This window comes from Abramis brama (assembly GCF_963993115.1).
Source record: "Abramis brama genome assembly, chromosome: 6".
NCBI classification, from domain to species: Eukaryota; Metazoa; Chordata; class Actinopteri; order Cypriniformes; family Leuciscidae; genus Abramis; species Abramis brama.
Genome location: NC_139968.1, coordinates 36,514,966 through 36,571,312, shown reverse-complemented (window position 1 = coordinate 36,571,312; position 56,347 = coordinate 36,514,966). Strand labels below are relative to the sequence as shown.

Genomic DNA, 56,347 nt, shown 5'->3' with positions numbered 1-56,347 from the left:
AAGTCATGCCAAGGCAAAAGGCAGTAACTTCCACATTATCAATATTTGGTTGCTGATCACCATTAACAAAATCATTATAGTAACACCTGTATAAAATCTAGTGATCATGGCATTTATTTTGTATGATGTACAATTATTTATAGCCATCTGCTTATTGCTATCATGGGCTTTGGTCGCATTCTGATGGCATTATTACATTAATACATTTGACATGACAAAATACCTCCATAGATATACAGGTCCTTCTCAAAAAATTAGCATATTGTGATAAAGTTCATTATTTTCCATAAAAAATTAAACTTTCATATATTTTAGATTCATTGCACACCAACTGAAATATTTCAGGTCTTTTATTGTTTTAATACTGATGATTTTGGCATACAGCTCATGAAAACCCAAAATTCCTGTCTCCAAAAATTAGCATATTTCATCCGACCAATAAAAGAAAAGTGTTTTTAATACAAAAAAAGTCAACCTTCAAATAATTATGTTCAGTTATGCATTCAATACTTGGTCGGGAATCCTTTTGCAGAAATGACTGCTTCAATGCGGCGTGGCATGGAGGCAATCAGCCTGTGGCACTGCTGAGGTGTTATGGAGGCCCAGGATGCTTCGATAGCGGCCTTAAGCTCATCCAGAGTGTTGGGTCTTGCGTCTCTCAACTTTCTCTTCACAATATCCCACATATTCTCTATGGGGTTCAGGTCAGGAGAGTTGGCAGGCCAATTGAGCACAGTAATACCATGGTCAGTAAACCATTTACCAGTGGTTTTGGCACTGTGAGCAGGTGCCAGGTCGTGCTGAAAAATGAAATCTTCATCTCCATAAAGCTTTTCAGCAGATGGAAGCATGAAGTGCTCCAAAATCTCCTGATAGCTAGCTGCATTGACCCTGCCCTTGATAAAACACAGTGGACCAACACCAGCAGCTGACATGGCACCCCAGACCATCACTGACTGTGGGTACTTGACACTGGACTTCAGGCATTATGGCATTTCCTTCTCCCCAGTCTTCCTCCAGACTCTGGCACCTTGATTTCCGAATGACATGCAAAATTTGAGCAACCACTGAGCAACAGTCCAGTGCTGCTTCTCTGTAGCCCAGGTCAGGCGCTTCTGCCGCTGTTTCTGGTTCAAAAGTGGCTTGACCTGGGGAATGCGGCACCTGTAGCCCATTTCCTGCACACGCCTGTGCACGGTGGCTCTGGATGTTTCTACTCCAGACTCAGTCCACTGCTTCCGCAGGTCCCCCAAGGTCTGGAATCGGTCCTTCTCCATCTTCCTCAGGGTCCGGTCACCTCTTCTCGTTGTGCAGCGTTTTTTGCCACACTTTTTCCTTCCCACAGACTTCCCACTGAGGTGCCTTGATACAGCACTCTGGGAACACCCTATTCGTTCAGAAATTTCTTTCTGTGTCTTACCCTCTGTTACGAAAGGATAGAGGGGACAATAGCAAGTAAAACAGGTCTTTATTAGAATATAAAGCACAAGTCTCAGAGTGAAAAGGGAAGCAGACAAAGTTCCCAGTAGTGTTGGAAGATCGCCGATGCAGTACTCAAGAGAGATGTGTAGATCACAAGATCCTCTCAAAGCGATGGTAATCCCTGATGATGATGAAGGCAAGGCAGCGCAGGTTTGCGTGGACAACTCGATCAGATGGTCAGACGTGAAGTGATGAACCCAGTGTTGGTGAAGAGTGAAGACTTAGACTGCAACGACGAACTTCCAGACTAAGACAAGGCAGGAGACACGAGGAGCCGAAGAAACGGGAACACAACAGGCAACATCCACAAAACAACGATCTGACAAACACAAGACGCATGAGGTGAGTATACATAGGCAGTGGTAATGCACAACACCTGTTGCTGATCTCCCGGAGGACAATCAGCAGCCACGCCCACACACACACATTCATTCACAAAACACACACACACACACACACACACAGTGCAAGGGAGCGTCAATGAATTCCTCAACCGTGACACCCTCTTGCTTGAGGCCTCAGGAATCTTTTGCAGGTGTTAAGAGTTAATTAGTTGATTCAGATGATTAGGTTAATAGCTTGTTTAGAGAACCTTTTAATGATATGCTAATTTTTTGAGACAAGAATTTTGGGTTTTCATGAGCTGTATGCCAAAATCATCAGTATTAAAACAATAAAAGACCTGAAATATTTCAGTTGGTGTGCAATGAATCTAAAATATATGAAAGTTTAATTTTTATCATTACATTATGGAAAATAATGAACTTTATCACAATATGCTAATTTTCTGAGAAGGACCTGTATTAGTCCAGCATTGGCTCGACCGTGTTTAGGGCGGGGCTGAAGGCGCCGGCGAAGTTTTGGTACTCTGCCAGCTAGATTCATGAGTGTTTCAACCAGGTCCTGTACCCGAACTGAGTGAGGCGGGGCTTTAATTCTTGGTTGTATTCATCTGATACGGCAATGTGTAACGTTTTTCTGTCAACTCTGCATAATCCTTCGCGATCGATATCACACGTTTGTCGACGGCAGGTTCAGACCATACCAAATGTTCTGACCGCAACTGTGCAGGACAAAGCTCCGAGGACATCAGAAGTTAGAGGGACTGATAAGCCTACAATCTGGTAGGTAGCATTATCTGATAGAGCACCGGCACAGTAACTTCATATTGACGCGCGGCTAAACAAAGGCAGAACACCATAACTCCATTCAAAACAAAACAAAGCCAAAGAGCGGTAACTGATGTTATGGTGTTCTGCCTTTGTTTCTCATGGGCTTTTGGAAGTTACTGTTAAGACAATTCATTATTTTCTCGAAAAAACAACGGAATTGATTCAAGATACTTATCCACATGATAAAGGAGGTCTTGAATGTGCCAAAAATATAAATAACTCATTTTCGACCAAAAACGAAGTTACGGTCTTTTGCCTTTTCACGGCAGAATGGACTTCGACCAAAAACAGGATGTAAATACAGGTATGTGCGCTGGCTGAAATAACATCATTTTTATTAATATCTTTCACATCTACTGCAGTCAGATTCACCCGTGTTCACTCTGAAGGAATCACTCACATTGGCTGTGCACTTGTAATGACACATCAAGGACGTTAAGAGGCTAAAAGCTGGTTTAAAACTTGCCCCATTGAAGTCAACAGGGTGCAAATTTTAAAAAGAGGATAACACGGTGTAGGCAACACCGATTTTTGTCGTTGTTCTCTGTAGTGACAGCACTCCAAATTTACAAAAAATGAGCTCAATGTTAAAATTGACCGGAGTTCTCCTTTAAACATACAGTAAATAACCTGCTTTTCACTCAGTAACTCACCAGTGTCAAAAAATACATAAAGAACACTTTCAGTGTTGTCAAAGCTGATGATCTCTAGCTTACAAACTGCAAAGTATGGGATTCTGGTGTTTGTGATGGTCAGAGATCCAGTCTGATGATCCAGCTTCAGTCTGTCTCTGAATCTCTCAGTATCTTCATTACACTGAACATCTGTACAGATCTTACTCTGTTCTCCAGTGATTTGAGCAATGCGTATGCCATTCAAATACCATATAATCTTCTCTTGTTGGTTTGTTTAAACACCAGTATGTAGGGTGACTGAATCTCCCCCCATCACTGACACGAAGACTCTTTCAGAAGCAGATACCCCTGAAGAAGAATTGAAGAGTGAAATTTAAGCCAAACAAAATTATACAACAGTAAAGTGAAGTGAAAAATGTTCTTGCCATAAGTTTAAACCCCTTAGTTTTTATCAAGTATTAGAACAAATTAGATTAGACCTTCCTTTATCCTCTGAACAGAGTCGAGAACTGTTCCCAGGAAGATTATACTCTGACTGGGAGACAGTACACTCCTGGATAGGTCGATCCTGAACCAAAGGCATTCCAGATGGCTGAGGAGCCAGGATTTGTGAGTTTGTAACCTGGGCCTCCGACTGGGCCAGAATGAGCCAGTCATCGAGGTAGTTCGGAATGTGCATTCCCCGCTGTCTCAGGGGGGAGAGAGGTGCATCCATGCATTTCGTAAATGTACGAGGTGCCAGTGATAGCCCGAATGGCAGGACTGTGTACTGATAAGCCATCCCCTCGAACGTGAATCTCAAGAACGGTCTGTGATGGGTGGTTATCTGTGTGAAAAGTAAGTGAAAGTAAGCATCTTTCAGATCCACTGACAAAACCAATCCCCTGGGCAAATCTGCGAGAGGATTTGTTTGTTCGTTAACATCCTGAATGCCCGTCTTATGAGGGCCTTGTCTGAGATCTAGAATAGGCCTGAGGCCGCCATACTTTTTCGGCACCAGGAAGTAACGGCTGTAGAAACCAGACTCGCTCTGTGAAGGGGGAACTGTCTCGACAGCCCCCTTTGCTAGCAGGTTTCACACTACCGATGTGTTGACCATGGAATGAAAGCACGGAGGTTTGCGAGTGAATTGGAGTGAGTAACCTCGTTTTATTGTGTTCAGTACCCATTTTGACACATTGGGGATGGCTTCCCAGGCCTCGGCCCGAGTGACTAGGGGCTGAATAAAGTATGGGGGCGGGCCACCGTGTGTGGGGGACCCGGCCGCCCAGGTGTTTTTGTTTGCATGGGTGCGTGAACAGGCCCATTTGGCTGCAATTAGAGCATTTCCAGCCGCCTGAACTGAAAAGGGGACTGGAAGAAGCACGCAAGCTCTTTTCAGGGGTGGTCTTGCCGCAGCGAGACTTAACCGCCTCCTCTTCCTTTAGAGCCCGACCAATCCTCGCCTTCAGATGCCGCCAATTACAGGCTGTCATCGTCGAGGTCTTCCTCCAAATCCGATCCACCAAAAGAGACAAGTCTGGCTGCTTCAAAGGACGGACAATGGTCTGCCTTGGTGAAGAGCACAGGCGAAATCTCTCTCTGTGGAGATAGTGAGGCACACGGGTCTGGGACGGCGTGAGCTCACTCGTCTCCGTGCGCTTGTTTGTCCTCTGACCCCGCCATTTCTTTCTCCGAGGTTCCTGGGAGGCGAGAAACAGGAGGACATGAGGAGCAGGGTCGCTCTCTGAAAAGAAAGCTAGCTGTGAGCGCAGAGAGGAGAGCGGCATGTTCTCCTGTGTGAGTGCAGTTTCGGCATGGTCTTTGCCCAGACAGGAAATGCACTGAAGAGTGCGTTCAAGCAGGAGAAGATCAGCGAAGAGGTCGTCGCTGAAGGAGATTAAATCTGATGTCTATGGCGAAATGGGCCGCTTATGGTCTTTAGCTCCGCCCAGTCTGGCTTCGCCATAGGTTCATGCAGTTCCCGCAGCCCAGCCAATCAGCACGCTGATAGCTTTACTCTATGCTGGCTGTTTTAAAATAAAGGCTTCAATATTGTCGAGAAAAGGAGTTTTCCTTTTCTGAACCGTTTTCGAAAGAGAACTGAACTGAACAGATCATAAAGATTGTAGTTACAGAAATATGTCTGTATTCATAATAAATGTAAACAAACAACAGAAGAACACATTCACTCATCAGATAAACATACAGGAGTCAAGTAATAATAGATAATATATAACTCCTCACAGTAAAGTGTGTTGATTGACTAAATAATACTCACGAGTGACATTGAATCTCTTTATGATGCTGCTGTTTCTCTCCAGTTTATAGAGTCCAGCATCTGTGATTTCGATGTCTGTGATGGTCAGAGATCCAGTGTAATGATTCACCTTCAGTCTGTCTCTGAATCTCTCTTTACACTGATCATCTGTACAGATCTTACACTGATCTGTGATTTCAGCGATGAGAATGTCATTATAATACCATGTCATCACATGATTTGGGTTGTTTACACCAGGATCTAAAGTGACAGATTTTCCCTCCTTGATTGATATCGTCTTTATTTCATCTTGTTCAGCAGCCAAAACACCTGAAACACAAACCAACAGATGATTAGAAGATCTTTTATTGAAAACAATCTGCTTCCCCTCCCCTGATCCAGTAATATCCCCCAAATATGCTGCTTCAAATTATTTTGACTGTTCCTCTAAAATATTAATAAAGATTCATGATGAATGGTTGGGACTAAATTTCACATCGACATCACAAACATAAAAATCACTAAAACTCAAAAAATTCAAACTTCTTCACATTTTAACATGCTTTTTGTTTCATTATCATTAGCTGGAAAAGACATTGTATCAAATACATGCACTTACCAGCCACGAATGCACACACTGAGAGCAAAATAAAGACCCTCATTTTACCATAGAGTCACAGAATGCTGATTCTGTGGAAATAAAAGCTTTTGTCTGTGTAAATACACAATTAAAATTGCGTTCTTCTGTATAAGAGCAAATTGAAAGCCGTTTAGGTCTAGTTGTGTCTGTAACTGTTGTGCCCATGTAAAATTCCCATCTTCTCGCCCCACCTTTTTTTTTTTTTTTAACAAGGGCATTCCAGAAAGCAGGTTATGCAACATACCCGGTTAATTTTACTCAGAGTATAAGTGGATAACCTCCACTTTCAGTTCCAAGAATAACTTTCAGGGTATGTCAGTATAGCAATAGTAACTTAATTTCTGAACATAACCTGCTCCGGAACAACAGTTTACCTATTGATGAGGCTCCAGTGGGCGTGACAGATATATTATTTAGATTATTGCTAGCCGCTCCGAAATTGCCTACCCTACCTTTAAAATCCCCCAACACGGCACCACCCCGTAATATCAAGCCCCGGCCGCAGCTCCCCCGATAAAATATGTTCCCTCGGATATGGTTGCTAATGCAGTTATAAGGTATGTTTTTTGATTGACAGAGTACCTAAGCAGTGTTCACTGCTTCCTACTCCCTGAGCACAGGATATCTGTTGAAGAAGTGGACTTCGCTGACTATAATTGCTCATTTGAAACTCCCTATCATCAAAGAAAGGCAATGACGGGGTTGTATAACATAAATATTGTAATTTACTTTAAAATGTACCTAACAAAACATATAATATACATATTAAACAAACATTGTGTCCTATCTGATAAATATAATTAAAACATGTTCATTGCATAGACTTCTTGTGTATTTAATTGACTATTGTAGTAGACTATTAACAGATTTGAAGCTGTACTGTAACTGTCATTCATTATTATTTGGTTAACTATGTGTAAATGTGTTATTATCCAGTCAACACGTGAGATCATGTGATGATCACAGTGACATCACACCATTCCAGCCCGTTCTCATCCCAAGGCGTCATAGTACTGACGCTGTTGACATTTCGTCTGCATTCATTCTCATACTGTAATGATACTCAGAGCGTGAGCAATACATTAGCTCATTGTGAATTCAATATTTTGAGTAGGTTGAGAGGAGGCGGTTCAAATGTTGGTCACCGGGGAGGACATTATACTTCTGTTTCTCAACACTGGAAAAACACGGCTACTGCAGGATTTGTTAGCAAACCGTTTGTCCTGTACAGTTGTGCTCTGGAATCACATGGCTTCAATAATCAAACCAGTAAATAAAATGATTGCATTGACATTTCACCGTCTAAGTTAACTATAGACCCGATATAGTCCGGCTATGAGTAACCCACTTCTAGCCAAAATAAACCTTGAATTTAGTTACATGTCGGCTTTGCCAAAATAACTTGCAAGATGTATGATATCCCATCATGTAAGCAAATTGGTTTAATTTCTTCACTCGTTTCATTTCTTTGTTATCTAATTGATAGTCTATTCTTGGGCTATGGTTTAGACGTCCATTACATTTTCACTGACAGCCCAAATTTTGCCTTGTTTTAGCCTAGACGTCTAGGCTGTGTTTGGGCGGCTATTAGATGTCTTTTAAACGCAAAATTGCTCGCTGGGTCTCTGTGGGTGTTTCTCAAACGTAAGGCTGCATATCTCGGCTGCCTCGTCATCAAACGTTGCAGTAGGCCCTCTCAATTTGAAGGATCCTTGAAAGGCAGCCTTCGTTTCGTGTCCTTCATTAGGCCTGTTTTGAATCTGATCTATTCTTCGTGGCCTTCAATCACCCACAATCCTTTGTACATATTCCAATTCACGAAAATAAACTGAGGGAAAACGAGTCTGTAGTGTTTACTGAGCTTGTAAAGTTTATTATGAAATGTAAGACAAAAATAATGTTTTCGGACATGAAAGCATATATATTATCTTTTGTTTTGTTGTTAATTAATCACTAACACTAAACTGACAATAATGTAAGACACTGTGAGACAGCACATGGTTATCGTTCACTGTATTGCATTAATAAAATGCCAGTTAATGTGAAGATTTGTAATGCAAAGGAGTTGTCAAAAATTAAGTTAATAGTATTTTTGTACCGTGACCGTGTGGGCAGGAACGTGTGAAATAGCTCTAACTACTAGACCTTCTCATTCTAGCATTTAATTGTTACATGTAATACAAACATCTAAAATTCATGAGTTGAACAGCTAGTTAGCTTGAGTAGTTGTTCTTTCAGTCAGGTGAATAAGATCTCGTTAATGGCATCTACATGAACAGGGGTCTTTAACCCTTAAACAGTCAAGAGTAGAAAATGATAAGCAAAAAATAATTTCATGTCATTTTTTATATCATCTGGACTTAAGTAAATCATATCCAAAAGAATTTTTGAAAAATGTTATGTATTTTGGATTTTATGAGTTGTGACTCCCAGATCACATTGCCTGTTTAGGGTATCAAAAAAGGACCAAAAAGGATCTATAACTGTAACTGCCATTGCATGTTTAAATCAATTATATCCTATACTTCAACTCATATAATGTTGACATATTATTATATCATTGGAAAGCTTACAAACTCAAGATTCAGCCTGTGAAAACCGTTTTGAAATCGGACCTTGTGTTATGGTACTTTAAATTATTTTAGCGAGTTTCTTATAGTGGGTGGTGTCAGGTTTCTTATTACAAAATTTATTTTAACTACTTTATAATAAAAAAAAGAAACTTTTCTAATCTTGACAAAACACATATCATCGGAAAGGTCTAAAACTGTATTGAGACTAAAAATAAATAAATTTGTTACAAAAAAACCCAGTGGGTATTTTCGGTACAGCTCCTAAAGCATTCTTGAATTACAACCATTAAAATTTGTTTAGTGCAATATTACATATATTCTCAAAAAGGGGGATGACAGGTTTGTAATATTGTTGTTGTTTTTTATTCGCTGCAAAAAAATGTTCATTGGTCCATTTTTCTTGCATTTTTAACTATGCAGTAACTGAGCAGTTCTTAGTCAATCATTGTCACTAACATTTTCCAAGGGTACAAATAAACAAGAAATTCTCAGAAATAAAAAAAATGAACATTTAGAATTTATTTTGATTAAATATAAAATATAAGCATATACTCAAGACAGACAGGCAGTATCAGTTTAACCTGTAAATTTTATAATTTGTAAAAAAAAAACAAAAAAACAAAAACAAACTCAGAATACAAAGATAGTCAAAAGTAGGGTTAATCCCTTTTTTATACCCAAAAGTGGCAATGTGACTCAGGTGTAACATATATTTCAAAACGTGCTAAATAACATGAATAACATTTTTATACATTTTCTTTTACAACACCTTAAGACAATGTTCATAATTAATGTTAGCATTTATTTTTTCAAAAGTATTTAATATATATATTTACTTATCTCAAAATCTGAATGTCCTGCACCACTGGCAGCCATGTTGGATTAAGGTCAGGCTGACTAATTAATCACATTTTTTTTTAAACAAATCATGTGACCAGCATACTCAAGACAGACCAGGCTGTGATAAATGATAAAAATCATTCTTACGCCCCAAAAAAGACAACAAAAACTATTTTACACCCAGATCACATTAGGGATAAAGTTAATTTCCATTTTAAGAAAATAGCATACAGGCTCAAGTTCAATACACATTTCTAATATAAAATTCACATTACAAATTTAGGCACCATTATATTTCCAAATCCTATTGATCTTTTCAGCAGGAACTATACAGTGTTACTCCTCACATGAAAATACAAAACTTGGCAGTAAAAAATAAATAAATAATTATATATATTTATTTTACAAGTAAACAAATTGAATGTGCTTAAAACACCATTCATATGCTTAACACTATTGAAATGCTTGCGCAGCAGCCAGCATCAGTAATATAATATATCTAACAATAAATTACTAAATCCCATAATGTAGCTGCTTCAATTCACAATTCAAGTCTGTCAGTGCAGTTTGTACAGGTTCAGTTCCTGAGATTCAGAGTTTGATCAAGGACACAATGGTGATGTTTCATGGATCAAACCTTGCTTTATTTGAACCAACTTTCTTTATATGCTCCAAATTTTGCTAACGTTCGCCATTAAGTTATGAATGAACATTCAAAATGTCCAGTTATTTTAATTCCTTAAAGGCATTTTTCTGGTTAAGCAATTGTTCAGGGAACATTACATTTTATCATTCAAACATTATGGGAATGCTGCTTCAGAATGTTCTGTCTTAGTTTCACAGATGTAGTCACAGATAAAAAGTACATATAAAAAAAAATCACACTGGATTATTGCTATTCATGGCAAAAGGAATGTTTGGAAATGTAACTGATATTTCCTACTGACACAATACAGCAATATATATATATATATATATATATATATATATATATATATATATATATATATATATATATATATATATATATATATTGCATATGTTCTAAAGTTTTGTTCTGAATACATAATGGACCAAAATCCAGCGTTTCTATGATTTTACACAAGAGAAAAAAGATTAAAAAAAATAAAGTAATTTATAGCTGGTGTTTAAATTTAAAATTTAATTTAAAGCCTATAGCTGCTGTGTGTGTGTGTGTGTGTGTGTGTGTGTGCGCGCGCTGTGTCTACCGTTGCATCATCTAAGTCAGGGATGGGCAACTTCGGTCCTGGAGGGCCACTGTCCTACAGAGTTTAGCTTCAACCCTAATCAAACACACCTGAACAAGCTAATCAAGGTCCTCAGGATTACTAGAAAATTACAGGTAGGTGATTTTTTCAGGGTTGGAGCTAAACTCTGTAGGACAGTGGCCCTCCAGGACCGAAGTTGCCCATCCCTGATCTAAGTGGTGCACACTGGTGGTGGTTGAGGAGATGATTGTAAAGCCCTTTGGGTCTACAGTAGAAAGTGTCTAACATATGAAAGTGCTATATAAAAGCGCTATTAGTTATGCAGTAAGTAGGAAAAAGTATTCTAAAGTCTTACCGTGATTTAATACCCCGCATATTGATAGTGGCTTCCTGATGCTTACAAATTATATATAATTACCCAACTATACAATTGCGAGAGAATGCATAAGCATAATGTTTTCCTCTCATCTCATCTTTTTTACATTATTTTCTCGACTGGGGTTTGGTAGAACGCATCATTCAATTTCCAAAAATGGTATTCAACTTCAGGCACATCCCTATTCTCCATAGGAACCTTTTCATAGTTCCTAGAACTATTGGCGGACGTACCTGTTTTTTTGGCATGTTTGTACAGCAGGAACTTGGAATGATTTTAGTTCTAGAAAATAATTTAGCTCCTACTTAGGGTCTAAACCAGCACTATAGGATCTATCCGTGACATTAGTGTACACTGATTGGCTAAAACGCACGCGAAACACTAGCACCTGCCCTTTTTAAAAAACCTGAGTAAACAGATTATAGCCCATGGTTCTGGGGTTCTCAACACCATCACAACATAAAAATAAAAGTCACAACGACAAGTGCAGCTTACGCCACTTTACGTTTTCCTGATTGGTCTAGGGAAGGAATGAAACAGTAAAAATGGATGGTGGTGAAATGAATGTGCAACAGCATGAAGCCACCCCGTCTCCAGACCCAGAGTTGTTTCACAATAACCACATAGTGATCTCATTCAAGAAAGTAGTTTTATTTACAAATTAGGCAAAAGAAAAAGAGAGGTATCAAGTTCAGAAGGGGGTATAGCCAAAATAACAAACATAATCAATCTTACTCCTCATTAACCAAACTACCTAGACTAAAAGAAAAGAAAACAAAAAGAACAACAAAATAAGCTAACTCCCTTGCTAGCATAAACAGGAGAAAAAAGTATGATTCAAAATAAATGGCACCCACCTCCCTACTAACCTTACAAAATAAAGAAATAAGTAATTAAGTAACAAACCAAGAGAAAATGATGCATTAAGTCAAACAATGATTAACCATTAAAGGTAACACTCACTTCTGCCTTTAAAGTCTCAATCAGGGATTGAAATAGAAAGAGATTAAAAAGAGAAAACTACTTCACTAAGTAGTACACACAATATAAGGTAGAGATACACTGTTCACTACTGGCTTCAACAAAGTCTCAGGTCTGGGGTTGAAGAAGGGACCTCATTGCTGCTGCTGCACACAGTCAAGCCACCACCAACACAGCTCTGATGGTGTTTGCATTTTAAATACTCCCAGCATCCAATCACAGCAGGCCACTGATTATCTGTACCAGGTGGAACCATTTCTCCTATGAAGAGAGACATGGATAGAGAAAGAGAAAAAAAAAACAGCACAGCTGAACACACACAAACAGAACCTTACGGCTCTGGACGTAACACCCCCGCCACCAAAGACTATAACCGCCCACTGGTTATAAGTCAACATACAAATTCACTAATCATCAAAACATTAACTGTCTAAAGAATGAATTCTGGACAGGGCATCGGCAATGATGTTGTCACTTCCTTTCTTGTGCCGGATGTCAAGATGGTATTCCTGCACAATTAAAGACCACCGCATTAAACGTTGATTAGTGTTAGACATGCGAGTTAAGAACACCAATGGATTATGGTCTGTATAAACCAAAATAGGGCCATCACTTCCACCCAGATAAACTTCAAAATTTTGAAGGGCTAGTAACAAAGCTAGCGCTTCCTTCTCAATTACACTATAATTTCGCTGACACTTAGTGAATTTCTTTGAGAAAAAAGACACAGGATGGTCAATTCCTGCTCCATCCTCCTGAATCAGGACTGCTCCGGCTCCTGCAGCGCTGGCATCCACCTGTAGTTTGAAAGGCCGTGAGAAATTAGGAGCAGAGAGAACAGGTGCAGTACAGAGGAGATCTTTGGCAGCATTGAATGCATCCATGCACTCTGAGGTCCACACAAACTTCCTGGATGCACTCAAAAGATCAGTCAGAGGAGAAACAATAGCAGCAAAATTCTTGCAAAAGCTGCGATAGTAGCCACTCATTCCTAAAAAACGGCGCAACTCACATTTATTAGTGGGCTTGGGAAACTCAACAATGGCAGCTATCTTGGCTTCTATAGGTCTTACTTGTCCTTGGCCAACACATTTACCAAGATAAGTAACTGTTGCTTTGGCAAATTCGCATTTAGCCAAATTCAGAGTCAGAGATGCTCTCCTCAACCGTTCAAAAACAACATTTAACTTTTCAAGGTGTTCCTCCCAAGTGTCAGAGTATATCACAACATCATCCAAATATACCTCAACATCGGTCACTTCTGACAAAACTCTGTTCATGAGCCGCTGGAACGTAGCGGGTGCATTTCGCATGCCGAAAGCCATGACCGAGTATTGTAGAAATGAATCAGGTGTAACAAATGCAGATATTTCAGAGGCACGAGAAGTCAGTGGGACTTGCCAGTACCCTTTTAGTAGATCTTAGTAACATAATGAGCAGCACCAACTTTGTCAACACAATCTTCCATTCTTGGAAGAGGAAAAGAGTCTGGTCTGGTCACAGCATTAACTTTACGATAGTCAGTGCAGAATCTGAATGTAGAGTCAGGCTTCGGCACTAAAATGCATGGTGAACTCCATGGACCATTCTCCTTTCAGAGTTCCTACTGGCAGCGCGAATGCAACCAGGAACCATTAGTTCTCAGGGAACCACCCTGGTGGCTAGTTCCTAGAACTACCCGGTGCGAAAGTCCGTCATGTTCCCTTTCAATGACAATTAATGATGTCTCATTAGTCATTGATGGGAGCATTAGCCAGATGAGGGGATGTCCCATTAGCATTAGTCATTGATGGGAGTGTCAGCCGGATGAGGGGACGTCTCACTAGCAGCAGCCAACAATGGAGCATCAGCCGGATGAGGGGACGTCTCACTAGCAGCAGCCAACAATGGAGCTTCAGCCTGATGAGGGGACGTCCCATTGGTAACAACAACAGCCAACAAAGGGATGCCATTCTGATTAATGAGGAACAAGCAGATACACAGAAGGAAAAACAAATGTTCAGGATTAATGATTCAGAACTCTCTTAAAGTGAAAATTCACCCAAGAATGAGAAATGTTTCATCATTTACTCACCGTTATGTTGTTCCAAACCTGTATGAGTTTCTTTCGTCACAAAAGATGATATTTTGAAGAATGTTGGAAACCAAACAGTTAACGCTAGCCAGAAACTCAAACAGATTTGGAACAACATGAGGGTGAGTAAATGATGTCAGAATTTTCATTTTTGGGTGAACTATCACCCAACATTAAATATGTCAATTATTATTGGTGTTTCTGTGATGATTTCTGAATGAAACCACACATACTTTCAAACATAAAGATCAAACAGACACATTATTGATAATTCACAGGTTTTTGCACACAGCTTCAGTATCTCACCTGAACATGACCATTGCATGGTGTTCCGTTTCCTATTTGAACAATAATGATAAAAATACATATTTTTACAGTTTTAAAGATTCTGTTTGCACAATAAATCTCTTATTTAAATTCTGTACCATCAACTAGATGAAATACTTGCCAGTTTGACTTATTGGTGTAGATCTCTTGCGGCAATAGAAAATCACAGCAACAACTCCAGCCACAACCACCAGAACACCAACAACACCACCAACACCAACAGCAGCCGCTCCTGATGCAGCAGCTGAAGATGAACCTGAATCTGGAACAGATGAAGACAGACAGTCATTATTACTGGAGAACAGCTGATTAACCACTCCACCAATAATTGTGATGAATATTTACACTTTTCTACTTAAAGTATAAAGACATATGAAATTGATTTAATTTATAATTGTTGCCGTCTGGTAGGTTTTTGAGCAGCAACAGCTGAAACAGCATCACAGTACTGTGAGATCAACATGAACCAGCAATGTTTCAAGAATGGGTAAGATGGCGCAGTATATAATGTTGGCTGGGCATCGCTCTGTGTTGTATGTTTTATTGTTTCTGTTTTTGTTTGTATGTTTTATCAGCCCTAGCCACTGTCTTTGGACTTACGACTGCCAAACTTTACTTCACATTCAAAGGAATAGTTTACCCAAAAATGAAAATTAGACCATGATTTACTCACCCTCAATCCATCCTAAAGTTGCTGTACAGTGTATATGACATTCTTCTTTCAGACAAATACTATCATAGTAATATTAAAAAATGTCCTGGCTCTTCCAAGCTTTAGAATGGCAGTAAATGGCCGTTTCTGTTTTGAAGTCCATAAAAATGCATATATCCATGATAAAAGTGCTCCACACAACTCCAATAGGGGGTTAATAAAGGCCTTCTGAAGCTAAACGATGAGTTTGTGTGAGAAAACATTAATATTTAAAACTTTATAAAGTAAAATAACTAGCTTCCGGCCAAACAAACAAATGGATTCCACTTAAGTCTAAAGTGCAACTTATGTGAGTAATGCAACGTACTGCTGATATTTACGCTAAGCCATCACGCACTACACTACTTCTGACGCCACAAGTTGCATAAGTTTCGCTTTTGCCATAAATAGATGGTGTATGACCATTTGGCAGGAATCTAGAGTTTTACTTTGTAACATGTTAAATATGAATATTTTTCTTCAAACTTATCGCTTCGCTTCAGAAGGCCTTTATTAACGCCCCGGAGCCGTGTGGAGTTTGCTTATGATGGATAGATGCACTTTTATGGACTTCAAAACGGCCACTTACTGCCGATTGTATTTGTCTGAAAGAAGAATGTTATTTACACCTATGATAACTTCAGGGTGAGTAATTATGGGATCATTTTCATTTTTGGGTGAACTATCCCTTTAATGATAGCTGATCTTACACAAAGCATGCTTGTAGCTAGTTCAGAATGTGGCAGCAGACCAGCCATCTCTCCTGTTTTGGCCTCACTCAGGTGGCTGCCAATTGACTTTAGGATCAAATATAAGGTCCTGCAGTATGTTTTTAAAGCAGTGCATGGAATGGCTCCTGCTTGTGTGTCTGAGCTTATCAACAAACATATAGGTCTTAAAGATAAACAAGCAAGTTGCTTGTTACTATCCCACAAACAAATTTAAAGCTCAAAGGTGATCAGACATTTGCCGTTGAGGGTTCGAGACTAGAATTTAGAGTGGGTCACAGTTGATAGACTTTTTGGGTTATCTTGTTTTATGATATTTTATGTAACTGTATGTTTTTCTGGTCAGCATCTGCAGTTGTAAAGTGCTTTATAAATGAATAAATGAATGAACACTCTAAAAAATGCTGGGTTGCTACAACCAGTGGACTGGGAGGGGTCCTGTACCCCCCATAAGCCCCCCCTCCAAAATGACCCATGGTCCCCTGGTTTTTCATTAACACTAGAAACCTAACATACAACGTAATTTGTAACAATAAAACTTTTTATTTTATTTTTATCAAATGCCACTCTATTTCATAAGAAGCTACTCCAAATTAGATTTGCATCTGAAAAACACACTCAAGTGCGTCACAAGCTGTTTTCTGAGGGAATTTACAGACCGCAATGTTGCTGTGTGAAACTGGCAGAGTGGATCATCATTTTCATGTCATGGTGATGGTAAGATATAAATTCTCTTTGTTTTATGATAGTATTGTATACCTATTTTACTGATACTGAATAAGTGTTTATCTTAAAATAGAACAGTCACTAGATTATTATAATATGGATCTGCAGTCATATCTTGCGCAATGCTATATAGCTCACTATCAGACAGTTGTAATTAGCCATCTAACTAGAAAAATTAACTTTAAATTTAAAAAATTGTTTTAAATCTAGTAAGCTTCTCAATAACAGTGTTAATTTCATTAAGGACATTACTAATGAAGATGTTCATTGATAAATGCTTTTTTTGTCAACGATAACAAAGACGACTCAATATATGAATCATGACAAAAAGATTGTCCCACATAACTCTTTTTGGAAGAGGCTATTTGCATGAACTCCACCCACTATTGTCTGGTTGGGCCAGACAAAAGCACAAAAACACCTACTGTTCAAGTAGGCATAAAGACTGCAAATGTGTAGAACTTTTGATTACTTGATGGGACACATTTACAGTGTTTACACAGCTTTTATGTTAACATGTTTTGTCAACAAACAAAAAAAATCTTTATTTTGTGTTGTATTTAGTCTTGCTAAATTTGTTTGTGCCTCTCCATTAATTTTATTCAAATCAGTTAGGATTATTTTATTATGTATCAGCTATTTTGAATTATTTTTGTTTGGTATTGGTTTTGTAAATCTTTATTGATTCAGTTTGTTTCTTGTGTATTGTCATTTAGTTTTTGTATTAAAGGAGAACTCTGGTCAATTTTAACATTGAGCTCATTTTTTTGTACATTTGGAGTGCTGTCAATACAGAGAACAACGACAAAAATCGGTGTTGCCTACACCGAGTTATTCTATTTTTAAAATTTGCACCCTGTTGACTTCAATGGGGCAAGTACTAAACCTGCTTTTAGCCTCTTAACATCCTTGATGTGTCATTACAAGTGCACAGAAAATGTGAGTGATTCCTTCTGAGTGAACACGAGTGAATCTGACTGCAGTAGATGTGAAAGATATAAAAAATGATGTTATTTAAGCCAGCGCAAATACCTGTGTTTACCATAGACAGTATATAAACTGGACACAGCGACCCCATAGGTTTCAACAGAGAGAAAGTGAAGCACATTAGAAGCCCTCATTTCCTGATTGCCAAGCGTACTGCGCAGACTCAAACTGAGCTTGACGACGTGGATGTGACGTGAGCAGCCTGTCTGACAGTTGTAAGTTTTCTAGTAGCTGTGCCAAACGAAATCTGAACCATTCCCTTCCGAATCTTGCAGAGATGGAAAGCGTGAGTAGGAGCTGTCCATGAGCTAGGAGCAGGAGCAACGTCATTACTCTCTATGGCCTTCTCCCTTGACTTTATCGGACTTTCTGCCTCCACGTCCCCCCGATTGCATGCGAGCTTCTCTTCCTGTCTCTACGGTAATTTCCAGAGAGTCGCGTGGTTATGACGCAATCGTTAGCCTACTTTTACAAAAACTGCTTCTACGGGGGCATAACGTAAGATACAAGGTAATGGAGCCTTTTATACATTGTCGTGTTTCTTTAGAAATAAACCATGGACAAATGGAGTCTTTAAACGCCTCAGATGTAAAGTTATTCGCTGTCAAAGTGACGCCAAAATGAATGGGAGTCAATGGGATGCTAACAGCAGGTGAAGGCTTGTTAGCCAATGGCGGCTCCCGGGGGTACCTTCAAAGTAATATGAAACCCTTACCCACTGGTGTTTACATCCTGTTTTTCGGTTGAAGTCCAAAGTAGTCGATTGCCGAGTTCACGCGCGTGATCATAGGTACTAAACCTATGCGCGTGAACTCGGCAATCGACTACTTTGGACTTCACCCGAAAACAGGATGTAAACACAGGTATTTGCGCTGGCTTAAATAACATCATTTTTATACATTTCTTTCACATCTACTGCAGTCAGATCCACTCGTGTTCACTCAGAAGGAATCACTCACATTTTCTGTGCACTTGTAATGACACATCAAGGATGTTAAGAGGCTAAAAGCAGGTTTAGTACTTGCCCTATTGAAGTCAACAGGGTGCAAATTTTAAAAATAGAATAACTCGGTGTAGGCAACACCGATTTTTGTCGTTGTTCTCTGTATTGACAGCACTCCAAATGTACAAAAAAATGAGCTCAATGTTAAAATTGACCGGAGTTCTCCTTTAATGTGAAATTGTGTTTTTCTTTTCATTGAAATGATTTTTTTTAATCTACCTGATTATTTTTGGTTTTCGGCCTCGTTCACACTGTCAGTCTAAATACGATTATTTGTGTATCCGATTGAAATCTGATCTAAAATGATCGTTTTCCGTAATATCTGCATTTGCTTCAATGTCATTGGCAATGACGTTGCGTTGGTAGGCATACGTCAAAAACAACAACTGCGACTGTTTGCAATAGCCATGTTATCCTTATTAAATTTTACAGTGCCACTGTGGTGAAGTATCCGGTCACTCTGAAGCATAGACTGTAAAAAAAGATGGACGACGCCCCTTCGCTCTCTTCCATTGATGAGAACTGAAGCCGCCAGAGTCCCGATATGGCGCTGACATATTGAGTCTGCGCAGTAGCGATCTCGGGACCAGACCTGCGCAGTCGTGAGCAGGAAGTAAAGCGCGTAATCAACGCTCCGCCCTCACTCTCGCAGAACGCACGCAGGGAGAGTGGATTCTGCACACTTTTTAAAAAATTGATTGCAGTACGACAAGAGGCTTGTTAAAACAAAGTAAATACAATCTCCTCAGTCCTCCGAAGATCCCGAAAAAAATGTCCGTTGGTGCTTCAGTGACTACTTCGCTCAGAGAACCTGTCAATCACAGCTGTCAATCATGAGGTTACACCACCGAATCACGTAATTAACTAAAAACCAACTTATTTTTGAAACAGACACTTGAACTTACATCAGCGTGATAAAAACGGCAGCAAATGAAAGAAACCAGCTTTGGAAAAAAGATATTTGAAGTGTAATTTAATTGTTTAGTTGATCTTACGTCCCGTTGAATAACACGGGGAGGCGGGGCTTATGACCTATACTAGGACCAGTCACTGGGGGGCGATCGAGACGTTTTGGCTTCACTTTTCAGGACTTGTGCGGCACGCTTGCTCTGAAGCGATGGGTCCGGGCTGAGGACCCAATTAGTATGCCAGTAGTATGCCTGATCTAAATCTGTTCTCGCGATACGGTAAGGCAGTATCAGTGCAGTAATATCAGTTAAAGCTCATAGCACGATCATCGGATAACGTTAGCTGTATGCTATGCTACTATCTAAGCTAACTAAAAAACACACTAACAACGAGAAATGTTTCATTTCACAATCTATAGCTTCGGTTAAATACTAGTATATGAAATGTATCATTTAAAATACATTAAATACATTAATGACTCGTTATAACGTAGTACAAATGTCTTCTATAATAAAGTGATTTTGTATGATTTGTATCCAGGCACTAAATCGATTACCCATAAAACGTGCTTTGAACCAATCGGATTGCTTGGGTCCTCAGCCCGGACCCATCACTATAGAGTGACAGGATAATTCACCACACCGTCACACTAGGCCTCCTCTGAAGCAGCGTCAGAAACGGAAGCTGGTATGTAAACATTGCAGCTTTTTTTAGTCTCCTCCGGTTTCAAAATATGCCTCCGTTGTCATTTTCTGATCGTTCGATGCTTTGCAACAACACAGCATTGTTTCGGCTTTCACCATGATGTTTCCTCTAACAACGTCTGACATTTACGTTACGTGCTGTAAGAAAGTATAACAAACCATGCAAAATCCGGTCATATTGTTTAGACTGAGACGGATTTCCAGAAATGCAATTTAAATAGGAATGTGGCTTGAAACAGATTTGTAAAGATTGGATTTCATGTAATTTTTAACCGTTTAATTCGAACACTTGTTTTTCAACCCATGTTTGAGTCAAATATGAACAAAAAAATATTTGACCCAAACAGGGAACTCAGCATTTTGTTTAGAGTGAATGAATCGATTGTTTAAATGAAAGCCGGCTGATATTTACATTGTGGATTTGAAGTATTTCACTGTTCGAAAGAAAATGCACTGAATGATTAAAGAGACCCACCAGTGACAGAAACACTGAAGCTCCTAATGATGCTGAATCTGCTGTTGTTGATCTGTAGTTTATATTCTCCAGAGTCTGTGTTTCTGGTGTTTGTGATGGTCAGAGATCCAGTCTGATGATCCAGCTTCAGTCTGTCTCTGAATCTCTCTTTACACTGAACATCTGTGCAGATCTTACTCTGATCTCCAGTGATTTCAACGATGGGAATGTCATTAATATACCATGTTGAATCATTTGGTTTTCCAGTGTATAAAGTGACAGATTCTCCTTCCATCACTGACTTTCTCTTCATTTTATCTCGTTCAGCAGCAGAAACAGCTGAAACACAAACCAACAGATGATTGGAGGATTTTTTGCTGAAGAGAATAAACTCCACAACAAAAAACAACTGAACATAAAAGCAATAAAAAAAAATTATCGTCTATTGATTTTCAGTCCATATTTTGGACTTGTTTTAGTCCAAATTTTCCATCATAAAGAAAATTTTCCATCAAATCCTGTTGTTTGAATTCCTCCTGGTGAACTAAAACAAATAACTGAGTATGATGTATTTAAACAGATGATATTATGAGAAACTGACATATTGACAAGAACAAACTGATAAAAATAACAACTCGCTAATGGATAAACAAAAACCATGTTGAACAACATTTACATCTATTTAATTTAATTTAACAGTATATTTATTTTTATTATTAAAGCTGCAGTCGGCAAGTCTGGCAGATTGAGTGGACTTAGCCAAAATTTTGAATGTTTACAACTCTCATGCCCCTCCCCCACTACCAACGAGCACCCGCCCATCGTCAGTGCGTGAGTACCTGATTTTCTGTGAACGCGTCCGTTGTTACAGGGAAATACCTTATATGGGTTTGTATCCTGTTGTGACGTTGTTGGTCCCGGTTTGCGGGCAGTTGTGTTATGGCGTACGCTGAATAAAGACGCATATGGACTCAGCTCCTGTCTGCTTATTATATACAGAAACATGGTGTCAGAAGTACACACTCGATCCTGAACATGGCTTTAAACAGTATTCCTGCCCCTGAGGGCATGAGGATGTCAGGGGACATATCCAAAAATTGGGACAATTTCAGGGCGGAATTCGAGGACTATGAACTAGCTACTGGGCTTATCGAGAAGCCCAAAGAGGTGAGAGCGGCCGCACTGCGGCGATTAATGGGTAATGAATGTCGGCATATCTACAGTCATAACATTGTGTTGAGCGAGGAACAAACGAAGGACCCGAAAGCCATACTGGATGCGTTGGGGGACTACTTCAAGCCTGCGAAAAATGTGATCTACGAAAGGTACATGTTCGGTTGTTGCAAGCAGGAGGTGGACGAGCCTATAGACAGTTTTCTCACGAGGCTGCGGGAACGAGCATCAACCTGTGAATACAGGGAGCTCAAAGACGAAATGATTCGTGATAGACTTGTCCTGGGCATTGACAATGAAAACACCAGGCGGCGCTTGTTGCGTGAACGTCAGCTGACTTTGTCACAGTCTGTCGAAATATGCCGACTGGCAGAAGCGACGGAACAACGCGTAAAAGCTATGGACAACACAGTCAATGACACTGTGAATAGTGCACAAGCACAAAGGCTGAAACGTAGGGACGGTGAAGTAAGTAAGGAGCAAATGCTCAGAACCGGGAACTGCAAGTATTGTGGGGGTGGTCACAAGAAAGGCAGAGATCAGTGTCCCGCATATGGAAAGACTTGTCGATCATGTGGTGTATTGAATCATTTCGCTAAGGTTTGTAGAGCCCGTCAGAGAGCCGACAGGTCAGACAGAGTGAATGTATTGATGGATGATGGTCAGGATGAGCAAGGGCCCTACAGCGAGGGTCGACTGTTTGCGGCTGAGGAATGCATTGACACAGTAAAGTCCCCAGGTCCAAGATGGTTCGTTAACCTGACACTTAATAAAAGAAAGCAGGCCTGTCAGCTAGATACGGGAGCAACTTGTAACGTTATGAGCCGGATAACCAAAGAGAAACTGGATCCAGAAAGCCCCCTGCATCCGAGCACAACAAGACTCAAATTGTATTCTGGTGCCACAATGTTTTCCCTGGGGCGATTTCACACAGAATGCACTATAAAGAGCACCAAACACAAGCTAGTTTTTGAAGTGGTTGAAGCCGATCAAGAGCCGTTACTCTCGGGTGATACATGTGAGCGGCTGGGACTCATGAAATTTACCATCCCAGAAGAGCTTCATAGACTGATTGCATACTCCGACATGCCTCTCACAAAGCAACAGTTAACTAACAATTTCAAAGACGTGTTTAACGGCCCAGTCGAGTCAGTCCCAGGAGAGGTCCGCTTTGTGCTCAACAGCAGCGTGTCGCCTGTGCAATGCGCACCACGGAACGTGCCAGTGGCCTTGAAAGCCAGAGTTAAAGAACAGCTGGATAAATACATGAGAGACGGACACATCACAAATGTCACGGAACCCACACCATGGATCAGCAACATGGTAGTCATAGCCAAGCCAGACAAAGTAAGAATATGCATAGACCCAAAACACCTTAATCAAGCACTGCAAAGATCGCACTACCATATGCCAACACTGGAAGACGTTCTGTATAAGCTACCGAAAGCACGTCTGTTCACGCTGGTGGATGTTCGAGATGCATTCCTACACTGCAAACTGGATAACGAAAGCAGCTTAATGACAACTTTCTGGACACCGTGGGGGCGGATGAGATGGTGTAAACTGCCCTTCGGCGTCTCCATAGCACCAGAAATATATCAGCGTAAACAACACGAGCTGTTGATGGGACTCCGAGGCATAGAGCCCATAGCGGATGACATACTGGTTGTCGGCTGCGGTGACTCGGACGCAGCCGACAGAGGCCGAGTTAGATCACGACAGAAATCTCCGCGCTCTGATGGAGCGATGCAGAGCAGTGAAACTCCGGCTGAGCTAAAAAAAGGTGCAATTCAAACTCAAAGCGGTACATTTTCATGGGCACATACTATCAGCGGAAGGATTACGAATTGACCCAGAAAAGACGAAAGCAGTCCTGGCAATGAGGACACCACAGGACGTAAAAGCAGTTCAGCGTTTCATTGGATTCGTAACATATCTGGCCAGGTTTCTCCCACGGCTCTCAGAGGTATGCGAGCCGCTTCGCAGGCTTCTGGACAAAGAGGTAGCGTGGCATTGGCTCCCTAAACACGACGAGGCGGTTCAAGAAATAAAACGTATGGTTACGAACACGCCCGTTTTGAAATATTACGACATAAACAAGCCGGTGACGATACAAAGCGACGCCAGCAAGAACGGTTTGGGCTGCTGTCTCTTGCAGCAAGGACAACCTGTGGCTTTCGCCTCGCGGGCGCTTACGAGAACTGAACAAAACTACGCACAAATTGAGAAGGAATGCTTGAGTATCGTGTTCGCATGTCAGAGGTTCCATCACTACCTGTACGGCAGAGAGACAATAACTGCTGAAACCGACCACAAACCCCTCGTGACAATCTTCAAGAAGCCACTTTTGAGTGCTCCCAAACGCCTCCAAAGTATGTTGTTACAGCTTCAAAACTACAACCTCAATGTCGTGTACAAACCTGGTCCAGAGATGTTTATAAGTGATACGCTGAGCAGGGCAGCGCTCGACAAACATGCGTCCAACGACCCCGGACCACAACAACATACTGTGAGTACCATGGACAGCGCCGAGGGCGTGCTCTCATTCATAGACCAAGCCCTACACCTCAACGTGACAGACGTCAGTCTCCGCCAAATCGTAACTGAGACCAGAGCTGACAACGCATTGCAGGAGCTGGCAAAGATCGTGTTAGCGGGCTGGCCTGAGCGTAAAGAAAACGTATCACTCTCGGTGCGCGAGTATTGGCCATTCAAAGATGAACTGAACATTCAGAATGGTGTGCTTTATAGAGGTCAGTGTGCCATTATACCAAAGGCATTGAGAGCAGCAATGCTCAATCGCATTCACGCCACGCATATTGGAGGAGAAGCCTGTTACAGACAGGCGAGGGAAACGCTGTTCTGGCCAAACATGAGAGGAGAGATAAATGATTACGTGGCTAACTGTCCTGCGTGTAATGAGTATGCGCACAATCAGCAAAAGGAAATGATGATGTCCCACGAAATCCCTGTGCGTCCCTGGCAAATGGTTAGTATGGACTTGTATGCGTACGGTGGCAGAGAATTTCTGATCATAGTGGACCACTACTCAGATTACTGGGAAATTGATCAGTTGCCAGATCTGACGGCGGACACAGTCATTACACGCTGCAAAGTGCAGTTTGCGCGTTACGGCCAGCCAGATCAAGTGATTACCGACAACGGGCCGCAATTTGCTTGTGAACAGTTCAGAAAATTTGCTGCCCAGTGGGGGTTCATACATGTTACATCTTCACCCCAGCACCCAAAATCTAACGGAAAGGCCGAATCTGCAGTGAAGATTGTTAAATCACTCTGTAAGAGGGCCAAACTCGACGGAACAGATCCATGGTTAGCAGTGCTACACTGGCGAAACACGCCCACGGAGGGATTGGACAGCAGTCCGGCACAGCGACTCATGTCCCGCAGACTTAGGACGGGACTTCCCATGACAAACAGCTTGCTTTACCCCAAGGTGGTTGAAGGAGTTCCGGAGAAACTCAGGTGGAAACGGCGGATGGCAAAATTCCATTACGATGCGAGAGCGAGAGACCTCCCAGAGCTTAATGTCGGCGAACACATAAGAATGAAACCACTGCCGGGAGATCGCACGGGACGGTGGCGGAGAGGCCAGTGTCTGGGGAAAGTGAATCCGCGGTCTTACGTAGTGGATGTGGATGGCACATTATACAGGCGCAACCGTGTGGATTTGCGTAGGGCTGAGCTCTCCGCCCAGTTTAAGCACCAAGAGCCAGGGATGAAGGAGAGCAGTCAGGGCTCGGTGGCCAGCGACGATGAAACCGCAATCAGAGAAGGCGACACATCTGACAGCACAGAATGTGTGCCAGAGCAAGTTCAAGAACGGAGGCTGTCAGTGCCTAACAGACCTACCCAGCGTGAAACCCAGATCTTTACGCGCAGCGGCCGTCAGTCACGTCCACCACAGAGACTGGACTTGTGAACTTTCCTAACGCATCACTAATGCAGTTCAGTTTTGAAATACACAGCATAAGTTGTTCTAGTAAACTTTGAGTTCATATTCGGGGTTGGGTTTGTTAATAAATGGAGGGGTTCTAAGTGAAGTGTGGCAACACTGTAAAAGAAGGGAGATGTTACAGGGAAATACCTTATATGGGTTTGTATCCTGTTGTGACGTTGTTGGTCCCGGTTTGCGGGCAGTTGTGTTATGGCGTACGCTGAATAAAGACGCATATGGACTCAGCTCCTGTCTGCTTATTATATACAGAAACATCCGTCTCTTCAGCATCGATCAACACCATGGACTCGGAGGTAGGCTGCCCTGGCTAATCTATCCATAGATAGCAATAACCGAGGAATTGGAAGCTTGTTATTAGATTTTCTCTCCGCCATCACGCTTCGTACAATCTTCGCAGTGCATGTGATATTGTAATGTGCGCGTCTGCGCGAGGGAGGGGGGATCTGTGGCGTGTGAACGAACTGTGATTGACAGTCAGATCTCACACCCCCCGGCGCTGATTGGACCCGATGAGACGGGAGCGGTGGATTTTTGCAAAACAAATAACACGCTCCAGGGGCTCGTTCTTCGTACGTTGCTTATTACATCCGAGATCAAATGACACATCCAAGATGATATCATCGTGCTAAGCATGATCCGGCTAATTGGGTTCTTCGAACTCACCTGTTGTTTATGATTAGTATAGCTGGATTGAGTTATCTGAGATAACTGCGCGTTCATGCGCTGGTTTAAAAGGGGATATGTATCGATAGTAGAAACATTGATCAGGAACGCTGCTATTGGCTGCTCAGCGTGGCCAAAGAGCGCGCTCAGTTTTTCTCCTCAGCAGAGCAAGAACTAATAGTCGAAGTTTATTCGGACTTTTAATGTTTAATCAAAACGCCAGGGAACACCTCAAAGTCTGCAAAAGCCAGGAGAGAGAGCTGGCAAAAAGTAGCAGACAATTTAAATCCGTTAGAAGTGGCCATAGATGTTTTTATTACTTAATATCACCTATATTTTTGTATTTTAATAATTGCATAATTACTTTGTTCATTGTAATGTCAGAGTCACCACACTAGAACATGGGAGCAAATAAAAGTGAAGTACAAAAATATTCTACATTATGGTAATTTTTAGTTATATTATAGTCTCTTTTATAAAAGGCACTGTTAAATAAATGGTTGTCTGTTTATAAAAGCAACCAAGAAAAAGGCTGAGAAAAAAAGAAAAGATCTTAGTCTTACACTGTAAAATAATTTTTGCTGCATTAAATTAAGGCCGTACAGTCATTTCAACTGTTAAATCTTGAGTAATGATGAATTGCTTTGACTTGTGAAAGTGAAAACTGATAAACTTATGTTTATGTAAAAATATTTTGCCATGAGTTATTGATCACATTTTTCCCGAGTGTAGTTCATTGTAATGACATTGTGTTTTCCTCTTTTGTGCACTTTTACAAAATACACCAACACTTGTATCTGTTCCCAAGAAAGTATAGTGGCTGAAATATGTGCAGTAAGTGGACATTTTCTAACTTTCCAAAGGAAAGAAAGTATAAGACTTTGTAATGTCCATTTGTTTCCATTGCACTGGACAGTGAATAAACCCTCTCAGATAACTGTCATATGGAGGAACTAGCCTACATGCAGGTGCATAAATAACTTTACTTCATTTATACTTGTATGCTTTATGGCTGCAATATAAGTTGCAGGATTCCACATCTACAGAAAGGCCTACAGAAGAGTCTGCACAGACAGAGGAGACATAGGCCTACAGGCGGGCAGTGTATAGCCAACTTTTCCTTTTTATTTGTTGCATGAGGCATGTGTCTAATATCTCTTGGTGCAGGCACTTTACCACTGGCTTTTCTTTACAAAGAACAATTGAAATAAAACTCAAGGAACTAAGCATATGTGTCTTTTATTAAACATTTAATGAAAAGTGTTTTTTTAATATGGCACATGCAACAATGTCACAGGCCCTGTCAGGTGTGCAACCCTCAGACTTCTTCAGACACTGAAATCCTCCCTTTAGCCAAAGTTCATTTCATTGTGTGCCCTTGTCCTGGCTAGAGCTGCATTGTAACTGGTTTGGGTCAGGGAATGGGGTCATAAAACACCTGTCTGCAGGAACATGTCATAATCACCTATGAAAAAATGCAGTTCTGTTAGGATCAGCATAAGTGTGTGTAATACAGTGAGCTTGATATTTAATTGTGGAACTTTCCTTACCACTTTCAAATAATGTGCATAAATGTGAATCTCTGAAAATTCTTAAGTCATGCACATATCCTGGCCATTTTTCTTTCACAATTGTGATATGAAAGATTTAGTCAAATGCCTTTTTTTATTTGATATAATCTGGAATATTAAGAATCACAATAGTAACTGGGCTGCACATTTACATTGTGAACCCCCTTTCTGTTCACAATCCCCTTCATTGAGGCCTTGATGGCAGCCTCCACTTTAAAATGAAAATTCTGTCATCATATACCCTCATGTTGTTTCAATCCTTTATGAATTTCTTTCTTCTGCTGAACAAAGGAAGATATTTAGAAGAATATCAGTAACCAGACAGTTTCTGGTCTCATTGACTTCCATAGTATATATTTTTTCCTACTATGGAAGTCAATGAAACCAGAAACTGTCTGGATACTGATATTCTTCTAAATATCTTCCTTCCTGTTCAGCAGAAGAAAGAAATTCATACAGGTTTGAAACAACATGAGGGTGAGTAGGCTATATGATGACAGATTTTTAAAGTGGAGTATATCCCTTTAAGCCTGAGTGGCATATAGGCTACTGTAATCAGCATGGTCATGATTGCATGATCCTCATAGAAAAAATTATTATAGCATAAAAAAACTGCTTTTAAAAAAAACTGCTTTACAACATTGGGTATTCAGTGGCTTGGAAATGCCACAAAAAAACCTAAAACTGTTTTTTAAACCTAAAAGCGCCAGGTTAACTCTGAATGACACGACAGACAGCACTTTCCATCAAGTTCTCCGCATCTCCAATAGTGTAAAGGAAAGAGCCACTCGCAAATAATCTTAGGGTACAGTTTATGCTGTAGTTAAAGCCCGACTCCGACAAGTCGAAAATAAATGTGCGTTTCCAACAAATTAATAATGTAAACGACAATCTCACGAGTCACGAGAAAAAATATATATCTCAGAAAGTGCACTATCGCGCTGCGCTGGACTTCCCGTATCAGCTCCGCTTATGAAGCCGCGATCTAATCCTGTTTACATGAAATAAGCCTGCTCCCGAGCAGGTTTAAGTTTGCGCACCTGTTGCTATGACAGCAAGTCCAGGATGAGCGTCGAAGAACCAAACAATCCAAGATCAAGCCAAATCGTCAACAATCAAATCCAGCTAACTGAGTTAGCGACGTACGAAGAACGAGCCCCAGGTGGAGTTAGAAGCTCGGGTTTTTTCTAAAACCACCTTATTTATGTTGTTCTGTCGGATTATAGTGTCAATATCACTGAATTTGATCAAAAAAATGTTGCCGACGGCAGCTTTAAATTATCTACCGTAGGCCTATATAATGTTTTTAATTAATAATGTATGTTAAAGGTGGTATCAGCGATTTCAGGCCCAAACATAAATGATCACATTCAACTAATATTTCCTAATGATCCGCTAGCTGCCCGCCCCATAAGCATGCTGTCAAAAAAACGCGTCTCTCTAGGTAGCCTAGGCTCTGAGATCTGCACACAAAAACAGTTGGTATCAACATCACTCAAAACCAAAATAAATAGTGTTCCAACCAATCATCGACAGGGGCGGGTGTTGTGAGGTTTTGCGCTCGTGCACGGCTGCCTATGACGGCTGCACGCGAAAACCTCACAACACCCGCCCCTGTCGATGATTGGTTGGAACACTATTTATTTTGGTTTTGAGTGATGTTGATACCAACTGTTTTTGTGTGCAGATCTCAGAGCCTAGGCTACCTAGAGAGACGCGTTTTTTTGACAGCATGCTTATGGGGCGGGCAGCTAGCGGATCGTTAGGAAATATTAGATGAATGTGATAATTTATGTTTGGGCCCGAAATCACTGATACCACCTTTAAAGGCACACTATGCAGTTTTCCATTTTTTTGTAAAACAGCGCCCCCTAGAGTCTCTGTGGAGTACTTGTATTTAACGTTACTGTTGTAAATTCTACTCACGCAGAGCGTCTCTGCACTCACGGCCTGATTGCATTGCTGGTTTTGCCAGCGGTGTCCACCCCTGCTTTGCTATCGGGATACTACGAGTTCTTTTACCATCAAAATGATTTCGAAGCTCTTATATTAAGATACAAATCTTGCATAATGTGCCTTTACAAGAATGCAAAGAGGAAAAAAAAACACCTGTATCTGAATCTCTCATTACAATGAACTGTGGGTTTTGTGTCCCAGCTGGGTTCATCACTTATTTGGTTCCCCTGGAAACATTTCTGTTGTGGTCTGTGTTATTTGCAGCGCGTTTCTGTATTTGGTTGTGTTGTGAGTATTTGGAGCACATGTGTGTTGTGAAACTGATGAAGATGTTTTGTTAATTTGTGGGTGTTTTTTTCTATTTGCATGTGCTGTCTTCAGTTGCAGCGCGTTGAGCTCTCTCGGCCACCGTACATAAATCTAGCTTACACACATTATTATCATACGCCTGTTTAACCGAAGCTAATTTGGGTGGGTTTCTCACATCCCCAATGTCACTCCTCTGCAGGGAACTACACTGCGACCAAAATGGTCGCATATGCGACCTTTTGAAATGCCATTGCGACCCTAATTTTTAATGGGTCGCAAATGTATCACTGATTATTTTTGTACCTATGTTTTAGGCAATAGCCTATATGCTATGATTTACTATGAGCGTTTATTAAAACAGAAATGTGTATTTTAAGAATACGTTTTATAACGTGCTCTGAGCATTTAAAACATCAAGTTGGCTTCAGCCCCGCGACCGTTACTTAGATTAAAACGTAGCCTACCATTGTATCAGTGCTGCGCGAGCTCTCTCTCTCACTCAAACACGGACGCGCGCACACAGAGAGAGAAGATAATTGTAAAATGAAAATTGACGGGCTATAGTTTAACATTTATTATTTAATATTTAACGTTTAATATTTTAACGTGTTCTAACGTGTGCGTTCCTCAGCGCGTACATGTGAAGCTCACATGCACTAAAAGCCTGTCTACCAGCGCCTGGATACTGGACTAAGTTATCTTTCGAGTCTTATTGTGCTTATACTGTTAAATACACACAATGTTTACATAAAGAAAGTCGGTTATGTCTAAAGTGAAAGCAAACTTGAGAAAATTTAGTAAATCTGCTTGTCAAATGCGTGTATATTAGACGCGTCGCGCGCAACTCTTAAAGAGACAGTAGCAATAGTAAACACGCTGCCGCTTGTCCTTAAAGGGATAGTTCACCCAAAAATAAAAATTATCTCATCATTTACGCACTCTAATGTTGTTCCAAACCTGTATTAATTTCCTTCTAATATTTTCTAATATTTTTCTAATATTAATATTTTGAAGAATGTGGCTATCCAAACAGTAGCTGGTCCCCATTGACTTCAATAGGAGAAAAATATACTAAGTCACTGGGGTACATCAACTGTTTGGTTACCCACATTCTTCCAAATAACTTTTATTTTCAACTGAAGAAAGAAACTTATTCGAGTTTAAAACAACTTGAGAGAGTAAATTATGACAATTTGAATTTTTAGGAGAACTATTCCTTTAATGTTAATAAAACAACACAATGCAAAGAGAAAATCACTCACTGCTATTGACTGATAACTTTAATAGTAGCTTTAATAAGTATCAATGTCTAATTTATACAGTGAAGTCTGTTTTGTTTTATTTTCATATTTGTTAATTTAATTACTTTCTTCAATGCTACTGTTAAATACACCTACTGAAGCTGAATACACTTAATACACTTTGTATATTAAGTTGTGTATGTGTAATGTGTATCTTTGATCTTAATATTTAATAACAAAGAAAATAATGACAAATATTTTTATCTTCGCCCCTGTCTGCCATTTATTTTTTATTTTTTTTTGTTACCTAAGGCTTTGTTTTTAAAATATGGACATTAGTTTGGCTGTAATGCTCAGTCACAAAATACAAATAGTAAAACCAACATAAAAAAGAATCGTGATATGATATTTTTGCCATATCGCCCACCCCTAATTGGAATAATAAATTAAGTAGCCTATCTTAATTGTACACAATGTTCCTGTTGTTGTTGTTGTTGTTGTTTTTTTTTTTTTGTTTTTTACTGTTTTATGCCATAACAGCAATATTAATATCGCATCACTACTTAAGAGTTCAGGAGTCTGCCCATCTGTGCCAACCATAGCATGTTGAAATCCATTTTGCACTTTATTGTGTACTGTCCCAACCAATGTTAAAGAAAACAAAAACAACAAGGCATGTGGTTTAAAAGATGGCAAGTAAAATAAAAAGCACATCTGTATGCAATACAGTTTCATTATTGTTCATTATTATCCAGAGCGGATTACTATAAATAATTTGTGCGACCAAATCATGTTTTGCGCCAGTAACTGAAAAAGTTAGTAGCGCAAGTGCCACCAGTGGAAAAGGTTAGTGTAGTTCCCTGCTCTGTGTTTTACGGCCCTGATGAGAACGTCGGTCTTCTCGGCTGTGAACCGCTCCTGGCGCGCGCCTGGCAAATCCGCCGTTATAATAGCAATCGCGCCTGCTCTTAAAGGGAATGTGAGATGACGCTCTGATTGGTTTATTTCACGTTACGCCGAAACCACACCTATGAATAATGAAGCTACTTCAGACCAACCCATTTTAGATTTGCGTCAGGCGCAAGAGTCATTTATCCCGCCAGGAAAATAACAACAGCACCCAAGACCCGCCCACAAAGTTACTTGAGTTTCGCGTGTGATACTTCAGATCGTTAAAATAGGGCCCATAGAGTGCATAGAGAAGATTTGTACTTAAATTATGATTAAAGTCGACACAAAATCAAATTTGACCCCATTTACTTTGTTAGCGCATATTACTAGTCTTGTGGTGCACAATTAAACCATGCAAGTTAATAAACAGAAAAAATTTGTTTGCCGTGGTAATCTAAATCTGTAAATCGTGTAATCAAAATCTGTAAAGTTACTTCCGGTCTGGAATGGCGTTCCTTCTCTGATGACGCCAGTTTGACGGCTTGGGTTTAAAACTCTTAACCACTCCCCTCAAACCATTAGTCTGCTATGAGCAGAGATGGAGAGGAGGAGCGCTAAAGTAAATCCTCGCCCTCTATTCCCTTTCACTTGGAAATACATCACAACACTGGAGAAAAGTCGTTTGCAACTTCCGGTTTAAGGGGACTTTAATGAGGACTTGACTCAGATAACATACTGACTGTGGTTGCTGGTTCAAACAGATGCGGTAACACAGTAGGCCTACTGTACAACCACTGCACTGCATGGTTTCATGCAGCTACTGTACATTACTCACGCCTTCCTGATTGCACTGACCTTTAAACACATTAGTAATCAAATACCTATGCTTCTGTCTGATGTAACTGAAATGCACAAGACACACTTTTAAACAACTCACCATTGACCGTAACAGTGAATATCCTCTGAATGCTGCTGCCGCTGATGATCTGTCCTTTATAAACTCCAGAGTCTGTGTTTCTGGTGTCTGTGATGGTCAGAGATCCAGTCTGATGATCCAGCTTCAGTCTGTCTCTGAATCTCTCAGTATCTTCATTACACTGAACATCTGTACAGATCTTATCGAGATCTCCAGTGATTAGAGCGATGAGAGTGTCATTATGATACCATCTAATCTTCTCTTGTTGGTTTCTTTGAACACCAGTGTTTAGGGTGACTGAATCTCCCTCCATCACTGACAACAGCACTCCATCACTGTCTGGCTCAACAGCAAGAATACCTGGAAAGGAAAAGAACAGTGTATTAAACCAAGCAACATTATACAACATGAAAGTGCTGCGAAATATTTATTTTTTTTCCTCCAGAACATAAAGATTGTAAATATAGGATTATTTCTGGATTCATAATGTAATACATGCAAACAAATAGCAGAAGGACATCATTGATTCACGCATGCATCATATCATGTAAATTTGTGACCTTGTGTATTGCCAAACAACAAATTACATGGAGCTTTTCCAATATGTTTTGCCATGATTTTTTTTTTTTATAAACAAGCCAGCATTTTGAACATTCTATATCTTTCATCCATTTAAATATATTTATATATCCCATTCAAATATATAAATAAATAAATAAATATATATACAGTATATATATATAGGCTATATATATATATATATATATATATATTATATATATATATATATATATATATATATATATATATATCTTAGCATCAACAATTATCACAGTTTTTTTGCAGTGCGCAACTCCGAATTGAATGTCACGTTATCATCTTTAGTTTATATCACAATTCTGAGGAAAGAATTGCAGGAAAAAGACAGAATAATATCGCAATTCAGATTCTTTTTTTTTCTCATAGTTGTCAGATATAAACTTGGAATTGCACGAAAAAAAGTCAGAATTGTGAGACAAATTTGAAATTACATATTGTTCTGCTACCGCAGAACTGTCATTTGGTGGAGCTTATCCAGCTTCTCCTCGCTAGATGTCCAGCGAAAAGAGGTGAATGTAATTTAGACCTAATGGGTGGGGCTAGAATAGCAACCATAACCCTAAACCTAACTATTGGACAACTCTATGGCTGCGTCCGAAAACTGATAAAAGCTGCCTTCGGTCGGAAGGCATCAAGGCACATCCGAATGCAATGTTAGTTTCACTTCCTGTCTCCTGAGATCAGCGCCGATGCTACAAATTGCACACTTTGTCTTCAATAACAAATGCACATCAATAGACAAATAATACTTTTTACAAAATACTATTGTGTACTATAATGTATTTTGAAAGTATACTTTCAATGTATTGTTACAATTATCATTTCCAGCACACAGTTAAAATATACCAAAAAATATTTTTAATAAAGTGCAAATAAATAGGCTACACTTAAAAAAATAAATAAACTGAATTTTCACTTCAAGTATATTTTTAGAAAATATATATTTTGAAAATATACTAAAATACAATTATTTTAAAGTGTGTTAAAAGTTGTATTGTGCAAATAGGTAAAAGCATGATGCGAATATACTTTCAATATATTTAAAGATAATACAATTTTTATATTTGAACGTTGAACGGCTCTGGGGTGCGTTTCCCGAAAGCATCGTTGGCCAACTATGGTCGCAAGTTCCGTCGTTACCAATAGAGTTCAATGGACATTGCGATGAACTTGCGACCATAGTTGGCCAACGATGCTTTCGGGAAACGCACCCCTGATTGGTTCTTATGATAATGAGATCGCTTCGCACCTCAGAGCTTGAGTTTACCGGATATGTTGTGCGTGCGTCATCTCTGCATATGTTACTTGAATGTGTTTAGATACATTTAAACTGCTAAATTATATAACGCGATCCTGTCTCTTTTAATAGAGGACTTTGAGGAATCAACACGATTCATATATGATTATGGATTAGGTTATGTTTTTTGCGATCAACTTTTTTGAAACGTGAACAGCTTGGACCTCTTGACAGTTTTGGTGAATCATTTATCGGAGGGATCTCTCAGGTTTCATTAAAATATCGTTTTCTTTCGAAGATAAGGTTTAAAATGGTTTGGAACTACTGAAGGGTAAGTGATGACAGAATTTAGAGGGTTGTTTTAACTAATTAATATAAAACGTAGTATGTGCTTTTTTTTTTTTTTTTTTACCCAGCTTCAAGTTTGCATGACGTGTGACTTTTGGAACCTGATTGAAAACACACACACACACAGTTCTGTTCATTTTACACTGAATAATGCGATCTGAAGAGTTCAAATAGCGAACACAGCGAGCGTTCTGATCCTCTTCCTGATTGCGTCAATTTTGATATCAGCGCTCTCTCATTGGCTGTACAGCTGTCAATCATCTCACGATTGGGATATTATCCTGCCATTCTGCTGTACTGTGTATACTTCCTCATTCTGACCTTCGTGATAACAAAGCTAAAGACACAACTCTTCACCTGAAACAATGAGCTAATAAATGCACGATTTCGAGTATAACTTATGTGGTTTGTGTGCGATTTTGGGTATTTTCATATGAATAAAGAATGTTTACACTGCAGTATTGCTAAGCAGGGTGTAGCATTAGCTGCATATAAAATGCTAAATATAACATATTTCAACATCTTTTTTGACTTAAAAACATTTTAAACCGTGACCGGAATATGATACAAATGTGGTTTAAAGTGAGCTTTAAGTAAAAGTCTAATATTAATCTGTTAAACTGTATCATGTAACATTAGCTTGATGCTAACGTTGTTTCGTTACGGTTGTGCAGGAATATAACTGCGCCAAGATTTTTTTTTCTCCCACGTGACTTCCCGTGTTTGTGTTACTGCACAACATGTGTCGAAAAACACATCATATAAGCACATTTCATTTAAATATTGTCGAGTTAAAAAAGCAATAAATCAGAAATAATTCATTTATTTTGAGTGTGAAGTGATTAGAGCTGGGAGGACAACTGTGACGTCGTTCGTTTTATGTCGACCTAAAGAAAGATTGTATAAATGTTTTACCATGCACGAGCTCAACACACAATGCAAGAATAAAGGAAAGAAATGTAATAAAATAAATTACAGTCAACAACCACAAATCAAACAGAGCTTGTACAAAATGAAACTGCGTCACATTTTTTGTTCGCTTCGATAGGCTATACCGGAAGAGAGACTGTAACAAATAATGTCTTACCATGATTTAGTAAAAATGAACCCACTGAGAGCAAAATAAAAAGAAGCTTCATTTTCACAAATTTTCGTCCGAAAAAAACAACGCAGAATCTGTTAACACCGTCTCGCTCTTCTGCCTCTGGCGACTAAAGTGAAAGTAAACACTGGGTCATCCCACGCTAAGCCACGCCCGAAACCGCCACAGGCCAATCGTGGTTTAGCAACCGTAACTAGGCGCAGGATCTCTGGCAAGCTTTCGAGCGAGGGAAATGCCGAAGCGTTGTGCATATGGATTGTGCAAATCCAATACCCGGTATCCTAAAAGTGTGGACGGAGTGGTGGAATTTTTTCCCTTCCCGAAACATAAAACCCAAGGGGAGAAATGCAGGTGTTACACCAGATTCCGTGACCGTCATAATATGTGACCGTATTGGGCGCGGTTGTCTCTGTGCTGCGTGCGTGATCTACGCAAACAGCGTAACTTCTGACTATAAGCCAAAGGTGAGGTATTTACGACACGTTTGTTTCGAAATGCTGGTTATTTACACCATAAATGATTATTTGCTTGCCCAGATTGAGCTCAATGTGTGTTTTTTTCAGAGTAGCCTGACCGCTCCCTCGGGTTTCACATGCTCCCTCTGCGCGCGTCAACGCGGACAACGACGCAGAAGTATAAATGAAAACCAACGCGTTGCATACAGCGTAGATCCTCCGGCGTAGGTCCGACGCAGAAGTATAAATCAGCCTTTAAATAGGCAGAATTCCCTGCTGATAGGTGCTCACTAATGTCAATCATTCCCACTCATCTTATTCATTCATTCATTCGGTTACATGTACTAACAAGATTTTTTTTTTTTTTTTTGGTAAATTATTAGATTAATGCACAGGATGATTACAATAATTTCACTCAAAATGGCTGTAACAAAACTGTTTTAAAGGTCACCGAATTCTGTCCTCTATTTCACCCATGAAGGTGAAATCCTCCAAATTCAGTCTGATGATGTCTGAACTCCTCAGCTTCTTATAGTAGAAATCTTTTTGGGCTGACATGAACAGGAACAGACATACAGTATAGGGTCACCAAATCTGATAAGGCTATTTTAAAGGTCACCGAATTCTGTTCAATTACTATTTTTACCTCATACATAGGCATAAGGGATGCCTGGGGAGGCACAAAATCACATGTCCTGCTCTTGAATGAGGTCCTTCAAACTTTTTTACTGGGACATTGTGAGGACAGCCCCCAATGGAGAGCTTGAAAGTGAGGTGAGCTTAATTGAATGACTGACTTTTCTACTTGGATTGTATATAATTTATCCAAGGTAGTGCTACATACTCTTACTCATTTATCTGTCTCACAAGCCAACAATGCATACATAGCCCACACAGTAAAAATAAATAACCAAATAAGAGACAAAAAGGCTTTTCACATTGATTCGGTTGAAATGACACACATGGGAGGGAAAAAACTGAAGGTATGCACAGGACAATGTTTTTTGTAGGGCCTTTTTAAGTGTATTGTAATTTAATAGATTGTATTAACTGATTTTGTAAATAATTATTATCTGTTTCAGTGTGATCCAATAAAGTACAGTGTCATTTTGGGAGCCGTCCATGAGCCTGGTCACTGGATATTGGCGGTAAGACCAAGTACCTTGCTCTGTGCATTGCTGACATTTGTTGAGAGCTACAATATTACCAATAGCTGTAAAACATGACTATAATGATACTATACAATAATATATTGTAATATAATAATCTACAGGCAATCTTTCCGGCTGAACAAAGGAGCCTTGGGTTGGATCCCCTGGGCAATGGTTCATTCAAAGTCAAACAGTGTTTGGAGTCCACAAGGTAATTGTTGTGTTCATATATGCAAGTTGTTCCCTTTTAATTACAAAACTAAAATATGTGTAAATATGTTGACATAATTTTACCTTTGTCTTGCCTTTTCAGGGCCTTCATCAGAAAACAAGGCTTCAATGTTTCCAGGTGGACAGCCAACACAGCTCCACACAGTTAACAAATGGATGGCACTTCATGTGGTGTAAGTTTGTTTTTGTCATGCTGTGTCTAGATATGTCAGGTATAGATGACAGTGTCATCAGCATAAAGCTCTAATTCACAATGAGAACAAACTTGTGCCAGATCATTGATAAAGATTGAAAAAAGTAAGGGGCCTAAAGTAGAGCCTTGAGGAATACCTATATCAACAATTAAATAATCTGACTGGAATCCTTGGTAAACAACACATTGACGTCTATTATGCAAATAGAGTTTAACCAAAGCACAGCATGTTTATTCAAACCAATAGAGTAAAGCTTATCCAGTAGAAGGTAATGGTCAACCATATCAAAGGCCTTTGAGAGATCAATGAAAGCAGCTCCAGTGAAATGACCATTATCAAAACCCGAGAAAACATCATTTGTAAATTTTAAGAGAGCAGTTGAAGTAGAAAAATTGGATCTAAAGCCAGATTGATGTGGAGATAAAATGTTATAATTATTAATGTACTCAGTTTGTTGATTAAAAATTAATTTCTCAAATATTGTAGCAACTGCACAAATCATAGAAATCGGACGATAATTGTTCACATCAGATTGGTCTACACTCTATATTACAACAAGGTATAGTCAGTATAAGCAATAATGATTACAGAACTTGTTTAATTCACTCCATATTGTTTTCTCATCTTACCAAGCAGATAATGCAGCCTCCTATGCTCAAGTGCAAGCGCCAAAAGAACGTGCAGTGACGCAAAACTAAAGGCGTAAACTGTAACGGAGCCTAGCTGGCAGCTGATTGGTTAGCTCAGTGCCTCATAGAATTCACCCATTGGCTCAATTACAAGTCCATCAAAGATACAAAATTAAAGTTAACCCTTTCGTGACTGGGTTAGACAGCTAAATAGGGTTTCTCATTATTAAACCTGGTTACACAGTATATTATAGAATGGTCACTAAAGCAATCTGATAAAACACCCGATTTAATAATCCTATCCGGATTGGAGACAAGGATCCAATCAAGCAAGGTAGAAGAATGGCCGTCAACTCTCATGGGTTCTTAAATTAACTGAGTAAGGCTTACACTGCCTAAAATATTTCTATCACCTGAAGAAGACCGATCCAACCAGTTATTAAAATCACCTAATATGATCAGTTCATTATGTCTGTCAAGAGAATTAATAGTAGCCAAGATACCATTTAAAAAATCAGTGGGAGCAGAGGGAGGTCTATAAATATTTCCAATAGTAAGTTGCTTGTTTTCATGAAAAATGATATTAGTAAAAAGACACTCAAAGTTAGTAGGCTCAACATTAGGAGAGACACACTCAGAGACCAGATTTGTATCAACATAAGTAGCAACACCCCCTCCTCTTGATGTCCTATCAGCTCTATATAAAACATAATTATCAATTCCCACCTCATCATTAGTGATTCTATTATGAAGCCATGATTCAGAAATAGTGATTATATTCGGCTTATGTAAAGCAGCCCATTGCCTGAGAAGATCAATTTTAGATCAAGGCTCCTGATGTTGAGATGAATGACTTTTAATCCTTTAATTAAATCAATAACTCACAAATAAGTAGTAGGCATATAACAAATAGGGTATAAGGAGCAGGTGACAAGAACAACAATGTTAACAATTTTAGACAAACAAAAACAACGACAAATATAAAACAACACTAAACAAGCAAAACAAATAATCCATAATTGAGCAGTAACTATAAAGAATAAATGACTCAGGGAGTCTCAAAACCCACATAAATAAGAATAATTGTTTTCTATAAAAATATTTTTACTTTATTTTAATCATTTATCCGTTCCTAATGGTTTCACAGTGAATACATCAGATAAATTAATAACTAGACAAATATATTTGTACATTATTTTAATCATTTGTCAGTTCATAATAGTTTCACAGCGAATACATCAGATAAATTAATAACTAAACAAATTATGACACAGTGCATAGTGCTAGGCTAACGTATGTGGAGACTACAAATTTACTGTTTAGTGTTATTTTTTGTATTATTTTTCTTTATTCATTTTCATAATAATTTCATAATGTATTTTGTCAAGTCAGAGAATGTTGTACATGTGTGTGGATGAGTGATCTGGGATGAGTTACATATTTTGCTTAAAGGTATGTGTAAAATGCAATGTTCAGTTAGCAGAGATGTTCCAATGATGATGATACTTCAAATGTGTACAGTTGGTATGCTCTTTGCAAGGAAAGTAATGTTTCAACTGATGAAAATGTACCATTTGTATACCACTAATGTATTAATGTATACACAGAGGGATAGTGGATTGTACCATGTGTAAGAATTATGTATACATTCCATTTTTAAACATAAGCAACATGTTTTGCTACCTTACAAGGAAGTCGAAAGTCGCTCAGTTGTGTATTTAAGCTCAATCTTACTGTAACACCTCAGAGAAACATACAGGCATGAGGGCGTGAGAGGGAGGAGAAACATAGAGAAACCATTTACAGCTAGCATGATGGGGTGAGAAGATAGAGAAAGGGGGAACAGAGAAATCTGGAATGAAGACCTCCTCTCATGTGGCCTTATTCTTATATGCCTGTTACTCTCTGTCTGACACATGACACATAAATAAATAAATCTCTTGGCAAAAATAACTGGTGTAGCTTCCGTGATTCAACAATAACGGGGGAAGCAGGATTTTCAAATCTACAGTATGCACTGTTATTGATACAATTAATAGTTCCTGCATGTGCACCGCAATAAATTAAAGGGGTGGTTGAGTATGATTTCACTTTTCTAACTTTAGTTAGTGTGTAATGTTGCTGTTTGAGCACAAACAACATCTGCAAAGTTACAACACTCAAAGTTCAAAGCAAAGGGAGATATTTGCTTTTAAAGAAAAGGACTACAACAAACGACTGGTAGAGACTACACCACATTCCTCCAGGGTTAGTGACATCACTAACCCAAAAATTTACATAAACCCCTCCCCCTGAACACACAGTCTGTGTTGAGAAGAGGAAAAGTTGTTGTATAAGAGTACATTTGTGAGTCAGCTCAAACTTTAGCATCCATCTTTTCACATGCAATAAAAAGTCACTCTGTGTGCATCTCACAACAGTTCATATACGAGCGATTTATAGATTATCATGACAGAATATGCTAATTGAAGATAGTTAACTCCACATCAGCAACATAAATTCATCAACTAACCATTCAGAGACGTCCTGTTGCATTCTACATGTTGTCATTCGTTCCAATGAACTGCCGTAGCCAAGGTGACATCTAGTGTATATATATATGCACCAGTCTGCATCAGATCACTTGGACGTGGTTGTGTACAAGAGGTAAAAACGATATAAATACTGTTCGTTTTCTCCCACAAACCGCTCGTTTTATGTCTTAAGCCATCAATGTGTACTTACGATGGAGAATTGTTTAATTTGGACTTCTCAGTGCATGCTCTTTGAGATAGTGACCATAGACCTGCATTATCTGACTGACGGACAAGAACGGTTTGACCTAAAAATATCAAAATTGAAACTACTGCGGAAAAAAAGACACCTACATCTTAGATGCCCTTGAGGTAAGCTAAAACATACCAAAATTTAATTTCAAAGTGAACTATCACTTTAATAACAAATTATCGTTGCGATGGAAGCGAATCAATCAAAACTAACTTTAGCTGTAAAATAACTTTATTAAAGAACCGCTATAAAGCCAAACAATCTCTGTTACCTTAAATTATATGTTTATCTCTGTAAAGCTGCTTTGAAACAATCTACATTGTTAAAAGCGCTATATAAATGAAGATGACTTGACAATGATCACCCATCACACAAAGCAGTTTGTTCAACAGAAAAGATCAAACCAGGATTCTGATAAATCAAACCGCAGCAGGTTTCAGTTTGACTCAGATGAGCTGCAATATTCACACCTCAATAAACCTTGCAATGAGAGATGGCTGACGTTGTAACATTTCGGTTTTGTTTTTCCATATTCAAAATAATATATATAGAGATAATTAAGTTTTATCATAAAAGCATTTGAAGCTGTTTTTACCCATGCAATTCAATAAGATTCACACATGTTCTTCTGCTTTTAGGTATTTAATATGTATCAGACAACTACAAAATCAATGTTAAATGACAAAAAGAAGAATGGTTCCAGTTTTAAAATATAGTTCAATTCTTAATAAGAGCCAGACATTTTTTTATGTAACTTTAGGCTATATAACATGCGTTATGGTTGTGTGAACAAGGAAGGTTACACTCTGTCGTGGGAGGATTCACATCAGCTTGAGTGTTTTCAGCAGTCGTTTGAGGTCAGACACAGAGCAGGTGAAGGAAATGTTTCACATGTTTGTTTTGTTTTTGTGCTGGTGCCGTCTGACTGGTAAGTTATAAAAACATTATTATGGCTTAATATTTCAGAATGGCAGAACAATCTACTATGTTTTCTCTTACTGTTATCTCAAACTGAGATAATATTGTGTGATCTGCTTTGCAGTCAGGCCTCTTTTTCCCAGGACATTTAAAAATTGTGATTTGTCAAACTATTGCTTCCTTTAGGCTTTGTAAACCATCAGACGCCTTAATCTGATCCTCTTCATCTTCCCCAGGTGTGTTTGGTGAGTCAGTGTCAGTGATGGAGGGAGATTCTGTTACTCTAAAGACTGATGTTACTGAAATACACGAAGACGACGACATACTGTGGACATTTGGAGAGGAAAACACTCTCATAGCTAAAATCAACAAAGACAAGCGCATCTTCTCCACATATGATGATGTTCTTGATGGGAGATTCAGAGACAGACTGAAGCTGGACGATCAAACTGGATCTCTGACCATCACAAACATCACAACTGAACATACTGGAGTTTATGATCTAGAGTTGAATGGACTGAAACTGACATCAAAAGCATTCAATGTTTCTGTCCACGGTGAGTAGAGATCATTATATTTCATAATTTAAAGGAGCTGTATATAACTTTTTCGCTCTACTAAAGCATAAAAATACCATAATATGTTTGCATATATTGAGGAAACATGCTAAGTTCACATACTCGTTTCTCTGAAAAACACTTCTACAGCCAGTTATTTTACTTTGAAATGGCTGGTATGTTTGTTATTGTTTTGGTCTGTGATACTGTACATTGCCAATTTGCCAATTTCCATTATCCACTGCGCTCGTTCCAGTTGCGTGTGCTCAAACTGAAAAAAAAAAAAAAAAAAATAGACCCATCCCTTATTTCAAGGCACTAATAAACGATGTGAATGTGGCCCTTAATTGGAAGATCTAAAAGAAAACTCAAAACCACTTACATTAAATCCTCTTTTTAAATTAGCATTTTTACAGTCGTTTTACAGTTTTTTGTCATTACATTGGCATGACAAGGAAGTTTTGGATATAACTTCACACAGAAAATTTAGTAGTTGATTTTTCACACTAAAATAATGTTAAAATGCAATTGAAACAAGTATTTTAAGTCGGCCCCATTCAGCACCTATAACTTTAAACCAGACTTTTGCTTTTCTGGTGGCCAAATGGAAATAAAAATAAGTAGTGAACCTGGAATATTCTTCTTTTTTTTTTTTTTTACATACTTAAATGTTTGATCATTTTATATTTTGAGATGATGGAAGCACTCACTGACTGCTACCACACTACACTAAAAATAAGACTTGATGTTTAGATTTGTCATTATTTTTGCTCATTCTCTCATGTTTTCCAGCTCCTCTCCCCATTCTTGACATTACCAGAGATTGTTCATCATCATCATCATCCTCATCATGTTCATTGGTGTGTTCAGTGTTGAATGTGCATGATGCGACTCTCTCCTGGTACAAAGGAATCAGTGTATTGTCCAGCATCAGTGCGTCTGATCTCAGCATCAGTCTCTCTCTACCTCTGGAGGTGGAATATCAGGATAAAAACACCTACAGCTGTGTGCTGAACAATCCCATCAGCAACCAGACCACACATCTGGACATCAACACACTCTGTCATACATGTGCAGGTATGATGGTGGTGATATTAACATTGATTAATTAAGCTGATCTTTGGTAGTGTTTGTTGTAGGTCAGACGGACAGATTCTCTCAAACAAATGGCTCATTTTGTCCATTACAGATCAAGGCCTACCTTTATTGTACATAGTGTTGTTCTCTGCTGGATCTCTGATGATTGTTGTGATGTGCTGCATCTGCAAGAAATGTAGAAAAACAGGTCAAATTTTTATCTTTTTTGAGATGGAAATATTATTAATGGAATTATAAATGGTTGTTTTTAACATGTGTATTACTGTTAATGCAGTCCAGAGACAGGAGGAAGTCAGAACTGAATCAGCATTGTGTAAACCAACAAAACAAAAACCGGTAAGATAATTCATAACTATGTTGCAAGAAGTTGTTGCAGTCAGTTAGTCTGTTTGAAGCTTGTTGATTGAAGTTTTGTGCACAGCAAAAAGGTCTCTTCACAGTGAGTCAAGTCAAGTCAAGTCAAGTCAAGTCAAGTCATCTTCATTTATATAGCACTTTTAACAATGTAGATGGTTCCAAAGCGGCTTTACATTGATGATAGTTTAAAGTAACAGAGATTCTCAGAGATTCTCTAGAATAACATTATTGTCCAGCTAAAGTAAGTTTTGATTGATTCACTTTCATCGCAACAATCATTAGTTATTAACTTAGGGGCCACTAACATGAAAATTTTGACAGAAAACTCTTAAGTTCTTTCTACGCAAAATTTAAGAACGTGAACCCGTGAGAACGCTGATGGTGTGCACATGCGTATTACGAGTTCAGTCTATAGGTATGCTCGTTTGAATATGTGCGCAAGCGTGTAGTCCTTCTCTACAAATCAACCCTCAACAAACTACTTATCTGGCCTTAAAATTTATAATACAGAATTTTTTTTCGCATCCGCATAGCCACGCGAACTGGAATTATCCCGACAACGCTATCTGTAGAGTGGTAGTGGAAGGGGATGGGGGCCTTCAAAGGGGTGAGCACTAGGATATACAGTAAAGTGAATCGCGTCAAACAGTGCTTTCACACTGAATGCGAAACGATTGTTCATCTTTGCGTAATTTAATCCTGCATGATAGGTGGCGCTGACCTAGAATGCATTTTCTCCTACGTTTTTCCAGTTGACTTTAACCTCATCCACTGCATGACATACAACAGTAAATTAAGATAAAGTTTGATACCAGAAACACAAATTATTTTGACCAAATACATCATAAAATCACAGTTGGGTAACAGGTGCATTAGAGCTACAATTAGCATCAAAATACACATCACAATTTATGAGATTATTACTATGTTTTTGTTAAAAACCCACTTTAAACCATCAATAGATTGCTTGTAATAACTTCGAACTGCAATCTAAAGTGGATAGACACACTGGTAAAAAAAAAGAAAAAAAAGGCAGCAGCTTTTTGCTACTAGCCTCTGCCAACAAGGGGGTCTATCTGAACTTAGTGTAAATAGACAGTCTGAAAAAACTCACTCTTGCTTTGTCGCTCCACAATTGCTCATGCTTGGTGTGAATAGATATATATAGGATCTATTGTTTCAATTCAAGAGCGTCATCGCATACTTTTGCGTCGCTTAATCTCGCTCAGCGTGAAAGGGCCTTATGACGTTCAGTGAACAAATGTGGCTGGTTTATTGCCTCGACTGTCTTTCATTAGTACCTTCAGTAGGGAGCAGATCAAAGGTATGTAACACGCTTTTGTTCAAAATTCACAATATTTGTATAATGAACAAGTACATTATCTATTTTCCAAACTGTGCATTTGTTTTATGCTGAATCATACGGTACGCCTATAATGAGTGTTTATGGGACTGTTTTAGACTGATCAGGACGCCAGCAGCTGCAGAGTAGCCCAGTACCTGCCTAACTGCCTAAAGTGACATAAGTTACATAATGTACCTTTAAGGATGCTTTAAAAAAAAAATCCTGTTTGCACCTCAGTGTAAGTTTTTGTATTTAATCCCCTTAAGACTGCAGTAATCATCTTCAATAGTAAATTAAAACCGATAGTCTTAAACCATGATCAGTCTTGCTCTTCTTGCAGTTTGTGTCTGCGCCGGATGTGTGCAGTGTGTATCATTTGACTTAACTAGATCACTTCTAAAGTTGTGTAGTTGCATTGTGACACATCTTTAAATGACAGACAGCCCATTTCTATTTTTGAGGTGCTGATCTCTGCCTGAAAGTTGGAAAGAAAGTAGTATAAAGCATAAATTTGTTCCTGTCACTTGTGCTGAAGTGTGTCCTCGAGCTGCAGCGTCTCTGCCGAGCTGCAACGTCTCTGCGGTTCATCATTATCTGAGCTGATGCAGCTTTAGCAGACACTGGTTGCAGGTTGTAGACGTGATGCATGCAGTGACTTTGCTGTTGCTTTTGTGTGAAAGACAGTCATTCTCAGAGCAGAAGCTGTCATGACAATCCTGCAGAACTTAATCAGTATGATGATTTAAGTTATGATTGATGTAACTTCCTCTTGCTGCTCCATGTTAGCATCTGACCTGTAGTAGTAGTTTTTTTCAAAACAAAACAAAATGGTTAGTATTAGTAGATTAAGCTTTGTACAGAGAAGTTGGTCTGCTAATATATATTTTTTTTAATCAGCAACATTCCTGATTCAATGTATTTTTCCTTTCAGAAATCAAAGAAGGATGCTGTGTATGAAAATATCCCCAAAAAACGATGATCAAATATACCGTATCTACTGGAATTCAACAGGATCCTGCCTCACACCTTTCATTCTCTGACAGGATGTTTGGACCACCAGCTCATTTGCATTTAAAGGGGCACATACAAATTCTGTAAGAAAACATTTAGCTGCAGTAGGTAACTTTTGTAAAAATGTATTTTTTACATATTTGTTAAAACAATGTCATTATGAAACAATGTCATTATGTCCTGACAGTAGAATATGAGACAGATGATTTGTGAAAAAATCAAGCTCCTCTGGCTCCTCCCAGTGGTCCTATTGCCATTTGCAGAAATACACCGCTCCCGGTCAGAAACAACCAATCAGAGACAGGAGGAATGTCTTAGCAGTGTCAATCAAGCTTGTGTATGCGCTGATCACACCCCTCTCTTGCACACCGCGTACCATTGCTCAAAATCAAGATTGCCGGTGTGCCGCAGCTGTGCTAATGAGGGAAAAACAACCAAAACTGCCAATTTCTCGAGTGGCACCTGCTCATACAGCAAAGACAGGTAAACGGAAAAAGACCGATGACGATAAACAAGCCCGTCGGAGCCCATTGACTCAAGTGTCAAAACTCTAGCCGCATAACATACAGATAAAATGTCACGCACTGTGCAAAGCAACAATTGAAACCTGCTAATTCACTGGCTTGTCATGTTGCTGAAATAATGTACTAGCAAACCTTATTTAGCCTTACATATCGCAAGAATAATTACTTACATACTGTAACGTGACCGTTATATTATCTTGCTAGCTATTTATAACTTAAGAGTGCAGCGTTATGAAGTTACATTAGGCTACATGTATTGCAAAATACGTAATGATTTGAGGACCAAGTTTGTAGTCAAAGTATGGGCAGGCCATAGTCAATGTAAAGCATATTGTTGATGTTTCGTCTCTACCAGTGAATGTGCGATAACTGTTTATCCGCCATCGATGGCCCTGCTAGTTTACTAGCCTGCGCGTTGACGGCAGGCTCTGTTGTGGGGGAGGAGGAGCTGTGGAGGGAGGGCTGTAGTGCAGCAGAGAGCCTGTAAGTTGTGCTTGTTCAAATTTTCAGGCCAAGTCAACGTTTTCTAAAAGCTCCCTACTGCAGCTTTAAACACAAAAATATAAGTATCTTCAGTCTGATAAACTACTGTAAGAGTTAAAGGTTAGCACATTATAAAGATTAATTATGATGTTAAATTTGAATATTTCAGTGTTAATTCAGCAGTATATTTAAATTGTTAAAGTGGATGTTATTGCGAGGACTTTTATTATGATGGGGGTACAGAGAGGAGAGCGGAGGAGAAAGGGTGAATAAATAGAGAAAAGAGGAGAAGAACTTGTCCGTGTCTGAGGGTTTTATTGCTATATTCCTAAAGTTATCTTTGGAATAAAGCCCTGAGAACACCCGCAAACAAAGTATTACACCACATCATCTTCTGTATGGCAGTAAATCAACATTTTTTTTTATTCCATGTCTGAAGCATTATGAAAATAATCAAAATATCCAGGAATAATCTGGATAATGTAATGCCGCATAAAGGCCTGACTTAATTATGCCTGTTCTGACCAAGCGGCAAGCAACCTCCCCGTCTCTCTCTTGAAACCAACACGGAAGTGAGTTAAACTGCAATTCATCGACTGGCCGCTTGAGGCTGTTGTCAAAAGTGAGTCAAATCTGTATCTCCCCCATGTTAAAATTACCAACTTTACAGCAGAAAAAAACATGTTTACAGCCTGGTGTCTCTATGTGGCTTTGGTCTATACAGCTAATTTTGCCCTTCATGACAACTGTGAGGGGGGTGAATTTTTTTATAACTCTTCCGTTTAGTTGATTAATATTTAAAGTTCTGCAAGGGTGTGGCCACTTGAGTGACAGGTGGATTGCCGCTGATGTCAATGCCGTTTGTCTGCTGTTACTAGCCGTCACTTCACCTCAGCAAATGTTAGCTGCTGAACTTGCCATCTCTGCAGTGTTTTGTGCTTTTTTTCAGGATTATTTCATACAATTTAAAACACCCATTACTTCGCCCACGGTTTAGGATTCTGTCGTTGTCGTCGAGTATCGTTCGAGAGAACAACCAGCGCTGTATTTCAGTTGTTTTCCTCTGTGAACATGCACTAATGGATGTCTGACAATTTCGTTGCTTTTTGGAGTTTTCAGATTTAAAAACGTCAATAAAGGCTCGTTCGTTCTGCTCTCCCGGAACAGATAGATTATAATATGCTTATGTACCGTCAGATGAAATCGTGCAGGCGTCGGCGCTTTCTCCGTCCATGCAATAACGTTAAATGCACATCCTTGAATGAGTGCGGATTTTCTAGCGCATTTACTTGAACTTCATAGGCAATACAGTATATCTATGGTTTAACCTATTTGAGAGGCGGCCAAAATCAGAATTTAAAATGGACTGAATATGCTCTCTACGAACTTGATGAGCGATGCCGCGCTGACGGACCATAGACTATAAAAAAAAAAGTGACTGACATGTATATGCACATAAATCACTGTCTCACACACACACTCTCAGAGTAATATTAAGTTACTGCGTAATGCATTTTCAACTTGCAGAATAGTACAGAATCACGATACACAGTCTCGATTGTAGCCATGTCTTTTAACTATTATAATATTTCGAAGGGCAAAAATAGGAACTTTTAATTGAGCTCCTCAGCTCCACTCACGCCCCGCCTCTTTGCCCATTTTCTGTTATCCGGGAGTGACGCAAGGCCAAGATGGCGACGGCCGGCTCCGCCCACTTTAGGCTTCAAAAATGCTCTTCAGAAACCTACGGGTGACGTCAGGGACACTACGTCCATATTTTTTTACAGTCTATGGTTCTGACCCACCTCAGCCATAAGGTGGCACAGAAGCGCTTCTGAAGTGGCAATTAGCTGTCATAAAACAGACTGATTAATGCTGCTCGAGATGGCATAGATGCATATACACAGCAATTCGAACTGCATTGTTATACAAGGGGCTTAGGTGGGTCAGAGCAGGCATAATTTAGTCTGGCTTTTTTTTTTTTTTTTTTCTGCATTGTGCCTTTACACAAAATTTTGAGCAGGCACAGATAAGCCTTAACTCGGCTGTGCAAAGATGCCTTAAATCCATTTATGCCACCTCTGAGCAGCATTTAACAGTATATGTAAAGACACCTAAATGCCATTTCAGAAGCGTGTCTGCAATGCAATGTAAAATATCTAAATCTCTGATAGTGTGCACATATAGTCTCCTGATTATTGTGCTGTAGGCCTATCCTGATGTCTGTTTTTACAATAAACACAAACTCAATTAGACACACATTACTTTGGTTAATTTGAATAAAAGTTCACTCCACATCCTTTTATTAGTAAAACATCTTTTAGTACAATCAAATCACATATGGTTTGTTAAATCAGTTGTATGTAATAGGCCTATTGTGATTCTGTTCTGCTCCAGCCACAATCATAGCAGCCATACAAACAGCAACATAAATAGCAATAACACTGGCATATATTGCTCTTTCAGTATCTGGAGACAGACCCGAAGCTGTAAGGTCAGACATTATTACAAGAGATACAAATGATACTGATTGTTACCGATATTTAGACTGACAATTATGCCTTTCTACTTCAGTGTTGAGTGATATTGTGTGAAATGATAAATGGCGCCATCTGGAGTACTTCTGGATTATATTCATACTATATTTCAGACACAGCCTAAGACTAATATTATGTGTTGTTCATGTCAAGAAGAACTTCAGTCTTGAAAACACATTTTTGTTGTGAAAAATGTAGTGCATGTTAATATTAAGTCAAGACTGAATTTGTCAAACAGGCCACAGTGAAAACAAAAACTTTGTACTGCTTAGGAAAATGTAGCTACTGCACAACAAATGATACTCACCAGTGACAGAAACACTGAAGATCTCTTCACTGCTGCTGCTGTTGATCTGTAGTTTATATTCTCCAGAGGCTGTGAATCGCATGTCTGTGATAGTCAGAGATCCAGTCCTATGATTCACCTACAGTCTGTCTCTGAATCTCTTTTTACCATTTTTGCAGGTTTGAGTGAGATCTTGCTCACCCCTGAAACACAAAAAACCAAGAGTTGCTGCTGAAAACAACTCAGCATCATAGAAATGAATATCTTATGAATCTGTTTGTCTGAAACTGACCTCTCTCCCATAGCTTGTGAAATGCTTTGTTCAAATGGTTCTTGTTAAATTGTCAGATCTATTTCATTAATACATTAAGTCAGGTAATTGCACTCTTTTTCTAAAAATCAACCTCATGTTTAGCTACAAAAAGTTTGCCTAACTGTTTTCTTTTGAATGCAAATTTTTTTTTAAAAAAATGTATGGTTACAATGGGAATTGTAATGGTTTTAATGGAAATTGTTGGACTATACTGGTAATTTGATGCCTTTTATTAGTGGCATGCTAAAACCATTAAACACACTACTGAACAGCATCTGTGCAACAAAACCAGCCCAAAGGCAGATCAAAAATAGCGCAAAACAAGCCTAGTGACCCTATATCAAAACTCAACATTAACATTTGCCACTTCCATACCTAACATGCATGTTTTAACGTCACTGTTATGCGTTACATACAATTTCAACTTGAAAAGCACTAGTAGGCCTAATCATAAACCGTTTTCATAAAATAACTGAAGGCCCCTTCCTCACAACACATAACCTGGCAAAGTTTTACCATTGGTAGAAAGTACAATAAAAAAAGTAAACATTTCCGGCCCGACACTATGTTGCTGTCTAGTTAAAGTGAAAATAAGCTGCCTCGACTGTAGTGTGTATTGTAGACAAAATAAGCATTTTTCAAGTGCAAAATATATGCAAAATAGGCTACTCATATGCGTTTCATTTATTTACTTCTGTGCAACAATGTGGTTTGATCTGTTGGTGGACAAACAGGTTCTGCATGAATTACTGGTGTGTCAGTAGTGTGTATGTTTGCATGACTATCATGCAGTTGAAATTGTGTTTATATAAGCTAAATTTTTTACTATGTCTAATGCAAAGTTAAAGAAAACAGAAAGAGTCTGAAGATGTTTCGCTTAGAGCCGAAGGCACACATTAATGTCTCTCACTGAGGTCGTGTTTCAGGATTTTGAGGAGTTTGGCATGCTAGTACTACAAACATAGGCACCATGACATTTCTAAATCCTATTGTTGTTCTTGTTCAGTATCAGTTGCTAAGCTCTTTGAACAGTGAACTTGAACAGCTTTGATAAACATGAGAAAGAAAGAGAGATTTACACAATACAGGACTTTTCCATTGTTCAGATTGCATTTAAACTGGGGTCACACACACTGTACTTGCCTGTGTCCTGTTCAAGTGCAGGCGATCATTTCCATCACACAATACAAACACATCAGCAAAACACAATAATTCAATTAAATTATATAAAATTACACTAAAACAGCACAGTTTAACATGTTGTAAAAACCAAAACATACAAGAAATGGAGGGAACACAGATCATGTGAAGTTTCCATCGTCATCACATGAAATGCACAAACTTGGCATTAAAAAACAATCAGCATCTCAAATGCTTTACAAAAGGTAGAATTTATCTCTTTCTACAAAGAAAAACTTTTCACAAACATTTCACACATAGTAGCACACATCTGAAATCTATAATAACAAAGCATTGTTTTGTCAGTGACCTCTATTCCAATGCTTAACACCAGTAAAAGGCTTAAGAAGCAGCCAGTAACAATCATAGAACATAAGATATAACAATAAAATAACAAAAACACATATTTGGCATTTTGTAGCTGCCTCAATCCACAGTGCAGTTCAGTAGTTTCCTTCAGATGCTCACTGGCTCTTACAGTCTAGAAATATCCATCTTGGATTCACAGACAGTTATAAATTAATGTAAACACAATATTTAATATGTCAAGATCATGTTTAAATTCACACAAATAATCAATAGTTGGACTGATGGCTAAGTTGGATTGCAAAACCTTTCTGTACACACCTCAATGGATCCAAAAGGAATTTAGATTGGATGGTGTAGATCTAAAATAACCCGATCAAAAGGTAGAAAACTAAGCATGTACATGAATCTGATGAATTTTCACAATCTGATTCAAAAGTACCATGCGTACATGTGGAGTCCTGTGATATGTTCATATGATATATCCTGTGATATGTGTTTATGTTCATATGAACTTGTAAGTGGAGGAGACTCTTGACATACATATGAACTTGTCAGTTTTCTTTTATCATATGTCATCAAGGCAAAAACGGCAATTATACTTGCGATTAGAGTTCTATAAATATATAAAACTTTGGCAGATTTATGATGTTAATAACTGTGGAAAGGCATCCTCACATCTGTGAAAACTGTCCATGCTCAAGTAAAAGAAAATGTGAATCGGATTGTAACATTTGGGCTTCATTTAAACAGAACTTTGAAATTGAATTTGGGTTCATTTGGACCGACAAAAATAAGTGCATGTAAAGATTCCTACAGTATGTCTTGCAGTGTAAATGCTGCTGCTAATGATTGAAGGAACAGCAACACTGTCAAGAAAGAGAGTCTGGATCATTTAGCAGCCTCTAATAATCCCTCCAGTTACACACTGGAAATCCTCGAGAACTCTTGGTTTCACTGCTGGTGATGGGTTGCTGTGTTCAAAATTGGTATTGAGTAGAAATTTAGTAAACAGTGAAATTTGACTGCTATTGACTATTATTGGCGTCTTCCACTTCCTCCCCCCACCCCAATTTCTCTTTATGGTCCCTTTCAGTTAAAATAATTAAAATAAAAAAAATAAATAATGTTACTGTGAAATCCCAGAAGTCTCAAGTCTCACTAGGAGATGTCACATTATCATCCATCGGTGGAGTCTCAGTCCTCTGATTAAGGGCCTCTGCTTCTGCATCATGATTCTCCTGAAAGACAGAAGCAGATTCACAGAAGGTAAAGCAAATGATCAGGATTGATGATTCAGTCACACAAACACAGAAAAGTGTTTTTCTCTCTGATGCTTGTGAATGTAAAGACCCTGTTCTTCATTCTGAAGTAAAACATCACAAGAGCAGCGCTCTCTTAAAAGAAGTCAGTTATTGTTTCTATATAATGATTTCTAAACTCAAACAGTCAGATACACACCGATGACAGTTCTCACAGATCTGAATCTGTAGTAAATTCACAGTGTTTTGCAGACAGATTCAGAGCTCACAGTATCTCACCTGAGGATGATCATCTTGCGGTGTCCCGTTTCCTGTTTGAACAACAACAAACTCTTACTTTGGTCATTTAGAACAAAAATACATACTATACATATTTTTAAAGACTCTTTTTGTGCAATAAATCTCTTATATTTTGAACAATCAGCTGAATGTAATACTTGCCTTTTTGTCTTTTGTGGAGACAGTAAATCACAGCAGCAGCAGCAGCAGCCACCAGCAGAACAACAGCAGCGGCAATTATTCCTCCTACAGCAGCTGAAGACAGACCTGAATCTGGAGGAGCTAAAGACAGACACACATTATTACTAGAGATTAACTGATAATCAACTCTACCAATACTTCTGACTGACATTTACATATTACACATATCAGTTTATATCAGCATTTAATTTAACTGATAAATTGCACCTTCTTGAATTTTTTTTAAACAACAGCATCAGCTCTGTGAGATCATCAGGAAACACTGTTCACAGGAAAACTGACTGATATTATGCACTTTTCATGTAATTAACAATAGAATTCAAAAATTGTAAGTCTGTCGTGAAGACGATAGAGATTATCTGAATTATATTTTGATATTGAGCCGAAGTTCTCTTTTTCAAACAGGCCACAATGAAAACATTTACCAGATCGATTTAAATATAGTGAATGGTTTTCTAAAACTGCTCAATGGAAAATATACTCAATGACCAAATGAGACTCACCAGTGACAGAAACACTGAATCTCTTAATGATGCTGAATCTGCTGTTGTTGATCAGTAGTTGATATTCTCCAGAGTCTGTGTTTGTGATGTTTGTGATGGTCAGAGATCCAGTCTGAGGATCCAGCTTCAGTCTGTCTCTGAATCTCTCTTTACACTGAACATCTGTACAGATCTTACTCTGATCTCCAGTGATTTCAGCGATGAGAGTGTCATTAAAATACCACGTCATCACATCACTTGTGATTTTAATTTCACCAGGATCTAAAATGACAGATTCTCCCTCCTTCACTGACTTTCTCTTCACTTCATCTCGTTCAGCAGCAGAAACACCTGAAACACAAACCAACAGATGATTGGAGGATCTTTTTGTGTGGGGAGGGAAAAAAACTACACCATGGATATGAAAGTGATTACACATGATTTTCATGACTTCAAGTCTGAAAAGCAACATTTTTCCATGTTTTTGCATTTTACATAGTAATTTCACATCAAATCCTCATTTTGATGATAAATGAGGTGAAAAGGTGATCTGAGACAGCATTAGATTCTGTAATCTTCATCAAGATAAAAATGCATCTTTTTATAATGATGTAAACTGAGATAATGCTAAACATTCCACTTTAACTGCAAACATGCTTTTAAAATGTCTATATATATATATAGTTTATGTAAATTAACAGTCACAATTACGGCTGTTTACCAGATGCACTTCTGTTTCAACAGCATTTCATTAACAACAGTTGTTGCACTGCTGCTCACTGTAACCAATCACAGACAAGATCACAACAGCGAATCAGACTCGTTTAAACTGCACAGAAGAGTTTTGTTCACTGACTCATTATAAACAACAAAGACTGTGCCTAAAAGCTGAACAAATTGCTCTCTGTTGGCAGGATACTGAAGCGAGACAACAAAACACACCTGACAAAACACAAATATTTGTAATGTCTGAGATGCCTTCATATGGCAGATTTTTAACAGTAGCACAGATTCATTCCAGAATGACAAC

At 38.9% G+C, this 56,347-nt stretch overlaps 2 protein-coding genes across 2 annotated transcripts; one reads left to right on the top strand and one right to left on the bottom strand.

The window, feature by feature from the left end:
- Positions 1-13,939: 13,939 nt before the first annotated feature.
- On the bottom strand, positions 13,940-36,877 carry LOC311084849 (uncharacterized protein). The gene is made up of 6 exons (XM_084117133.1): positions 36,739-36,877; positions 33,488-33,826; positions 20,792-21,109; positions 14,690-14,830; positions 14,548-14,579; positions 13,940-14,120 (listed from the first exon to the last, which is right to left on the bottom strand). Exons 1-6 carry the CDS (start codon positions 36,788-36,790, stop codon positions 13,947-13,949), a joined length of 1,056 nt encoding a protein of 351 aa, XP_083973259.1. The 5' UTR covers positions 36,791-36,877; the 3' UTR covers positions 13,940-13,946.
- A 1,284-nt stretch (positions 36,878-38,161) lies between these two features.
- LOC311085920 (T-cell surface antigen CD2-like) lies at positions 38,162-48,954 on the top strand (the record flags this gene model as incomplete). Its single annotated transcript, XM_084118538.1, has 9 exons — positions 38,162-38,191; positions 38,291-38,356; positions 38,505-38,570; positions 38,673-38,763; positions 43,334-43,654; positions 44,447-44,731; positions 44,844-44,939; positions 45,027-45,088; positions 47,386-48,954. The coding sequence occupies 9 exons, from the start codon at positions 38,162-38,164 to the stop codon at positions 47,431-47,433; spliced, it is 1,065 nt and encodes a 354-aa protein (XP_083974664.1). The 3' UTR covers positions 47,434-48,954.
- Positions 48,955-56,347: the final 7,393 nt, after the last annotated feature.

Bases quoted from the DNA above. Each gene is read 5' to 3' on its own strand.
- LOC311084849 (XM_084117133.1), bottom strand. From the start codon at position 36,790: ATGAAGCTTCTTTTTATTTTGCTCTCAGTGGGTTCATTTTTACTAAAT. The intron at 33,827-36,738 runs GTAAGACATTAT...TTTCCTTTCCAG, and splicing joins TTCATTTTTACTAAATCATG to GTATTCTTGCTGTTGAGCCA. The intron at 14,580-14,689 runs GCAAGTATTTCA...TTGTTCAAATAG, and splicing joins TACACCAATAAGTCAAACTG to GAAACGGAACACCATGCAAT.